At 34.8% G+C, this 72,089-nt stretch overlaps 3 protein-coding genes and 1 long non-coding RNA gene across 4 annotated transcripts; 1 reads left to right on the top strand and 3 right to left on the bottom strand.

Annotated features, from left to right (window-relative positions):
- The first annotated feature begins 23,027 nt into the window (after window positions 1-23,027).
- LOC133800394 (uncharacterized) lies at window positions 23,028-24,254 on the top strand. The gene has a single exon (XM_062238350.1). The coding sequence runs from the start codon at window positions 23,028-23,030 to the stop codon at window positions 24,252-24,254; it is 1,227 nt and encodes a 408-aa protein (XP_062094334.1).
- A 5,560-nt stretch (window positions 24,255-29,814) lies between these two features.
- On the bottom strand, window positions 29,815-37,075 carry LOC133801396 (L-type lectin-domain containing receptor kinase IV.1-like). The gene is made up of 3 exons (XM_062239587.1): window positions 35,925-37,075; window positions 33,113-33,118; window positions 29,815-31,108 (listed from the first exon to the last, which is right to left on the bottom strand). The coding sequence occupies exons 1-3, from the start codon at window positions 36,963-36,965 to the stop codon at window positions 30,152-30,154; spliced, it is 2,004 nt and encodes a 667-aa protein (XP_062095571.1). The 5' UTR covers window positions 36,966-37,075; the 3' UTR covers window positions 29,815-30,151.
- A 10,144-nt stretch (window positions 37,076-47,219) lies between these two features.
- Window positions 47,220-49,057, bottom strand: LOC133800392 (uncharacterized). Its single transcript, XM_062238349.1, has 4 exons — window positions 48,823-49,057; window positions 48,397-48,699; window positions 48,214-48,309; window positions 47,220-47,225 (listed from the first exon to the last, which is right to left on the bottom strand). Exons 1-4 carry the CDS (start codon window positions 48,898-48,900, stop codon window positions 47,220-47,222), a joined length of 483 nt encoding a protein of 160 aa, XP_062094333.1. The 5' UTR covers window positions 48,901-49,057.
- A 7,048-nt stretch (window positions 49,058-56,105) lies between these two features.
- Window positions 56,106-59,167, bottom strand: LOC133802584 (uncharacterized). Its single transcript, XR_009877395.1, has 3 exons — window positions 58,420-59,167; window positions 57,423-57,486; window positions 56,106-56,262 (listed from the first exon to the last, which is right to left on the bottom strand). It is a non-coding gene; the product is annotated as an uncharacterized LOC133802584 (long non-coding RNA).
- Window positions 59,168-72,089: the final 12,922 nt, after the last annotated feature.

The following is a 72,089-nucleotide window of genomic DNA, read 5'->3' as shown; positions in this document are numbered from 1 at the left end:
TTCATTTATTTCTATAACATATCAAAAATTCATATGTATTTAAAATTTCAACAAAAACAAAAACATTATTATTATATATAGTAACTTATAAAACATGTTCAACTAATATCATCAAAAAAAAAAATTGGGCAGAGTTTCCTCTGTATTTATAGCATATCCCAAGTTATCTACCTATAAATTCACATCAAACAAAACATATAACAAACAACATGCATGTTCTCAACCATAAGTCACCGCAGCACACAGAAAATTCACAGATCCTACTTCACTAAGACACACATGTTCTCAACCTTCTGTTATCTCCGCAGCACACAATTTTATCTCAGAACCTACTTCACTATGGATGAATATCTAATATATTCAAAATCCTCTAACAATAGTTTGTAAATATAAAAAATAAAAAAAAAATTAAGTAGTAATTACTACTTACCTTAAAAATTAATATTCAACAATTTCAACCTCACACTCAAACAAATATTTCCTACAATAAAAAGTTAAACATTAGTAAATATATGGTAATTGAATTGATCCTAAAATAATATAATTAACAAAAATATACTTTAAAAAAATCATTACGTAAATAATATACAAAATTATGCAAGCACTAATTTTTAATATAAAAAATTATGTAAACAACATTATTATAAATAAAATAATACAAAAATACCCTAAAACCGAAATATACATTAAAGAAATCAAGTTTTAGTGATCAATACACGTTTTAAACAATGAAAATGTCTTCCAATCCTATATAAAATTTAAAAAATATTAAAAAAAAAACCATAAAAACATACATAGAAACCACCATTAAACCCACACAATATTTCTTCATTTTTACCCTAAAACTTCAAAATACCTCAAGATTAAGTATATATACATGATTTCAAGCTTTAATATGCAAGGAAATGGAAAAAAAAAAATGGACAATGTGGGGCTTACCCGTGGGTAGGGACGGTGGTGGGAGAGCTTCGGCCGTGTCTCTGTGAAGGGGAAGAACATGTGCAAATGAGAGGGAAAAATAGGTTATTGTGCTAAAGTAGGTGGAGACCACTTTTCTCTGCGGTTCTATACCCAAAACCGCATAGAAAAGTGGACTTTTCTCTGCGGTTTTGGGTATAGAACCGCGGAGAAAAGTGGGGAAAAGTTCTACACTTTTCTCTGCGGTTTTAGACCCAAAACCGCGGAGAAAAATGAGTATTCAAACATTTCACTGCGTTTTTTTTTAAACCGCAATAAAATAGGGCGCGGACATTAAATATAATTTTTTTGACTCTTTCAAACCTTTTCTCTACGCTTTTTATTTATTGTTTAAAAAAAACCGCAGAGAAAGCCTATATTTGTAGTAGTGTCAATTGCGACTCCAGTCCCAATTTTGAACAATAGAAAAGCCATGTCTTGAGTAATGGTAAAGGAATGAGTGGTAGGCATCCAATTAAACATTGCAAATTTGAAAAGAGCACCATAATAATGAGTGAGATCCGAGACTCGTAGAGAGGTGCTTGGTTCCCACACCATAGCTTAACCAACCAACTCAGAAAACACTTGATCCTTTGCAAACTCAATAGAATCATCAATCTCAACAGGAACGAGATTGAGGGCTTTAGCAATTTCAGAAGGACCAAACTTATACCAATGTTCCCTAACATACACTTTATGAAACATAAAAGAAGACTGGTCTAATAACTCATCATTTAAATTTGCATAAAATTCTTTAACAACCCAAGGCACAAACCCATCAAACCCAGACAAAGATCGCAACCAACCCCTTTCCTCTAAAGTAAGTAAGACCCCAAAAACACGATGATGAGCAAAAAGGAAATTACGCTTACTAATAAAGTGACGATGCTCATAAAATTGCATGTTCTTCTCATTATCATTAAAACAGAAAGTAAGAGAATGAGCTTTGAAAGAACCTGAGGTACGGACAGGAGCACCTTTTTGTTTAGGGAGTTTGGAAGATAATTCGGGAAATGCCAATGGTGTGGTGCCTTTTGGGTCAGATGCAACAGGAGAGGCTTCTGATGGGTCTTCTTTCAGATTCAGTCTCCTCTACCAAATCATCAAGAGGAACAGGATTTGGCTCGGTCAAGGAAGGGTCAACCTCAGGCTGAGAGTCTTCCGTTTCAGGAGAAACATCCTCCGATGAGGTGCAAGGAGGTGGGTTGATTTTTGCCTTCAATTTAAATCGGGATAAGGGAGATTGATCAGAGATGGAGCTGGTACCTTTTGTTGAAGCCACTTTGGCCTTCTTGCCTTTCTTTGTTCCAGCAGCTTGGGTCTTGCGTTTGCCCTTTGCCTTGGGGGTCAAAACATCAGGAGATAACGACGATTCAGAGTCATGATCAGATGGATCAGACACAACTTTAGTGGAGATTGATTGGGAATGAATTGTAGCCAAGGCAGGTTTGGCTTTTATTTGACCTTCGGAAGAGGCGAGTGGAATCGTCGAGGCTTGGATTGGCTGAACATCCAGGTTGGGAAAAGTAACTCCTTTACTTGAAGCTCCAAGAACGGTAGGTCCTATAGGATCTGAAAGAGCAAGAATCTTCTTTCTTGCTGTGGTTTTAGGTCGACGACCTGTAGGAGGCAAGACAGCAGGGATTGATGCTGGGACGGGAGGAGTGGAAGTGGGAACTGACTCAGGAACTGTCTCCTGCTGAGACTTCACAGATTTGGAAGATGAACCACGGCCTCGAGTCTTCATGGTGGCTAAGAATGAAACAAGTGAAACACACAAAGAAAAAATCCTAAACACTTTGGTTATATGTGAGAGAGACAAACAAGAAAACACTGAGTATGAAACAACCAAGGTGAATCTGAATATATAGAGTATTCGGTGCACAAATGAGGCAAGTTCAAAAATGGGTAACCGGATTTTATGTGATAAATGCCAAAATATCTCCTTTTTAAAACAAATTCTTTCACACCTCAAAATTGGAAACTTTTTCAATATTTTAGAATATATTGAGATAAAACAAATAAATTGCATCAATTAGTTTTTCAAACCTTTTTTTTAAAGTACATGATCCAAAACATATTTTATTTTATCATTATTTTTTTTATTTTGTTAAAAAATTGTCGAAAATAGAATGTAAATTGCCATACCATATGTGTCCATGTAAATGCCAAGTCCTATTAAAAAGAAACAAGATAACCATATTTTTCACAAATTAGAGAAATGAGTTATAATTCAAATACTAAGTGACCATAATTCAAAAAATATACCAATCACAAAACATATTTGAATCAATTCATTATATGTATGAGTCTTACAACCATCTTACACAGTCTAGTCAACAGGCATGTGTGTATGCATGTGTAATCAAGTTGACGTTTCTTTTTGGCCTTTTTAAAGCCAGGGTCATTGCCCATATTTGGCGATTGTAGCCTTTTTCAAATTGTAACCATAATGGAGGCTATAACTCTTATACTGATGGTAGTCCTTTACACTGGTAGAGTATCCTCCAATATAATTGCTAATTACCTGGTACCAACTTACTCAGTGTCGACTTTCACACATCAGTATAGGTGGCTCTTTTCTAAAATGGAGTCTGAAAAAGAAACTGGATTAAGGAATGCTCATACAAACATAATGATTTGATCAAATATAAATTGGATGGTCTATAATTTTTCAAATATGGTTTTTTTCTTCAAACAAAGTATAAGACTTATAATGATCATTTTCTAAAATACAAAAAATATGCTCATCAAATTTCTTCCAAACAGGACAAGAGATTTACACAAACACATATGCAAGGCAAGATAATCAATTTATTGGCAATTTCAAATAAAACAAACCCCAAGGACTTCATGAGGGAATCAAATCTGACCGTGTCTAAAGCTCTAGTAAAAATATCTGCAATTTGTTTGTTAGTCTCAACATATTATAAAATCAATGTTTTGTTTTCAACAAGTTCCCTAATAAAATGATGACGAATGTCAGTATGTTTGGTGCGAGAGTGCTGAACAGGTTTTTTGGAGGTATTAATAGCACTTGTATTATCACGAAAAATGGTTAAAGTTTTAATATCAAACCCATAGTCTGCCAACATTTGTTTCATCCACAAAAGTTGAGTACAACAGCTTCCAGCAGCAATGTACTCAGATCGGCTGTTGACAAGGAGATGGAGTTTTGTTTTTTACTATGCCAGGAGACCAAATTGTTTCCTAAGTAAAAACAACCACCACTTGTGCTTTTGCGATCATCAGTGTTTCCTGCCCAATCTACATCACTATAACACACAAGGTTAGAATTTGTTTCTTTGGAGTACCAAATGCCTAAATCAAGAGTATTATTGATGTAACAAATAATTCTTTTTACAGCAGTCACATGAGACTCCATGAGGTTCCCTTGGAAACGAGCGCATACTCCAACACTGTAACTGATGTCAGGGTGACTTGCAGTTAAGTATAAGAGACTCCCAATCATACTCCTGGAAAGAGTTGGATCAACTTTCTTCCCATTCTCATCTTTAGATAATTTGACCGTAGTACCCATTGGAGTTTTAGCACGTATAAATGCATCGAGTCCAAATATTTTCACTAGACTTCTTGCATACTTGCTTTGTGAAATGAAAATTCCCTAATCTGACTGCTTCACTTGAAGTCCTAAGAAAAAATTGAGTTCTCCTACCATGCTCATCTCAAACTCTTCATGCATTTATTTCACAAATTCCTGCACTAGAGAATCATTAGTAGAACCAAACACTATATCATTAACATAGATTTGTGCTATCATAATATTTTCATCAACATTTTTGATAAATAGTGTTTTGTCTACTCCCCCTCTCTTGTACCCCTTTGAGACCAAAAAATGAGTTAGTCTCTCATACCAAGCCCGTGGGGCTTGTTTCAGCCCATACAAAGCTTTTTGCAATTTAAAAACATGATTTGGGTTGTTCCACATAAGCTTCTTCATTCAAAAAAACCATTTAAAAAGGCGGATTTTACATCCATTTGGAACAATTTAAAACCAAGAACACATGAAATAGCTAGTAATAATCTTATGGATTCAAGTCTTGCAACAGGGGCAAAGGTCTCATCAAAATCAATTCCTTCAACTTGAGTGTACCCCTGTGCAACTAGTCTAGCTTTATTTCTTATTATGGTCCCAAATTCATCAGTCTTATTTTTAAATATCCACTTTGTACCTATAACATTAGTATGGCTCGGTCTAGGGACAAGGATCCATACCTCATTCCTTGTGAATTGATCTAGCTCTTCTTGCATAGCATTGATCCATGATTTATCATTTAAGGCTTCCTTCACATTTCTTGGTTCCAAAGTAGAAGTAAAACAAACAAATTGAACCAAATTTACATACCTCTTTCGAGTGACCATACTCTCTTCAAGATCTCCCAAAATAAGATCAGAAGGGTGATTCTTTTTTACTCTGGTTGATGGTTCTCTTTGAACAAAGTCAGAGGAAATAACTGGATTTTCCTTCTTTGTTTGCCTAGTTGTTGTTTCGATAGAATCATCATTTGATACATCAGCAGTGGCTGTTGTCGCCTCCGAAGGTTGTGCTGTCAGATCTGCTATTTCTTTTTGAACATCATTGAGCCTGTCAATTTCCTCCTCATGGGAGTACTGATCAGAAAAATATTTTATATCATCTACAACCACATTAGCTGATTCCATAATAGTTTGGGTTCTCATGTTATAAACACGATAAACCCTACTATTGGTAGAATATCCAAGAAAAATTCCCACATCGCTTTTGGCATCTAATTTGCCCAGATTCTCACGATCTCTAAGAATATAACACAGACACACAAATACATGAAAATAATTGACATTGGGTTTTCTACCTTTCCAGATTTCATAAGGATTTTTATTTGTACCTAGATGCAGAAAAACACGGTTAATTGTGTCACAAGCTGTATTAATTGCTTCAGCCCACAATTTCTTTGTGAGTTTTTTGCTATTTAGCATAACTATGGCCATTTCCTGCAAAGTACGATTTTTCCATTCCACTACCCCATTTTGTTCAGGGGTTTTGGGAGCAGAAAATTCATGCAAAATTCCAAAAGAGTTACAATATTCATCATAAACAGAATTTTCAAACTCCTTACCATGATCACTTCGTATTCTTACAATCTTTCCAATGTTACAATTTTTTTCAACTCTAAGTCTTGTACATAGTGTTTGAAAAGCTTCAAATGTATACGATTTTTCTCTTAAGAAATCTACCCAAGTAAATCTAGAAAAATCATCCACACATACAAAAATGTATCTCTTACCATTAATACTTTCAACTTGTATAGGACCTATGAGATCCATATGTAATAATTCTATCACATTTGAAGTATTAATATCAGAAAATGCTTTATGGGAAATTTTCAACTATTTTCCCAATTGACATGATTCACACTTACCAAGCGATTCTTTACCCAACTTGGGTATACCACGGATGAGACCTGCATTAGCAATCTTTTTCAAGTTTTTGAAATTTATATGTCCAAGTTTTTCATGCCACAAGTCAGTTATATTAAACCTTGATGAAGACGCATGACATGTGAATTTTGTGTGAGTGTGTAACAATTATCCAAAGAAGGAGAACCTTTGAGAACAATGTCACCACTTTGATTTATAACATTACACTCATCATGCGAAAAATTAACAAGAAAACCTTGGTCACAAATTTGACTTATTCTAATTAAGTTGGCTTTCAGCCCATCAACAAGAAGCACATTTTTCAGTTTCGGTAACCCTGCAATGTTTAGAGTACCTTTACCTAAAATATTTCCTGTCATTCCATCCCCAAATGTTACTACTCCACACTTCAAGGATTTGAAGTTGGTAAGTATGTTGGCATTACCTGTCATATGTCTTGAACAACCGCTATCAAAGTACCATGAACTAGATGCATGCATTTTATGACAAGTAAGGGTAGCCAAGCAAACAGAGTTAACTTTCTTGACCCATATTGTTTTTTATTTTGAATTTCTTTTGGTCAAGAATTGATTCATACCACCAAAGTGTTTAACATAATTCCTTTTAAACAAATTTAACAGAGAAAAACACTTAGGTCTTATTTGTCCTTTCTTCCCACAAAAATGAAAAAATGGTACAAATTGTCCAATGTTTCTTTTTGAAGAAATTTTCTTTAGTTGTAGAACTGTTGGAACAGATGACAACTTCGTGGTCTCGGCAGAGTGACTTGTTCCTGCAAAAGGGTTAGTTGGCACAACAGTCGGATAATTTATAGATTTTACAAAAACCGTTTTTCTTGAGGATTCAAATCCATTAGATCCTAATCCACTATAATCACCAACCTTTTTTCCTGTAGAAAGAATATCTTCCAATATTCCAGATCTAGGATTAAGCATTTTGACACCTTTTTGCAAAAGATCAATTTCTTTACTCAAAGAATTAATTTCATCATTTTTGGAAGCAATAATCATCTCAAGTTCTTCAATTTTATCAACAAATTTTTTATTATTGCTAGCCATTAGACGATTCTCAGAGCAAACTTTCAGCCATTGATCATACATTATTTTATTATAAGACTCTTTTAATGACTCCTCATCTAAGTCAGAATCATCAGAATCAATGTCAAAATTCTCATTATTCTGAACAGAAGTATTAAGGCATAACACATCCTTGTAATCAACTGAAGAGAAAACCATACCTCTGTGAACAGAGGTTAAGGCAACACTATTTTCCTCCTCATCACCCTGTTCAGAGTCTTGATCACTCCACGTGGCTGTCATGACTTTCTTTTTCTTTAAGGTATTTGCACACTCAGATTGAATGTGTCCAAATCCTTCACATTCCCTGCACTGAATACCCTTTTTATTAGTCTCAAAGGATTTAGAAAAATTACCTTTTGGGTTTTTGGTTATGGACTTTTTGTTTCCCAATTTCTTTATGTATTTTTGGAAATTTTTTGTCAACAGAGCCATCTCATCATCCTCATCATCCGAACTTTCCTTCTTTTCTTTAGAAGATTTCAAGGCAATAGATTTCTCTTTGATTTCTCTTGTCTTACTTTTTTTGTCTAATTTGTTGGTTTAGTTCAAAAGTTCAGAGTGAAACCATCAATTCTTCTACTTTTATTTTATCTAGATCTTTTGCTTCTTCAATTGCAGTTAGCTTCGTCTGAAACCTGTCAGGAAGAACTCTAACAATTTTTCGAACCAAAACATTTTCTTCAAGTTTTTCACCAAGAGCAAAATATTTGTTAGCAATATCTGACAATTTCTCATAAAATTCAGTGAGGGTTTCATTTTCAAATTTTATTGTGATAATAACAAGCCGAGAACGCTTGACATCAGCAGTTCCTTCAAATTGAGTTTGAAGGATTTGCCAAGCATCTTTGGTCGAAACACATGAAGAAATCAATTTAATGTAACCTTCACCAACACCATTAAAAATACCATGTAATGCTTTATTATTGTAACTGGACAGTTTATCTTCAGCATCAGTCTAATCTAGTTCAGATTTTACCTTAGTTACATCATCGCTTTCTGCTGGAGGGGTCCAACCACTTAAAACAGCTCTCCAAGCCCTTTCATCTTGAGATTTGATGAAGGCTCTCATTATAACTTTACAATATGGATAGTTCGAATCATTGAGTAAATGGGGCCGGGTTATGGAGCCTCCTTCTGTGAAAAAAGACATTGCAAGAACAAGAACACCAAACGGAATAAACCAAGATCACACTTAGAAATGAGTGACCTACTCTGATACCAATTGAAATTTCATTTTTAATAATTACCAAATTAATTAAACCATGTGAATTAATTAAAGTGCGGAATGGTAATTAACTGTTTAAACATATTGCAGTTCTATCGGGATAGAATCCGAACTTGTCACGACAGAAACTAAATACAATAAAAAGACAGTGCAAAACAATAAAGAACACAACGAATTTTTACAAGGTTCAGAAACCCTTTCGGATAACCTACTCATTGGGGCCACGCCCAGAGAATAAAACCAATTAATAAAGAATCACAAGTACAAAATATTGACTTAAACAAAACAAGACTCCCTCTTGAGATTTGCCGCAACTTTGTTGTACTTCTCTTCACTAATCTAATTTTCATTGAAACACTCAACCACTTGAACTCCCTTCAATGGCCAGTGAGTGCTTACATCCTCCCGACGCAAGGCTTGTAAAAAATCTTCTCCCGAAGACTATAAAAGTTGTGTTCAAATTACAATGTGTATTCACTCATGAACGTGGTATAAACTCACCACAAAAACTAAACACTCATATTTTCTACAAGATCACGTGAATACTATGATCTTGAATACAGAGAAGGAACTCTCACAAATATTACAATACGCTCACAAATTATGCATCTAAGAGTTCACTTTTTCTCATTGCCTTTAGAGCCCTATTTATAGAGTCATTTTTTCGTGCTCATAAAGGCTGAGAAAGATTCTCCTAATAAAGGCAAGAATAATTGAATATATTATTGATTGATGAAGAGTTTCATTTTTTAGAAGGTGCTGATCCGGCAGATACGATTTTGGTGGAGACAGCTCAGACTTGTGTCGGATAAAAAACATGCTCAAAATAGAAAGAACAATTAATGACATTAAATATTCAGTCAATTATTGAGCTGCAGGAAAATATACAATCAAATATTTCAAAAATGACTTTGGGTAAGTACTGAATATTTGCAAGATATAACTTCCCTTTTATAATCAAATTGAGACAATATAAGGCTAAATAAGGAAGCTAATATAATCCGATATTCACAAAAAAGGAAAGTGAATTTTCAAAAATCACAATAAAGGGAAACAAAAATTGATCTTTTAATTAAAAAGATATTTCTATAAAATATGTCAATTTTAAGATTTACACATTTAAATATATTTAATATTAAGATAATTATTATTATGTGGATATATTTTTTCTAAATATAAGACTAATAAATATTATAACTTATTACAATGTAGAATTTATTCTTATTTATAACTCATCTTAAATTAGAGCTAATTTTTTTTATAACTATAGGAGAGTTATTCAAATAATATAGAATAACATTTTATAGATATTTTAAGTATAAACAAATTTGAAAGTAACTTATGGAGCTAAGAAGTGTCCAAGTTATACGTTTAGAAGATATCACAAACAAAGTCGTTATCTATCCAAATAATTACAAAAAGATTATCACTTTTATCTCAACTATTCTCATCCAAAACATAAATCAAAGTTGTTAAAAACAAGTATTTTCCATAGAAAAATTGACTCAAAGGATAATGTGGCATTCTAGATCATATGACTTAACAAGGGGCAAGACTATATAAGGGGCCACACATCACCATTACACTCATGAACTAGCATGCCACGTCACCATTCAATTTAATTTTAAGAATTATAACATTAACTATTATTGTTCTTATTATTATTTTAAGTCAAACACGCGATATTGGTTTGAATCTTCTTCCAAGTAATTTCATAATCAGTATTTAATTACTTATAATTCATATGCATATTGCCAAGGTCTACATTTTTAAAACAAGTGGGTAGTGTCAAGTCATGGCCACCCACATATATTAGTACCAACTATCATAGTTACCCCTTTTTTTTCTTACTAATTTTTCGTGATCATCTATATGCATGAAAGAGATAACTCAATAACCATGAAAATATAAAATGCTTTCTAGGAGAACAATTATGGAATAGTAGTTTTTATTTTATTTTATAAACAATACATTTGATTTATTTATTTAAAAAAAGATATAAAGTATTAGGACTAAGAAATATAATCCACGAAGGCTTCTCTTTTCCATGTTTGGTTTCTTTGCTATACCAAAAATATTAGTGGCATTTTATTAGTAGAGTATTTGGTGAAAATGATATTTTTTTTAAAGTTATTTTACATTCAGATTTAGTTTTAATTTATATATATTTTTAATTTATCATAATTATTAATTATTTTATATTTTTTTAACCTAATATATAAATTCTTAATTATTTCTTAATTTATCTATTTAATAATAATAAACTAAAAAAATTAATAACTACTTATTAGTAAATTTTTTTTCATAATTCGTTAGTTGGTTTTTAATTATCAAACTTATATTTTTATTTCAAGTATTAAATTTATGAATAATTTTAATTTTTTTCAAAGTTAATTTATCAATTTTTTATTTCTTAATAATTAGTTTAATCAAGATATTAATTACTCATACTTTTATTTACTATTATATTTAGTAGTTTTTTAATAATATTTTTTTCTACAAGCTAATTTGTTCTCTTAATTTAACTTTTTCAATAATTATTATTAAGTAAGTATTTTATATTTTAATGTTTACTTATAAAAATTATAAAATTATATTATTTTATTACTAAATGTGTTGATTTTTCTAAGTCTAACGAAATTTCGGCAGCACAACGACATTTTAACCTACTCAAAAATTTTAAATCTATTTACAACATAAAAAAAATATCCCAAAACATCCCGAACATATAAAACAATATCCATAAATAATAAATTAAATCAAAATTAATCAAATAATACTTTGCGTTTTCCTAACTTAAGAATCAAAATACCAATATAATGTCCCATAACCTAATCATATAATTTACTATTTTTTTCTTTAACCCAATAACCAAACATATAAATTGATTTTCTTTCAGAAACATAAACAATATGCAATTTTTTTAAATAATTGTTATACCCCAAATTTCGAGATGGATAAAATATCTCAAAATGTAGGCTCGAGAAATGATCAATTAAGTTCGATTGTATGTATTAGCATTGCTGATGTCACTTAACCATTTCAATTCGAAATGGAGGGTCAGCTTGAAAGGTCCAAATTGTGACAAGAGGCTGACATCGGAAGAATGATAGTTGTTGGCTCGGGCAACATTTCAGGTGTCAGTTCGAAGATTGGGGCGGTAAGCTCGAAAACGTATCTTTAAGATGCCAAGCGAATTTGAGTAATTAAAACCTATATTTATGGAATTGGTTTATATATGGGTTCAATATATTTCAAATTCAAATATGTATTGTTAAGTAACTTCCCTAAAATCGTGGGAAGAGAATCTGAACCCAGTCTATAAATACCTGGGATTGTTCACTTGTATTTTTCACGCACACATTTTGTACCTAGACTCTGTGAAATTTCCTTCAGGCTTTAAGGCATATCATTTTAATAAATGTGACCATGGACTAGGTAGATTTAACTATTGGACCACGTAAAAATCCATGTTATTCTTTTTTGTTCTAAATTATTTATTTTGCTTAATTGCTCTTGTTTTTAGTTGATGAAAAATGTCGTCAACAATAATTTAACAACATCAATTTCAAACATTCTAAAACATTATAAATCTACCCAATTGGCTAACACATACCCAACAAATAATTAAACACATAATTTTAATTAACAAATTCATTAAAAAAAATATACTTTGGGCACCCTAATTAAATCGACCACACATATATATACATACACCACATATATATATGTGTGTTTAACATAAAAAACCATTTAAATAACTATATATTATAAAACTATACCTTAGCTAGGGGGAGGGTCAGGAATGGTAGGGGAGGGTCGGGGACGGCAGGGCAGGAGAGCCTCACAGTTGGGGAGGCCAGGGGAGTCACCAAAATTTGCTACTTCATCGGAACACACATCAAAGAGAGACACAACGAGAGAGTGAGAGGGAAATTAAAAAAAAAAAAAACATATATATATAAAATTATATATATACCTGGAGGACTTCAAAGATCATTGAGAGAGGGAGAAAGTCTTAGACTGATAGGTTTATGTAGTTGGGATTTGGGAATTTTTTGGATTTAGGAAGAGGGGAAAAGTGGGGGAGTTTTGAGTGTGATTAAGGAGAGATTTGAGTTTTGGGTGGGATTGAGGTGACTTTTGGGTAAATTGGGGTGTTTTTTCTTCGGTTTCTCTATCAAAATGCAGAGAGAAGGCGATTTATGCCTCTGAAAAATACAGAGCCGAATGAATGAAGCTTCACCAAGATAGAATGAGATTTGAGATTGAACAAGCCTTTGAAACTCACAAATTCAAGCAATACTTAGTGGTTTCTTGGAGAAAACTTATAATCTTTGAGAGCTAGAGAGAGAGAGAGAGGTCAGAGAGAATTGAAAAGTGTGATCAAGACTTTTCAACTCTAATAACCCTTATTTATAGTGTAGGCACCGCCATTAAGTCCAACCAATAGGATTAGAGCTTTTAAACACATCATTTGGAGCTAAGTCAACTGTACAATGTCGTACAGACCACCCAGGCGATGCGTCGCCACTCAGTAGGCGATGCATCCCCTACTAGGGGTTTTGCCTCCTAGGAACTTTTAGGCAATGCGTCGCCTCCCACATGAGACACAACGCAGATGCCTTTGTATTAACGCCCCGAGCATGACCCCAAAATCTCTCTAAATGCCTCCAAACATTTTGGGAATGTTTAGATACCTAATTGTATCACTTTAGATCCATAAAAATCAATTTTAGATGTCTTCTACTCAATCTCATTTTTTCACTTCAACTTAAATGAAAATCGTGAAGTGTTTTACACCTCATTGTGTAAACAACTTAACCAATCTCAAAAAATATTATACCTCACCGCAGCTAATATATTTTCCAGTCCATTAAATTGATTAGCTTAGAGATCAGCAATGTCGTGTTCTTTTCACCACTAATAATGGGGTTATTAGGTCTGTTGCCGCTAATAGTGTCACCCTTAAAAAAATTCTTGTAGTGATTGGCGAACCCTTTTGTTGATGTCAAAGGTGCACAAAAAGTTTGTCAAAGGTGAATTTTTGTTACTTTAATTGGTGATTATATGCATATATATGTGAATCAATACCATATAAAATTGTAGCCTCACACCCTTTTGATTTGGTGATTATATGCATATATAGATGTGAATCAATACCATAAAAAATTGTTTTTGTTTGTTTTGGTTCATAATTATATGAATAGTTGAAAGATTTCTAGGTTGGGAGCTGGGTTACTTATCTGCTTGTTAGATATGGTATAACCAAAACTAGTTCTTAGTATTTGTAGTGAATGGTACAAGCATCCTTATTAGTATAGTCTTCAGTGCAATTGTGTTGATATTCAAAGTTGAATCAAGCAAGCTATTTACAATCGACTCTAAGGTTATTGATGCGGTTTCAAAATTGTACTAGACGCACACAACTCATTAGAGCTCTCTCACATATCTCAAAATTCAGACCCTTTTTCATTCTCTTTATCTCTTGATCAGTAAATAACGATGATAACATATGTTTTGAAGGACTTGGGACGCTTTGTGTTAAGATATATAAAATTCGACCTATGGGTGAATTTTCTATATTTCTATGATAAACTCAACATATAGGAAGTATTAGTCATAAGAACTTATAAGCTACATAAACCATATTGATATTTTCGTTCAATAAAAAATCTATGTCTATTCAATTATAACATGTTTGAATCTCACCTTTTAGATTTTGAAACAAATTCATACATATCATGTAATAAATGGCCAATAAATCACAAGCATTAAACATAAATTGAAAAGATCTCAAATAAGAAGAACAAAACATAAAATTGCATTAATTCATAGAAGAGTTTCAAAAGACTCAATTAAAAACCCTAATTCATACTATGCATATTCATACCATTCAAATCCATGAAATTAACAATCAACATAAACTAAAGATGAAAAGAAAATAAGGAAAAGATAAGGAAAATAAAAAATCTAATTGATCTAATGTTTCTCCAAAAGTCTCCAGTCGTCTTCTCCTAGTACCAATTTTGCATAATTAGGGTTTATTGCTGAAAATCGCATTAAAATACAAATTTATCTTCTCCCCAAGTGAAATGACCAAATTTATTTTCGTTAAAGAAATCTGGAGAAATCCTCGCTTTCCAAACACCTGGCTCGGTCGCGGCACTATGTAGCGCGGTTACGCTACTTGCTTCATATCACCATTTTTGCTAGATTTTTGTCTTTTTATCGATTTTGACCTCTTTCCGTTCCAAAGCGTCCCGAGCCCTTCAAAACATAAAAAATGTAACGCCATGGTTAGTAAATATTGTTACACTGTGTATTTTAAATAGTGCTTAACTCGCTAAACGAGTCATTAGGTCAAAAATGTGCATCTAAATGTGAGTAATGGTTCAGGGATAAAAAATTCGGTCAAAAGGAATGGATACTTTATTAAAACATTAAACTGTACATGGATCCCATAATAAACGTTTACAAAGTTGTTTACAGTTCCAAAATGTTCATTACAACTCAAAATTTACAATCTGTCGACCTAAGCGGCAAAAATAGGGTTTAACCCTAGTTCCTCTGAGAAACCTTGGCCGTGGTGGTCAAGCGGTCGCATATGTACACGTCGCCACCGAAGCACTCCAACTCATGGCTGGTCCAGCTTTCCTTTCCTTATACCTGCACCACATAGCACCCGTGAGCCAAGACCCAACAAGAAAACTTAATACAAGTGCATGAACAATATATACAAATTCAGATGTATATCTAGCATGCCCAACAGTGATAACCAACTCATGCATGCATACAAGTACAAATACATGATTATCGAATCATTCTGGGGCCCGCAACCCTAATCAGATGACCATAGAGTCAACTTGGGGTCCTTTTCCTTGAATACATGACCATAGAGTCAACATGGGGTCCTTTGCCTTGAATAGATGACCATAGAGTCAACTTGGGATCCTTTGCCCTGAATAAATGACCATAGACTTTCCATCTCAAAATCATCTCATTTTGTGAAATTACAATATGGGACCAAATAGAATGAGAAAGCCAGTGAGTTATGAAGCTCTGTAAAATAGATGTCTTCTAGCAATGTTAACAAATTTTGCAAAATGAAATTCTCAAACAACAAGTAGCAGCTTTCTTTTATCAGATGGAATCTTTCTAGTTTAAAAAAGGAAACTTTCTAAATCAATCAAACATAAATGTGTGTAGTTATAAATAAGTGTCCAAAGCAGAAATTAAAGAAAAGACTGAGACTACTTATACAGTTCCAAGGGTTGAAATGCAAAGAGAATAAATTTCTTACTGGTGTATCTTCCATGGGAACATTAAGAGCTTCCATGGTACCACATAGATAACCATGTTCAAGGTCACATCCTTGTATACAAACATTTACCCTCCATGCTTCATCTTTTTGCAGACCCGAAACATTCTGAGTACCCGAGAATGTCTATAAAAGAAGCATTCCGTGAGAATACACATAAGAAAATTCAGCTTTTCAAATCTTTATGTAAGTGCAGAAACTTTAACCAGGAAGCAATATTCTTATATGAACGCTACATAAAAATCCCAGCTAAAATAAGATGACAAAAACAGCCACCCCCTCACCTCTCTCCCCATCCCACTTTCACACCACAACAAAGACTGAACAAAGCTTTCGATTATCATATAACAACATCAGCACCCATATTGGCCCAAAAAAAAAGTGCTGTAATAAACATATTTAGTTGTTGAACAAAATGTGTCAACCATAAATCTTGTAGGAATCAAATAAAACTTTTCATTTCAATATGATACAAAACAAACCCAACTCATAGTTCAAACAAGCACTCAGTGCTAAACTAATAATGCTCGAAATGAAGTATGCAACTGAAAAGTAAAGTTGTAGTACCAACAGATAAAACTGTCAAACATGTACAGAGACAACGAAGTTAAGAAGATAAACCTGTCCAACACTCAAAAGGGTACAAGCTTGTGGTGACGTTTGTCCAGAATTTGCACCTTCTGAACGAGAAATCAATAAAAGGAAATCTTATTTCAAATCGAATTGAATCATACAAATAATAATATAACAAGCAATGATCCTGTAATTTTTGGGTTCTCTGTTAAATCAAATTGAAGATCAAATCAAGTTCTTTAGAGTAAAATTGGGTAAAAAAAAAAAGAAAGAATCTAAAGCAAATTTCAGACACACATGTATAACTATATACATCATATATACAAGGCTACAAGCTGGTACTGGTTATGGAGCAAAAAGAGAGAAAACCTAGAAGGAGGTGTTGCAATGGGTACCGAATGAGGAGAAAGAAGAAGGAGAAGAGAGAAATACTAGAAACCTGAGAAGGGGCGGAGGTATCCACCACTCTCATCGGCATTGCTTTTCCTTGTTCAGCTCAATTTCTTTTTCCGAGGGATGTTTTCTCTCTTCTCTTGTTCACAACTCTACCATTAATATTCCATCGGTTATCAAAATAGTCCGACCCGACCCGACCCGACCCGACCCGAGATATTATTTCCAAAAGACATTTTATATATATATTTTTTTGGAAAAATTACATCTATTATTGTAAATTTCAAATTTTTTTGAAAAATACGGAATTTTACAAAAATTATAAAAATATGAATAACAGTTTATTATAATTATATAATCATCTGTTACAATTTTTTATTTAGTTTGTAAATGTTATTTACAAAATTGTACATATGGTTACAAACTTATAAATTTTAATTACAAATTTGTAAACTTTGGATATAAAAAAACTGTATTGTTACAAATTTGTAAACTTTGTTTACAAAAAAAAATGTATTTACATATATATCACTCTGTATTTTTGTAATTTTGTACCGATTCCATATTTTTAATATATTTTTTTAAAACTTTAGGTATTTTTGTGAATTTCCCCCTTTTTTTAGTTATTTACAAATGAGTTCATTTTTAATTTTTAAAGTAATTTTTGTGATCAATTTTTTTGGTTAATTTTTTTTTCCCTGTAAAAAGAGAAATTTTGATCATTTATGATAATAAATAGTATAAGACTAGGAATTTCCTTCAACCAGATTTTCATTGACTATCCTATGAGCAAATTTAGTCAATTTATGTGTTGCTCGGTGCTAGTAGAAACATGGAATAGAAATTCTAGGGAAATAAAACAAAAGATCCTGAATATCTAAAATAATACATTTTCAATCTCAATTCACGAGAGAATGTTATTGTCATAAAAAAGAGATAACAAAGTTTTCTATTTTTCTTTCTCGGAAAATAACGAGAAAAATATAATCTTCTCTCATTGGTGTTATGTGTTATGTGTAGAACAAAAAAAAAAACAAAAACAAAAAACTAATCTTAATCTCATATGGACCATAGTCCATTTGTACTGTGACTTGCTCCAAATGTAAGGTTTTGGACTATATGGTATTTTATCTTTATAAAATGTTATGTATTAGGTATTTATCATATTATTTTATGTAATATATTATACTACAAAAATAAATATGAATAAATTAATTTTTAATAAAAATTAATTTTACAAAATTATCAATATGATTTTATTTTCCATTAAATATTATTTCATAAATAATATTTTAAATATTATTTCACAAATAATACTAATTTGTGTAATTAAAATAATATTCTATCATTTCAATTATTTCATTTTAATACCGAAATTTTACATCTGTGTTATCGAACTAGTATGTGGACAATATGAACTCGTAGCTTTAAGCTCCAATAATTTAGTTAATTTTACTAACTCATAGTTCTGTTAATTAATTTATTAACTATGAATTATATCACTAGAAATTCATAGTTGAACTCTCAAAACTACAATCTTATATTATTAGAAGTCATAACTATTAAGTCATCCATTGATTTAGTCATTACATAAGTTACGACCGTCCGCTAGTTGTTCATAATTAGAGCTAAGTCTTAATTTCTGCTAACTTCTCTAATTATGTCTTTATCAATTAGTTCCATTGATCCTCTAATGAATATTATTCTATAAATTTAATTAACAAAATGAAATTTCTATTTTCTAACAAAAATTGAGTGTTCTATGTTCAAGTCCTGAATCAACACTAAAAGGAACAACGAATTTGCTTTCATTTAAGTGGGGAGTAGATTCCATATTTGTGAAGTATGTTCTCAGTCACTTGCAATTCTATGATTCCAAGATATCAAGAATTCGGTTGTAGGAATATTGAACCTTACCCAAAAGTCAAAAGTCATGAAATCACAAACAAGAGTCCATTGCTCACTTCAGGATTGAGGTTAAGTCTCAAACGACCATCGATTGATGAATGTTGAACTTCTATATTTTAACAAAGATTATTAGAAGTTCTTTCTTTCATCGTGTCTCAATCCTATACAATCTATATTGTATACGACACATCTATCTCTTTATGTTGCTACACTTAACAGTCCGGATAATCTGCTCTGTCTTAAACAAAAGATAGACCGTACTCATAATCTTTATGAAATAAAGCTCCAAAAATCTCATTTGAATAATAAAATTGAAACCCAAAAATTGTCATTGAATAAAATTCATCAAAACCCATGGATCATCAATCTCATATGAACAAAATCATGAAATCTTTAAGAAAAAAATCCATCTGAAACTTAAAAATCAAATCTTAGATATACAAACTGTTGTCCCCGTTTCTTGCCGTGGGCCCGGAAATGCGTTCCAGGCCCACTAACTGCCCTCTGAGGTTGGGCCCAGTCCGGGCCCGTTTGGACAAGGAGCAAGATGGATATCGACAGCCCAATTCTGGGCAAGGCCCGGAAGGCGTCCGGGAAATATCGTCCGGGACAGTCATCCAGGGGACGATTCAACTAGCTGGGGATAACAGACGGGATCGGTACGAACGATCCTGAAGCCTGGTACACGATCCGGGCGTATGGTAAACGGAGAGGGACAGAGGTAAACGGACCCGGGTCGAGTCCCCAAGGTTGGTAGGATAAAGCATCCATGACCCTGACTCCGCCCTGTGAAGCGTGGGAGTTGTCCCCACGTTTCGCCTGCGGCAAGGGCCACCTCGGGATTGTACGCCACTGGTTCAGACCTGTGCCGCCACTGCTCTGATCGATCTTGTCCCCTGAATTTGTCTCGTAATTCGAGATGCCCAGACCAAAAGCTCCAATTTGTTAGATGATAGTTACGGTTTGGGCTGGCCCAATGGGCTCAAGTTAGCATTTTCCTTTGATGTTTTAATTCTTCTGTATTAGGCTTCCGATAGAGAAGCTAGCATTATTTATACCTTTGTTGGGCCCGGGTCAGCCCGGCCCACGCCCCGTGCTCCTGTGAACCTATAAATACATGTAACAGAGCACTGGAGAAGAGACTCTTGGGGGCATGCATACTGTAACCCTGCTAAAACTAAGAGAAAACTCCATTGTTGTAGACTCTCTAAGTTCTAATACAATTGTCTCATGAACTAAGGGTCGTTAACGCCCCAACCACGTAAAAATCTTGCTTATAACCTCTAAACCCTTTTCTCTTAATCTCTCTTATCTATTATTATTGTAGTTTCCGATAATCTCGGTAAACACAAACAAACCCATAATTTTTATGAACCAAACATAGATGAAAAAATATATCCAAAACCCAAAATTCAATATACTTAAATGATCCCAAAGACCATATCTATCAAAATCTCATTCCTTACATGGAACTTATCTCTCCAAGGCTTCTCCTTTTTCCTAAGTCGTCGTAGAACTCATCCTCTCTATCACACGTCTACCTCGCGTTGAACAACCCATCCACCATTTTGCCAACATAAAATAAAGTACCTTTTGGGTTTGAACTTTATCTTTGTGAAAACACTACAAAGCATATATTGAAATGCTTAAAAATTCTTAAAAGATTGAACCCAACGTTCCTAGTGATAAAAATCGATAATATCACAAACACCTCTACTTGATTACTCGTGTATTTCTCTCTATGCGTGCTCAACATTTTTCATGGCCCTGTGCTTATCTATTCATGAACCATCCGGAGAGAAAACTCATACTCTCTTGATAGGCGGCACCACATTTAGGTTCACATAGGTAAAATTCTTACATCATCTTTGCTACCTTTAGAAATTCTTGTTGCTCTTCAACTGAATTTCATTAAAAGCCTTTGGCTTAACCCTCATGTCTGATAGCAACCAACATTAACTTTCCTAGATGAGACTTTAAGTCGTTAATGTTGTCAATTATTCCCTTATCAACAACTTGCTCTTACCCATTGAACTCCACACTCGAAGTAAACGAGCTTTGAGTTGGGTTGCCATCATTGGGGAATCTATTGGTCAAGGAGTTTTATTCACATCCCTCTATTTGTATAACCAACCAAATCTCCCCTAGAGGTTTGGTAAACGGATTCGCTAAGTTCTCACACAATTTGACATACGAAATTGATATGACTCCCTTATTAATCAATTCTCTCACGTAGTCATGTCTTAGACTTATATGTCTAGACTTCCCATTGTATAACTTATTGTAATCTCTAATCAAAGTGGCTTGAATATCACAATGTATCAAGATCGTCGATACATCAACCGCGGTTTTTGGTATCTCCATCATGAGATCTCTTAGCCATTCAACCTCTTTGTCGATTGCCACTAGATCTACAAACTCGAACTCCATGGTTGAGTGACGTATACATGTTTATTTCTTAGATCCCCAAGAGACCACACCCCTACCAAGGGTGAACACCTAATCGGTTGTGGAGAGATTATCTCCTACATCGGATATCCAACTTGCGTTGGAATATCCCTCAAGTATCATAGGATAATTTGAATATTGGAGGTACATCTATTTGGTTCTTTTAAGGTATCCAAAGACTCTTTCTATGACCTTCCAAGGTTTGATACTTGGATTGCTAGTAAACCTACTTAGTTTACTAACTGCAAATGCAATATCCACTCTTGTATAATGTGCGACATACATCAAACTTCCTATTGCACTTGCATACTCTAATTGAGCCACCGCTCTCCCTTCATTCTTTTTAAGCTTTTGGCTTGAGTCAAAGGGCGTGTTTGCCTCTTTGGTATTAAGATGATCAAACATGCAAGCATCTTCTCAATATAATGAGCTTGACCTAAGGCATATCCATCAACATTTCTTCTAACCTTGATACCTAGTGTGGTATCGACCTCTCCAAGGTATTTTGTTTCTATTATGCTTTTCATGTCATTACTTAATATCAATATATCATCAACATACAAACACACTAGGATGAAATATTCATCACAAGTCTTAGAGTATAAGTATTTGTCTACACTATTGTGTCTAAACCCATATGAAACAATGACTTCATTAAACTTCTCATGCCATTGTTTTGGTGCTTGTTTTAAACCATATAATGATTTAACAAGCTTACACACCTTATGTTCATTTCCTCTTAGAACAAACCCTTCTGATTGTTCCATGTAAACCTCCTCATTGAGATTACCATTTAGGATTTCTTTTTTGACATCCATTTGATGAACATATAGGTTGTGTATTGATGATAAGGAAAATAACATTCTTATTGATGTTGTCATTGCTATCGATGCATATGTATCAAAATGATCTATGTCTTCCTTTTTTCTAAACCCTTTGGCCACCAACATTACCTTAAAGGCTTGAGTGGTCCCATTAGTGTGATACTTTCTTCGAAATACCCACTTACAACCTATTGGATTTGATCCTTGTTGTAGATAAAAAATTTCCCAAGTGTGGTTAGATATAATTGAATCATTCTCATTATTTATTTAACCAATTTCACTATGTATTTAACCAATCATAACACAACCTCTACCTCCATGGAGCGTCACCGTTTTCTAGTCGCATGCCTAGTCCTATGTGTGTGACGATGAACCCAACTCCGCCTTCCAACATTGATGAGCCCAAAGCACAAATCTACCTATGGGTCGAAGAGAGTGATAAATAGAGAGGGAGGTGAGGGGCGAATAGAGGGAGAAACCCAAATTGTCAAGAGAAAACATCTTTTTTTTTCTTTCATTTTTTCCGTTTTTGTTATTTATTTTATTAATTAATATTGCTATTTGTATTAATTAAAGATTTAAGTTTTAAATGTTATTTAAAAAATTAAAATCATTTTTAAAGAACACAATTGGCAATATTAATTTTTAATAAGAAAATAGATTTTTAAATTTTTTTTGAATTATACACATGATACTGATGTGACTATGGTACATCAGTTGTGAAAGTGCCACGTAACATTTTGTTGGCCACATATATAGGATAGAAACTAGCGGAAGTTCTATAACTTAATAACATGCATAATTATTCTTCTCTTTTAAAGGTAACAAGACTCGCTCTTCTCTCAGCTTGAGCTGGCGCCATGGCGGGGAGACCGAGGGTTTCGAAGAAGAAAGTCACAGTGAAGAAGAAGAAAGGTCCATCATCCTCAGATCCAGTAAAGAAACAGAAATCTATGAATGAAATTCTTGGAGTGGAGGCTATAGATTTCAATATGGACTCGGCAGAGGAGGCAGAAGATGAGGTTGCCGATATCACTGAATCTGAAGCTCCAGCCCGCAGAGAAACGCCTAAATCGAAGAAGATACTGGAACAACATTCAGAGGTGAAATCGACGCTGAAGGATTGGGTTAGTGCGCTGAAAGGGGATCCTGTTCCATCTAATGATTCAAGTAAACCTAAACTAATTCCGATTCTAAATCTTGAATTAGAGGATAAGATTGGAAAATTAGGGGAAGATGTTGATTGTGTGCAAATTGAGCCAGAGGACATAGAAGATGAGATCCTATACTGGAGTACAGCAATAGTTTGCTATGTGTTGGGATCTAATTCTCCTATTTCAGTAACGGAGGGATTCTTTAGAAGAATTTGGAGGGGGAAAGGAGTGGAGAAAGTTGGTTTATTAGCACCAGGTGTGTTCATGGTGAGGTTCAATACTCTGGAGGAAAAAGATGAGATCATGAATGGAGGCTATCACTTTTTTGATAAAAAACCAATAATAATGAAGAACTGGGATCCGAATACTAGATTTACTAGAGAGGTTGTTTTGAATGTGCCAATTTGGGTTCAATTATGTAATTTGGACTTAAAGTTTTGGGGAGAGAAGGCTATGACAAAAATTGTGAATTCTGTGGGTAAGTATATTCGGCAAGATAGAGCAACTTTGGCTAGAGAAAAATTACAATATGCTCGGGTGTTGATTGAAGTAAATATCTCTCAAGAGCTACCGAATGTGATTAAATTTAGAGATGAAAATGGAGAAGCAGTGTATGTTGACCTCTATTATGAATGGAAGCCAGACTGTTGTGTTAGCTGCCAAGGATTTGGGCATAAACAGGAGGTCTGCAAGAAGAAGAAACAAAATGTTCCTGGTAAATTCTGGAAGCCAAAAGTCATACAAGATGCTAGTACAATTCCAGTGCAGTTTACAAAGAAAGAAGGATCGCAAGGGGGGGGGGGGGATAAAGTGATTGATGCAGAGGGTTTTGAGAAAGCCAAAAGTAAAAGAGTTCAGATTGGTAGCATACCACCAGTGATCGTTGATAATTCTTTCAATCTTTTGAATGATGAGGATGGTAGGCAGGGGTAGGAAGAAGGTGAAGATCAGGAGGAAAGGGACACTACTACTGGAGGGGGAGCTCCTCCAGTAGTAGATGGATAAGTTGTTGGGGTGCAATGTTAGGGAATTAACAAAGTCAATAAACAAAGAGAAGTTATGAAAATGATTTCTACTCATCATGTGGGCTTTGTTTGTCTCCTAGAAACAAGGGTTAAGGCTGCCAAAATGGGAGCCTTATACCTCCATATGTTTCAAGGGTGGTGTTTTTCTACTAATTTGATGAATCATCCTAATGGCAGAATTATTGTGGCTTGGAATCCTAGAAGTTTTGATGTGACTATTCAAGGAAGCTCAAGTCAATGGATGCATTGTATTGTGGAAGCCAAATCTGGTGAGAAGTTTGAACTCACTTCAGTGTATGCATTCAATGACATTAAAGGGAGAGAGAGCTTATGGAGCGATTTGGAAAAAATTAAGCTTGAAGTTAAATTCCCTTGGCTTGTGTTAGGGGACTTTAATGTTATCTTGTCAACTGAGGATAGACTTCGTTACACTGGAGATGGCTCGGATTTATTTCCTTTTCAGAACTGTGTTCAGTATTGTGGCCTTGAAGATGTTAAATTTTCTGGTTCCCTTTTTACTTGGAACAATAAACAAGAAGGAAAAGCTAGAGTTTATGCAAATATTGATCGAGTTTTAGCTAATGATCATTGGATTGAAGTTTTTGAGGCTGCTGAAGTGAGTTTCTTGCCGGAGGGGGATTTTGACCACTGTCCATTTGTGGTAGCAGTCTACCCTCAGCAGGAAGTTAGGAAACCATTTAGGTAATTTAATTTCTGGAGTACTTATATGGATTTCCATCGGAAAGTAGCTCAAAGTTGGGAGGAAGAGGTTCATGGGAACCCAATGTATAGGCTGGTTGCGAAATTGAAGAGGTTAAGAGCTGTTTTGAGATTGATTAATAAAGAAGGGAAAGGTGATGTGTTTGTTAAAGATACAGAGACCTTTTCTGAGTTGATCAAAGTTCAAGAGAAGATAAGAGAGCACCCAGGTGACATTTCCTTGTTCCATGAAGAGATTACAGCCAGGAAAAAGTATGTAGAGGCTCATGAGGATATGTTACAATTTCTTAAACAGAAAGTGAAAATTCAGTGGTTGAAAGAAGGGGATCAAAACACGAAACTGTTTCATAACAGTATTAGAAGCAGAAGAATTCAAAATGCAATCTATTCTACTTGGGATCTTCAAGGGAATCGAAATTATACTCAAGATGGAGTGAGCCATGCTTTTCAAGAGTATTATTCGGACTTGTTGGGAATGAACACAGTGAGAAGGAAATCAGTGATTGCTAGTATTGTTCAAGAAGGGCAGGTTATTTCGGAGAGTCAAGCTGAGTTCTTGTTATAGAGATTTACCGAAGCTGAGGTCAAGGCAGCTGTGTACTCGATTCCAAATGATAAGGCTCCAGGACCTGATGGGTACAACAGTGCTTTTTTCAAGCATACATGGGATATTACAGGTGAGGATTTGGTTAAAGCACTGCTTTCGTTTCTTCACTCGGGGAAAATTTTAAAAGAAATCAACACTACTACTATCACACTCATCCCTAAGACGAAATGTCCTCAGAATGTGAGTGATTATAGGCCGATTGCCTGCTGTAATGTAGTGTATAAAGTGGCCACTAAGATGATTTGTGCTAGGCTGAGAGAGGTTCTGCCCTCCATCATCTCAGAAAATCAAAGTAGCTTTGTTAAAGGGAGGTTTATAGCTCACAACATCATGATTTGTCAAGATTTAGTGAGACATTATGGAAGGAAGAGTGCGCGGCCTACTTGTTTGATGAAAATTGATCTTCAAAAAGCTTATGATACCCTTGACTGGGACTTCTTACAAGAAATGTTAGTGGCGCTTAAATTTCCCAGCAAGTTTATAGAGCTAATCATGGCTTGTGTGACAACTCCTCAGTATTCCTTCATGATAAATGGATCCATTAATGGATATCTGGCTTCCAAGAGGGGGTTACGTCAAGGGGATCCAATGTCTCCTCTGCTTTTTGTTATTGGGATGGAGTATCTTTCAAGAATTCTTGTCAAAGTGACGGAGCACCAAAGATTTAGGTTCCACCCAAGATGTGAGGGGTTGAGACTTACTCACCTTTGTTTTGCTGACGATCTGTTATTGTTAAGCAAAGAAGACTTTGATTCAGCTCTTTTACTGTTAAAAGGTTTTCAACTATTTTCAGATAGCTCTGGTCTTATTGCAAACAAAGGTAAATCAGCTATATATGGAGCATTGATGGAAGATGAGACTTGGGTTAGATTGACTGGAATGACTGGGTTTAAAAAAGGTCTCTTACCTTTCAATTATTTAGGGATGAAGATCAGCAACAAGCGTATCACAAAGGCGGATTGTGAATGCTTGGTGGACAAAATGATGCTAAGAATTCGCACTTGGAGCACTCGAAACCTTTCGTTTGCTGGCAGGTGTGTTTTAATTAACTCAGTCCTATTTTCTATTAATACCTACTGGTCTCAAATAGTTATTCTTCCGAAGGCTGTTGTGAAAAGAATAAATCAGCTTTGCCGAGCTTTCCTTTGGAAAGGAAGAGTTGATTATGATGGGCCTGGTCAAGTGGCTTGGGAGGAGACTTGTAAGACTAAAAAGAATGGAGGTCTTGGCTTTAGAGATGTTGGTTTATGGAATAAATGTGCAGTTGGTAAATTTGTTTGGGCAATTGAAAAAAAAGAAGATAATTTGTGGGTCAAATGGATTCACAATGTGTATTTGAAAGAGAAGGAGTGGTGGAGCTATAAGCCTCCCTCTACAAGCAGCTGGTATTGGTCTAAAATAGTTCAGATCAAGGAGGAATTTCGAGCATGTTTGGTTGCAGCAGAGTTCCGAAAGAATACCTTTAGTATAGTTGCCTTGTATAGACGTTTGAAGAGCTTGAATGAGACCAGATGGAACTACACTCTTATATGGGATAGGATGAGTATTCCCAAGCATAAGTTCATAGCATGGCTTGCTCTCAAGAAGAGATTACAAACCAAAGACAGATTGCTTCGTTTTGGTTTCAATATTGATACTTGCTGTGTGTTGTGTGGGCAGGTTAATGAAACTCATGAGCACATCTTTTATGGCTGTGCCTTTAGTACTAGGTGCATTCATGAGGTGTTGAACTGGATGGGTATTGGGACTAATTTGTGCCAGCTTCGTGGAATAGTGAATTGGGTTAGGCGTTGTGGTCATTCCAACTGTCGAAGGCGGATGTACTTATGTGCGATTACTGCAAGTGTGTATCATATTTGGTGCTCTAGGAATGATGCTTTATGGAACTCTAAATCTCCAATAGTCACAAATGTAATTAGAAATATAAAAAGAGAAATCTTTAATAGATTTACTTTCATAGATACAAAAGGCTTTAGCAAAGAGGATATAGATTGGGTGGGGCAATTACATTGTAATTAATTGATTGGTGTTTGTATTTGGTTTTGTGCATAATACAATTTTGAGCTGATTTACCCAAAAAAAAAAAAAATAACATGCATAATTCAAGGGGGAGGGATATTTTTAATAACGAAAAAATTCGAGGCACACGATTTAAAAGTAGTAATAATTGAAAGGAAAAAAACCTATATATATTAAAAAAAAATGTGTTACATTATGTAAAAATCCATATACGGACTTTACATGGGTCAGGTGAGCTTTTATTTTTATTTTATTAAAGATTAAATATTTTGACATTGAAATTTGTTGTTATTGTTTTTGAGATGAGACACTAAATCAATTAGTAAAGATTAAATAAAGAGAATACATTATTATATGGAAAATTTGGGGCGAAAATCAATAAGTAGTCTAAAAAGTTGTAAATAAATTACTATATAGTTTTTTAGTGACAAAAATTAGTAAGTAATCTAAAATGTTGCACTTAAGTCACTAAGTAATTTTTTTGTGACAAAAATCAGTAAGTAGTATGAAATGTTGCACTTAAGTTACTAAATAGTTTTGTTGTTGCAAAGATCATATTTTATACCAATTTTGTCTTAATTCTAATTAGTTAATAAAAATCTAAAAAAATACATTTCTAACTTTAAAAAATTATTTGAAATCTGTTTTAAAAATAAAAAAATAATTAAAAATTTCTAACATGAAAAAGTATTTAATTTTACTTAAAATTAAGTTTTAGAAAATTGTACAACTTAACCTGAATTAAAACTTTATTTATTTAAAATTAAAAAAAAAATTCATGTTAAAACTTTTAAATTATTTTTTATTTTTAAAATAGATTTAAAAAAAAAATTAATATTAGAAATATATAATTAAATTTTTATTAATTAATTAAAATTAAGACAAATTAATGTAAATTGTGACTTTTGCAATAAAAAGACTATTTAGTGATTTAAGTGTAATATGTGAGACCACGTATTTATTGATTTAAGTGTAAAAAAACCACTTAGTAACTTAAATACAATCTTTTAGATTATTTTATGATTTTTGGTGCCAAATTTTTTTTTTCTTGGGGACTTAAAGCAACATTTTAAACTAGTTACTAATTATCCTCACAAATTATTATTATTATTATTATTATTATTATTATTATTATTATTATTTGAGTATGCGTTTGAGCCGGAGCTGAGCGTAGCTCTGTTGGGGATTGCCACGGAATGTTTTGTTCCCTACAAATTAAGAGTTTTTGGACACCAAAAAATTGATTCTTCAAAAGTCCATTGTTGATGACTTTCCTACTAATTAAGAAGACCAATTATCTTTGGAACCTTCTCGTTGTGACAACTCTAGTCTAGTCTAGACCACGTAGCTAGAAGGGAACCTTCACTTTGGAATGTTGTTTTTTTCCTTATTTTTTCTCATGGTAGTATATATGAATTTATCAAAAGACTTTTTGGTGAGAAAATTGGGTATGACGACGTAGAAAGCTTCCCTTTAGTTTCTTCTATTAAGTTTCACACTATTTTAATTAAAATAATATATAATAAGATTTTGATTAAAATACATAAAGAGGTAAAAGAAACAAAAAACCTCTCTTAGGATTATATTAAGTGTGTAAACAATTTAATTGTTAAGTTCTCTTAATCATTTAAGTAAAACTTATTGAAAAGACTTAAAATCAATAAGTATAATTTATTTATTAATGGTCAAAGTTTCACATTTTTGTAAGATAAAATGTAAATTTTATTTATAGAGTCAACCATACAACACTCACAATAAGTCAACTGCATGCAAAGGAGATTCAAATGACCAATATATTGATTTGCTAAGTCATTTACAATGATCAAATATTAAAAGGTTATCAATTCTAAAAAAAAGTCTAAAAACCAATAATCATATACCATTATTTAAAATAATACAACATTAGTAGACTCCATGTAAGGTCATAAAATTTAAATATGAGCCAAATGATTAATAAACATCTAAGTGTCACTCGATATTAGATTACACCAATAATAGTATGTCAACTCATTATGGTGGTAGACACCAATAATACATCTTAGCAATTCTCTAAACAACAACGAGATATTCCTTCCGAGAATTATCCAAGATAAACGCGTTAAGGGGCTTTCTAAACCAACACAACAAAACACCCTCATAAAAACTACTAACCCCATCAATAAAGTAGAAAGACTCACAAATAGACACCATCTTTATAAAAACCCCTAAGTTTCTCTCGAGAGCAAAGTTTCACATTTCTATAGGACAATAATATAAATTATTAACATTTTAATTCTCTTTGTTATAAAGAAATATGTGAATTATTAGGGAATTTCCATAACACTATGAGGTGGTCTCGTATAGTACTTTCTGTGTTATTAATGGCGTTCTCACTACTAAAAAAAGCACTTACCTCCCATGCAGAGTGACTTACCATGTACCTAGGTGAAGTGAGTTCACGTGTAGGATTGAGAATCAACTCATCGACCACCTGAGAGGAGTGAGTGAGCCATAGAAGATGACGACGACGACAACACTTCTTTATGCACGAACATCAACCCCGCAGCAGTGAGTCCCATTGTCGACAAGTCCGGCAATGACACATCTCTCTCCAAAAAGGACACCACTTGCCTCATGCTCGGTCTGACCCCCGGCTCCGAATGTGAACACAACAACCCCAGTGTCAATACTAACTCTATTTCCTCCTCTGATACGACAGAATCTGATTCTATCAAATTTACATCTATGGCCTCAATAATCCTTCCTTTGCTCCAACATGAGAAAACCCAGTCCACCAAAACTAACTCTTCCTCCGATGAACCTCTCCCATCTATGGGCCGTCGTCTGCATGCCACCTCAAGCAGAAAAGCTCCGAATGCGAAGACGTCGGAGCTCGTTGTGGCCTTTCCGGTTCTGGTATGCTCTGGGGCGAGGTAGCCGAATGTTCCAACGATGCGAGTTGTTTGAGGATCGGTTCCATGGTCATACAATCTAGCTAAACCAAAGTCTCCTAACCGGCCGTTTAACTCGCTGTCAACTAGTACGTTACTGGCTTTCACGTCACGGTGGATGACGACTTGTTCCCACTGATAGTGAAGGTAGCATAGACCTGAGGCAACTCCCTTTATGACCCCAAATCTTTGGTGCCAATTTAGTGTCGTTTTTGGGTTGTTGTATAGGTACTTGTCTAGGCTGCCATTGGGCATGTAGTCGTAGACTAGAAGAAGTTCACCTTTCCCGCGACAATAGCCTAAAAGGGGTAATACATTCCGGTGTCGGAGCCGGCCGAGAGTTACAATTTCAGCCACGAATTCTCTCATACCCTGTCTTGATTCGTGAGAGATTCTTTTGACAGCGATCTCTGTTTTGGAGGGCAATACTCCTTTATAGACTTTACCAAATCCTCCCCTACCCAATAAATTTTTGTCCTTGAAACCCTTGCCATTGTTGAAATATTAAACTTGATTTAATATAGTTAATTTCTAGAATTTTCTTGTTGTTTCTAAAAGTTTCTAGACTATTCCTATATTTACTAAAGTTTCTAGAGTTTTCTTGTTTGTTTGAGTACTCTTGAATTTTCTAGAATTATCTTTCACTTGTGTTAGTAGTGGGAATTATGTAGAAAAATGTAGAAGCTAGTCATTTAATAATGTTTCTAGATTAGTCCATAGAGTCCTATAAATAGAGATGTAATCCCATCATTTTGTACCAAGTCAAAAAATCACACAAGTTGAGATATAAAATATAGCTTCTTCCATTTAAGTATTCTCTCCAAAATTCTTCCTATTTTCCAACAAAGTGGTACCAGAGCCAAGTTTGTGAAGAAAAATGGCAAGTGGAGGAATGATCCCCTTCCAAGTTCCAATGCTCACTAAGAGCAACTATGACAATTGGAGTATTAAGATGAAGGCACTACTAGGAGCTCAAGATGTGTGGGATATTGTTGAGAAAGGTCATAAGGAGCAAGATGATGTTGCTCTTTCCCAAGCTCAACGAGATGCCTTAAGGGATTCAAGAAAGAGGGACAAGAAAGCTCTCTACCTCATCTATCAAGCGGTGGATGAAGATGCGTTCGAGAAGATCTCAAATGCAACGACGGCCAAAGAAGCGTGGGAGAAGCTTCAAACTTGCAACAAAGGAGCGGAGCAAGTGAAAAAGATCCGTCTTCAAGCTCTTAGAGGTGATTTTGAAACATTATTTATGGAAGATGCTGAATCAATTTCTGATTATTTCACTAGAGAATTATCAATTGTCAATCAGTTAAGAAGAAATGGCGAAGAAATTAGTGAAGTAAAGGTTATAGAAAAAATTCTTCGTACTGTGAGTCCAACCTTTGAGTACATTGCTACAATCATTGAAGAGAATAAAGATTTAGAATCCATGACTATTGAGCAACTCATGGGTTCTTTACAAGCCTATGAGGAGAAACAAAAAAGGAAAAAGAAGCGAAAGGAGAAAATGGAGCAATTACTAAAGCTCACCTTGGAAGAAGAAAATTCTGACAACAGTAAAGATCAAAAAGGAAGAGGACGTGACCAAGGAAGCGAACGTGGACGTGGTCGAGGACAACGAAGAGAAGGAAGGGGTGGCTATAATAACAACAATTTCAACAATGGAGAACGAAGTCGAAATTCACAAGCACCAAGAGGGCGCGGAAGAGGCAACTCATTGTCAAGGAGTGACAAATCTCACATCAAGTGCTACAATTGCAACAAGTACGGTCATTATGCCTCCGAATGTAGATCAAGGAGGGTCGAAGAAAGAGCCAATTTCGCCGAAGACAAAGGTGGAGAAGAAGGAACTTTGTTGCTTGCCTGCAAAGACAAAGATGAAGGTCAAGAAAATAAATGGTATCTTGACACCGACGCTAGCAATCACATGTGCGGAGAAAGAAGAATGTTTGTGGAGCTCAATCAAATGGTAAAAGGGAATGTCTCTTTTGGAGATGAATCAAAAATACCCGTGGAAGGCAAAGGTAAGATTCTTATACGCTTGAAAAATGGAGGCCATCAATTCATCTCAAATGTTTACTTTGTGCCCAACATGAAAAATAATATTTTGAGTTTGGGTCAATTACTAGAGAAAGGTTATGATATTCACTTAAAAGAAAATAACCTTTTCTTAAGAGATGATAAAAGTAATTTGATCGCCAAGGTTCCCATGACAAAGAATAGAATGTTTCTCTTGAATATTCAACATGATGTTTCGAAGTGTTTAAAGGCCTGCTACAATGAGTCATCATGGCTTTGGCATCTACGCTTTGGACATCTCAATTTTGGCGGGCTTAAACTCTTAGAGAAGAAGGAGATGGTGAGAGGCCTTCCATGCATCAACCAACCAGATCAACTTTGTGAAGGATGTTTGCTTGGAAAGCAATCCCGAAGAAGTTTTCCAAAGGAGTCACTATCAAGAGCCACAAAGCCGCTTGAGCTCGTACACACTGACGTCTGTGGCCCAATTAAACCAAACTCATTTGGTAAGAGTAAATACTTCCTCCTCTTTATTGATGATTTTTCAAGAAAAGTATGGGTTTATTTCTTGAAGGAGAAATCAGAAGTGTTCGAGAATTTCAAGAAATTCAAAGCTCTAGTTGAAAAAGAAAGTGGTCTTCCTATTAAGGCCATGAGATCTGACCGAGGAGGAGAGTTCACATCAAATGAGTTCAAAAAATATTGTGAAGATCATGGAATTCGTCGTCCATTAATAGTGCCAAGATCCCCCCAACAAAATGGAGTGGCAGAGAGGAAGAATCGAACCCTACTCAACATGGCTCGCAGCATGCTCAAAAGCAAAAGAATGCCAAAGGAGTTTTGGGCTGAAGCGATAGCTTGCGCAGTCTACTTGGTGAATCGCTCTCCAACAAGAAGTGTACATGAGAAGACACCTCAAGAAGCATGGAGTGGAAGAAAACCTGGAATTTCTCACCTCAGAGTCTTTGGAAGTATTGCTTATGTTCATGTTCCCGATCAGAAGAGAACGAAGCTTGATGACAAAAGTGAGAAGTACATCTTCATCGGCTATGACTCAAGATCCAAAGGCTACAAGTTGTACAACCCAATTACCGGAAAAACTATCATCAGTCGCGACGTAGAGTTTGATGAAGAAGATTCTTGGAATTGGAACACAGAAGAAGACGAGTATGATTTTCTTCCTTACTTTGAAGAGGAAGATGTAGCGGAGCAACCAAGGATGGAAGAAGAACTTCAAGAACCTACTACTCCACCAATCTCGCCAACTGGAAATATACAAGAAGATTCAAGTGAGAGCTCAAATGAAAAGACGCCACGCTTTAGAAGCTTGCAAGAACTTTATGAGGTAACTGAGAATCAAAATGACATTTCTCTTATGTGTCTATTTGGTGATCGTGAACCTCTAAGCTACCAAGAAGCATTAAGAAGCAAGAAATGGAGAGATGCGATGGATGAAGAAATCAATTCAATTACAAAGAACGACACATGGGAGCCAGCTACTCTTCCACAAGGATACAAGCCAATTGGAGTAAAGTGGGTGTACAAGGAAAAGAAGAATGCTAAAGGCGAGGTGGAGAGATATAAAGCAAGATTGGTGGCAAAAGGCTATAGTCAAAGGGAAGGCATCGACTATGATGAGGTATTTGCTCCAGTTGCTCGTCTTGAAACTGTTAGACTAATAATTTCTTTAGCAGCCCAAAATAGATGGAAGATCCACCAAATGGATGTAAAGTCTGCTTTCTTAAATGGTTTCCTCGAGGAAGAAGTCTACATCGAGCAACCATTGGGCTATGAAGTAAAAGGGCATGAAGGAAAAGTTTTGAAGTTGAAGAAGGCTTTATATGGCCTAAAGCAAGCGCCGAGAGCTTGGAATACTCGAATCGACAAGTACTTTCAAGACAAGAATTTCACCAAGTGTCCATATGAGCATGCACTCTATATCAAAATTAAGAATGAAGATATCTTGATTGTATGCTTGTATGTGGATGACTTGATCTTCACTGGAGGCAACTCAAGTATGTTTGAGGAGTTAAAGAAAGATATGGCAAAAGAGTTCGAGATGACAGATATTGGGCTCATGTCTTATTACCTCGGCATTGAGGTGAAGCAAGAAGACGAAGGCATTTTCATCACTCAAGAAGGCTATGCTAAGGAAGTACTTAAGAAGTTCAAGATGGATGATTCTAATCCAGTTAGCACACCAATAAAATGTGGAATAAAATTGTCAAAGCATGACGAAGGAGGAAAAGTGGATCCAACTCTTTTCAAAAGCCTTGTTGGAAGTCTGCGCTACCTAACTTGTACAAGGTCGGATATTCTCTATGCTGTTGGAATCGTTAGCCGCTTTATGGAAGCTCCAACAACAACTCATTTGAAAACTGCAAAGAGAATACTTCGGTACATCAAAGGTACGACCAATTATGGGCTATTTTATTCATCCTCTAACAATTATGAGATAGTTGGATATAGTGATAGTGATTGGAGTGGAGACTTGGACGATAGAAAGAGCACCACTGGATTTGTGTTCTTCATGGGAAACACAGCATTTACTTGGATGTCAAAAAAGCAACCAATCGTTACGCTATCGACTTGTGAAGCCGAATACGTTGCTGCAACTTCATGCGTTTGTCATGCTATTTGGCTAAGAAAGTTGCTGAAGGATTTGAACGTGCCACAAGAGGAGCCAACTGAGATTCGTGTTGATAGCAAATCAGCAATTGCACTAGCAAAGAATCCAGTCTTTCACGAAAGAAGCAAACACATCGACACTCGCTATCATTACATAAGAGAATGCATTGGTAGAAAAGAAGTAAGAGTGGAATATGTCAAATCTCAAGATCAAGCAGCAGACATTTTTACGAAGCCACTCAAGAGAGAAACATTCATCAAACTACGCAGTATTATTGGAGTCACAAATCAAGTTTAAGGGGGGGTGTTGAAATATTAAACTTGATTTAATATAGTTAATTTCTAGAATTTTCTTGTTGTTACTAAAAGTTTCTAGACTATTCCTATATTTACTAAAGTTTCTAGAGTTTTCTTGTTTGTTTGAGTACTCTTGAATTTTCTAGAATTATCTTTCACTTGTGTTAGTAGTGGGAATTATGTAGAAAAATGTAGAAGCTAGTCATTTAATAATGTTTTTAGATTAGTCCATAGAGTCCTATAAATAGAGATGTAATCCCATCATTTTGTACCAAGTCAAAAAATCACACAAGTTGAGATATAAAATATAGCTTCTTCCATTTAAGTATTCTCTCCAAAATTCTTCCTATTTTCCAACAGCCATATACAAATCTTTGTATCTATATCTATGAGGTCCATATTCGACCTCCCAATCTTCAAGTACCTCTGCATATTTTCTCCTTCTTCTGATGATAAGAACTAAACTCAAGATCGCCACCAAGCTCGAACAAATCACCGGTAACCCAATTGTCAAAAGCTTGGATTTTGGTTTGGGTCCGACCCGAGGCAGATTCGGGAGATTCGAAAAGTCAAGCTCTTGAGCTTCGCCATTAATCTTAAAGCTCCAACCCAGAACATAGTGATAACTTATAATAGAGCCGGTTGAGGAAGCAAAACCAATATACATGGTGTCCTTTATGATCGGTGAAAGATCTTCGTTCAAAGACAGAAGCGGTTTTCGGGGTTTAACAGCTTCGGCCGGAGCTAAAGTCACGTTCGTCTGCTTCTTAACAGCGTCATATTCGACCCATAACTTCATCGGCTTACCACTCCTTAGAGTTAAGTTCGTAAACCCACCTGTTTTCTCGTCGAAATACCCCGCCGGTTCAGCTTTAACAGAGGTTAAACCATTAATGTCAATCCCCACGTGATCGACGTCTCTGTCTTGGTACTCAGTGTTTAGAACCGTATCGAGCTCGACGCCGCCGACTCTGTTGGTGGCGTTGCCATTGTTGGAATCGTTAAAAAGGCCAAGGTGCCCGGTATGGAAACTTCCGGGAAGACCTCTCGTCGGAGCGATCACGAAAACGATGCCGTGGCCGCTCAGAGTGGCGAACTTCGATCTGATGGCGAAGACGAATGTGGTGGAGAAGGAAGAAACGGTGTTGTTTGGGGTGGCTTTGAAGGTTACTGGTTTGGGAAAGAAAGCATGACCTGTATGGTGGTTCGTGTTGTTCGTGAGCCTCAACAGGCCATTGGAGGTTATTTTAGCTAAGCCGTCGAGGACCAGGTCGACTGGCTTAAATCCATCGAAGACAAAACTGAGACCACCATGATCATCTTGGGACGGAGCTGGTACTACTGTTATGGTTAGGCTTAGGAATAGTAAGAAAAGCGATATCGGAAGCTTAGAAAACATGGCTTAAACTAGTCGATCTATAAGCACTTTTTCCTTGCTATTGATACAGTATGCCTTTGTTTGATTTCTTATATTGTTATAAACTAGTCTCCATCTATAATTATGCTAGAATTGACAAAATTTTACTATTTTTCTATAATATTAGAATAAATATTAAGACAATTAATTTGATCATTAATAATAATATATACTTAAAATTCTCTATTACAAATATAAAAAAAATTGATATAATTAAAACAATTTTATAACTTAATATTTATCCTAATTTGTTTTCTTCTGTGAACAAATTTAAACTCTTGCTTCATAAATTTCGAACAATAAAATGGAAGTGTGTGTATGACCACCACAATTACACATGCATAATAAATATCTATATATCTTTATTAAATAAAAATCACTTTATAATGGTTGTCAGATATTAGATTGCTCTTTTATTTATTTAGCATTTAAGTTTTAGATTTTTTTTTTATTTTATAGAGAAAAGAGAATAAAGAAAATGATAAATATAGAATTAATTATTTTTTATTCATTTAATAAATAAGAGTACGTGTGAAAATATGAAAGTCATTAAACATAATTTTCATTTTGTGTATTTTTTTCTTTGAGAATTGCTAGGGTAAAGTGATGTTTAATACCATAAGAAAATGACATATTATTATTGGTGAAATTTAATGCCGGGTCCCTTACAGTTTAATTTAATAATTATTATAAAATATCGTTAACAAATTAAAAGATGACACTTTTTTATGGTGTTGCACACCTTAATATTCTAAATAACAATATTATTTTTTCTTTAAGCACTTTCACTGAAAATCACACCACGAATGTTACTTCTTTGGAAAGAGTTTTGAAAAATCAAAAGTTCAATAGTATTAAATCTATTTGGTACCAACATATTTTTATTATATTATAACTTAATATAATTATATTTATAAAATATTGGAAATATATTTATTTAAATTTAAATTAAATAATAATTAATATAATATGTCAAATTCAATATATAAACATTGATAAACGAAAATGACATCAATATATAATTACAATGTACATATTTATATAATATTGATAATTAATTTTATCATAAATTTTTTAGTATGTATAATATAGCATACATTTAAATATATTTAAAATTAAGACAATTATTATTATTATTATTATTATTATTATTATTATGTAGATACATATTTCTAAAGATGAGACTAAGAAATATTATAACTTATTATAATGTAGAGTTTATTCTTATTTATAACTAATCCTAAGTTGGGACTAAATTTTTTTATGATTATACAAAAGTTATTCCAGTAATATGGAGTAACATTTTATAAATATTTTAATTATAAACAAATATGAAAGTAACTTATAGAGCTAAGAATTCAACAAGTTTTTTTTAGAAGATATCACAAACAAAGTCGTTATCTATCCAAATAATAACAAAAAGGTTATCACTTTTATTTTAATTATTCTCATAATAAACATAAATCAAAGTTGTTAAAAACAATTCTTTCAATAAAAAATAGACCTAAAAATAATATGCCGGTTATAACTTAATAGAATTATATCTATAAAATGCTAGAAATATGCATATTTAAATTTAAGTTAAATAATAATTGATATAATATGTTAAATTCAATGTATAAACATTGATAAACAAAAATGATAATATCAACTTATAATTAATGTACATGTTTATATAATGTTGAAAATATATAAAATTATTATAAAAGTCTAAATTGATAATAAATTTTATCATAAATTTTTAGTATGTATAATATAGCATACATTTTGAAATTCCATTTTTAGTAATTACCAAATTAATTAAACCATGTGAATTAATTAAAGTGCGGAATGATAATTAAATGTTTAAACATATTGCAGTTCTGTCGGGACAAAATCCGAATTTGTCACGACAGAAACTGAACACAATAAAAAGACAGTGCAAACCAATAAAGAACACAACGAATTTTTACAAGGTTCAGAAACCCTTTCGAATAACCTACTCCTTGGAGCCACACCCAGAGAATAAAACCAATTAATAAAGAATCACAAGTACAAAATATTGACTTAAACAAAACAAGACTCTCTCTTGAGATTTGCCGCAACTTTGTTGTACTTCTCTTCACTAATCTGATTTTGATTGAAACGCTCAACCACTTGAACTCCTTCAATGGCCAATGAGTGCTTGCATCCTCCCGACGCAAGGCTTGTAAAAAATCTTCTCCCGAAGACTATAAAAGTTGTGTTCAAATTACAATGTGTATTCATTCATGAACGTGGTATAAACTCACCACAAAAACTAAACACTTATATTTTCTACAAGATCACGTGAATACTATGATCTTGAATACAAAGAAGGAACTCTCACAAATATTACAATACACTCACAAATTGTGCATCTAAGAGTTCACTTTTTCTTATTGCCTTTAGAGCCCTATTTATAGAGTCATTTTTTCGTGCTCATAAAGGCTGAGAAAGAATCCCCTAATAAAGGCAAGAATAATTGAAGATATTCTTGATTGATGAAGAGTTGCCTTTTTTAGAAGAAGCTGATCCGACAGATACGATTTTGGTGGAGACAGCTCAGACCTGTGCCGGATCAAAAACACGCTCAAAATAGAAAGAACAATTAATGACATTAAATATTAAGTTTCCTGAATTTCAATTCTTGAGCTGCAGGAAAATATACAATCAAATATTCCAGAAATGACTTTGGGTAAGTACTGAATATTTGCAAGATATAACTTCCTTTTATAATCAAATTGAGACAATATAAGAAAGCTAATATAATCCGAAATTCACAAAAAAGGAAAGTGAATTTCCGAAAATCACAATGAAGGGAAACAGAAATTGATCTTTTAATTAAAAAGATATTTCTATAAAATATGCCAATTTTAGGATTTACAATCTCCCCATTTTGTAATTTTATAGACACATCATATCTATTTTTAAAAGATCCCTACAAAACACAAGTAAGTGCTTAAAATCACAAGAGTCACAAAATGACTCCCCCTGCCAAAATGAACCAAAGCACAAGATAAATCTGTTAACAAAATCCAATAAGAAAGAGCTGGTCAATCAACATAATCGAAGTACCAGAAATAGAGTTACTCTCTCTCCCCCTTATTGTCTAAGAAAATGTCAAAGAACAAAGGAAACGAAACCAAAAGAAAGACACATCTAGTGTTCTTTTACATTTATCAAAAGAAAATAAAAATCGAGTGAAAGGAACTGTAACCATCATGGAGCAGGATAGGTGGATGCACTGATAATGGCCAACGAAGCAAGAATTTGGCGTTGAGTATCCTCCATGAGAGTGAATCGGTTAGAGAGACTTGCAATTCCTGTCTGGACAGAAGCGAGATCAGTCGGGACAGCAAGAGTGTCAATCACAACATTGCCAGAACCAGAACTAGCTAGATTAATGCCTTTGACCTTCCGAGCTATGGATGGAGCATGGTCATCTTTGACAGTGTAGGTAGGACCAACCAAAGGAGAAGTCAAGGACTCATGGGACTTCTTCAAAGGACGCTGAGAGTCCAAAAGTTTGTAAATAACTTGAGGAAACATCAAGTGTTGACCCTTGCATTTGGCACCACTCAAAGACATGATTTAATCAAACATAACAGCAGCAAGATCAATTACGACTCCAGTCCCAATTTTGAACAATAGAAAAGCCATGTCTTGAGTAATGGTAGAGGAATGAGTGGTAGGCATCCAATTAAACATTGCGAATTTGAAAAGAGCACCATAATAGTGAGTGAGATCCGAGACTCGTAGAGAGGTGCTTGGTTCCCACACCATAGCTTAACCAACCAACTCAGAAAACACTTGATCCTTTGCAAACTCAATAGAATCATCAATCTCAACAAGAATGAGATTGAGGGCTTTAGCAATTTCAGAAGGACCAAACTTATACCAATGTCCCCTAACATACACTTTATGAAACATAAAAGAAGACTGGTCTAATAACTCATCATTCAAATTTGCATAAAATTCTTTAACAACCCGAGGCACAAACCCATCAAACCCAGACAAAGATCGCAACCAACCCCTTTCCTCTAAAGTAAGTAAGACCCCAAAAACACGATGATGAGCAAAAAGGAAAATTACGCTTACTAATAAAGTGACGATGCTCATAAAATTGCATGTTCTTCTCATTATCATTAAAACAGAAAGTAAGAGAATGAGCTTTGAAAGAACTTGAGGTACGGACAGGAGCACCTTTTTGTTTAGGGAGTTTGGAAGATAATTCGGGAAATGCCAATGGTGTGGTGCCTTTTGGGTCAGATGCAACAAGAGAGGCTTCTGATGGGTCTTCTTTCAGATTCAGTCTCCTCTGCCAAATCATCAAGAGGAACATCAGGATTTGGCTCGGTCAAGGAAGGGTCCACCTCAGGTTGAGAGTCTTCCGTTTCAGGAGAAACATCCTCCGATGAGGTGCAAGGAGGTGGGTTGATTTTTTCCTTCAATTTAAATCGGGATAAGGGAGATGAATCAGAGATGGAGCTGGTACCTTTTGTTGAAGCCACTTTGGCCTTCTTGCCTTTCTTTGTTTCAGAAGCTTGGGTCTTGCGTTTGCCCTTTGCCTTGGGGGTCAAAACATCAGGAGATAACAACGATTCAGAGTCATGATCAGATGGATCAGACACAACTTTAGTGGAGATTGATTGGGAATGACTTGTGGCCAAGGCAGGTTTGGATTTTATTTGACCTTCGGAAGAGGCGAGTGGAACTGTCGAGGCTTGGATTGGCTGAACATCCAGGTTGGGAAAAGTAACTCCTTTACTTGAAGCTCCAAGAACGGTAGATCCTATAGGACTCGAAAGAGCAAGAATCTTCTTTCTTATTGTGGTTTTAGGTCGACGGCCTGTAGGAGGCGAGACAACAGGGATTGATGCTGGGACGGGAGGAGTGGCAGTGGGAACTGACTCAGGAACTGTCTCCTGCTGAGACTTCACAGATTTGGAAGATGAACCACGGCCTCGAGTCTTCATGGTTGCTAAGAATGAAACAAGTGAAACACACAAAGAAAAAATCCTGAACACTTTGGTTATATGTGAGAGAGACAAACAAGAAAACACTGAGTATGAAACAACCAAGGTGAATCCGAATATATAGAGTATTCGGTGCACAAATGAGGCAAGTTCAAAAATGGGTAACCGAATTTTATGTGATAAATGCCAAAATATCTCATTTTTAAAACAAATTCTTTCACACCTCAAAATTGGAAACTTTTTCAATATTTTAGAATATATTGAAATAAAACAAATAAATTGCATAAATTAATTTTTCAAACCTTTTTTTTTTTTAAGTACATGGTCCAAAACAGATTTTATTTTATCATTATTTTTTTTATTTTGTTAAAAAATTGCCGAAAATAGAATGTAAATTGCCATACCATATTTGTCCATGTAAATGCCAAGTCCTATTAAAAAGAAACAAGATAACCATATTTTTCACAAATTAGAGAAATGAGTTATAATTCTAATACTAAGTGACCATAATTCAAAAAATATACCAATCACAAAACATATTTGAATCAATTCATTATATGTATGAGTCTTACAACCATCTTACACAGTCTAGTCAACAGGCATGTGTGTGTGCATGTGTAATCAATTTGACGTTTCTTTTTGGCCTTTTTAAAGCCAGGGTCATTGCCCATATTTGGCGATTATAGCCTTTTTCAAATTGTAACCATAATGGAGGCTATAACTCTTATACTGATGGTATCCCTTTACAGTGGTAGAGTATCCTCCAATATAATTGCTAATTACCTGGTACCAACTTACTCAGTGTCGGCTTTCACACGTCAGTATAGGTGGCTCTTTTCTAAAATGGAGCCTGAAAAAGAAACTGGATTAAGGAATGCTCATACAAACATAATGATTTGATCAAATATAAATTGGATGATCTATAATTTTTCAAATATGGTTTTTTTCTTCAAACAAAGTATAAGACTTATAACGATCATTTTCTAAAATACAAAAAATATGCTCATCAAATTTCTTCCAAACAGGACAAGAGATTTACACAAACACATATGCAAGGCAAGATAATCAATTTATTGGAAATTTCAAATAAAACAAACCCCAAGGACTTCATGAGGGAATCAAATCTGACCGTGTCTAAAGCTTTAGTAAAAATATCTGCAATTTGTTTGTTAGTCTCAACATATTCTAAAATCAATGTTTTGTTTTCAATAAGTTCCCTAATAAAATGATGACGAATGTCAATATGTTTGGTGCGAGAGTGCTGAACATGTTTTTTGGAGGTATTAATAGCACTTGTATTATCACAAAAAATGGTTAAAGTTTTAATATCAAACACATAGTCTGCCAACATTTGTTTCATCCACAAAAGTTGAGTACAACAGCTTCCAGCAGCAATGTACTCAACTTCAACTGTTGACAAGGAGATGGAGTTTTGTTTTTTACTATGCCAGGAGACCAAATTGTTTCCTAAGTAAAAACAACCACCACTTGTGCTTTTGCGATCATCAGTGTTTCCTGCCCAATCTACATTACTATAACACACAAGGTTAGAATTTGTTTATTTGGAGTACCAAATGCCTAAATCAAGAGTATTATTGATGTAACGAATAATTCTTTTTACAGTAGTTACATGAGACTCCATGGGGTTCCCTTGGAAATGAGCACATACTCCAACACTGTAACTGATGTCAGGGCGACTTGCTGTTAAGTATAGGAGACTCCCAATCATACTCCTGTAAAGAGTTGGATCAACTTTCTTCCCATTCTCATCTTTAGATAATTTGACCATAGTACCCATTGGAGTTTTAGCAGGTATAGATGCATCGAGTCCAAATCTTTTCACTAGACTTCTTGCATACTTGCTTTGTGAAATGAAAATTTCCTCATCTGACTGCTTCACTTGAAGTCCTAAGAAAAAATTGAGTTCTCCTACCATGCTCATCTCAAAATCTTCATGCATTTATTTCACAAATTCCTGCACTAGAGAATCATTAGTAGAACCCAACACTATATCATTAACATAGATTTGTGCTATCATAATATTTTCATCAACATTTTTGATAAATAGTGTTTTGTCTACTCCCCCTCTCTTGTACCCCTTTGAGACCAAAAAATGAGTTAGTCTCTCATACCAAGCCCGTGGGGCTTGTTTCAGCCCATACAAAGCTTTTTGCAATTTAAAAACATGATTTGGGTTGTTCCACATAAGCTTCTTCATTCAAAAAACCATTTAAAAATGCGGATTTTACATCCATTTGGAACAATTTAAAACCAAGAACACATGAAATAACTAGTAATAATCTTATGGATTCAAGTCTTGCAACAGGGGCAAAGGTCTCATCAAAATCAATTCCTTCAACTTGAGTGTACCCCTGTGCAACTAGTCTAGCTTTATTTCTTATTATGGTCCCAAATTCATTAGTTTTATTTTTAAATATCCACTTTGTACCTATAACATTAGTATGACTCGGTTTAGGGACAAGGATCCATACCTCATTCCTTGTGAATTGATCTAGCTCTTCTTGCATAGCATTGATCCATGATTTATCATTTAAGGCTTCCTTCACATTTCTTGGTTCCAAAGTAGAAGTAAAACAAACAAATTGAACCAAATTTACATACCTCTTTCGAGTGATCATACTCTCTTCCAGATCTCCCAAAATAAGATCAGAAGGGTGATTCTTTTTTACTCTGGTTGATGGTTCTCTTTGAACAGAGTCAGAGGAAATAACTGGATTTTCCTTCTTTGTTTGCCCAGTTGTTGTTTCGACAGAATCATCATTTGATACATCAGCAGTGGCTGTTGTCGCCTCCGAAGGTTGTGCTGTCAGATCTGCCATTTCTTTTTGAACATCATTGAGCCTGTCAATTTCCTCCTCATGGGAGTACTTAGAAAAATCTTTTATATCATCTACAACCACATTAGCTGATTCCATAATAGTTTGGGTTCTCATGTTATAAACACGATAAACCCTACTATTGGTGGAATATCCAAGAAAAATTCCCACATCGCTTTTGGCATCTAATTTGCCCAGATTCTCACGATCTCTAAGAATATAACACAGACACCACTACAACAAAATAGATGTTTTATGACTTTAATTGGGAGACATTGGAAGTCTACAATGTCTCCCACTTAGTGAGACGTTGTTGCTAGGGTCATTGTAGGTATATATCCCACGTCTCCCATTGGGAGACGTGCCTCACTTCCCACGTCTTCCACTGGGAGAGGTGGAAAGTCAAACGTTGACTTTCCACCTCTCCCATTGGGAGACGTGGGAAGTGACTCACCTCTCCCAATGGGAGACGTGGGAAGTCCCTAGGAGACATCCCACGTCTCCCATTGGAAGAGGTGAGCCACTTCCCACGTCTCCCAATGGGAGACATTGAAAGTCTCCCACCTCTCCCAATGGGAGACATTGAAAGTCTCTCACATTTAAAAAAAATAAATTAAATAAATTTATAATTAATATTATTTTTAATTTGATTTAATAATTAATTAAATTGAAATAATATTAATTTAAATTGAAATTATTTTAATCTAAATTTAAATTAATTTAATAATCAATTAAATTGAAAGAAAAAAATATATTTGTTAGATATATACAAGAAATACAATATTTGTTAGAAATATTCAAAATGAGCAAATATTGCATTGTGTATGAAGAAAGAGTTAAAAAAATTAAAAAAAAAACGTATCAACGAGGTCGGTAATTTTGGATTATCGGCAACTTTGGATTATCGGCAACATATATGTCGCCCATTCTTGTCGCAACTCATCAATTTGTGCCTCTGTATATGATGTGCTTGTTAGCTGCAAGAAATATAAAGTAAAATATATTAATTAATTATTTGATTACATTTATAGTTTCAAAAATAATTTGTAAATTTTAATTAATAATACCGTTCTCAAGTAATGCCCAGGACTCGCATGTTCAATCAAATCCTTCAACATCCTCATTAAGTAGTATCCACATGCCACATTGTCCGGTTGGTGTGGACACTAATTATTTAAAAATATGAGTAATTTATTATTAAATTGAAACTTTTTAAAAAATGCATACATATTATTCTACTTAATTATTATAAATGTTCAAAAATTTCTGCTAAATTTACTTACCTGAGGTTGCTTAATGCGTAGAGTATCAGGGATCTCGACATCAGGAAGATTCATAGAGAAAAAAAGATTGAAAGCGCTGACGATCACTGATACAATCTCCTCACGGTTATTTAGCTCTGAATTCACCGGATCACAACAATAAACATGATATGCATATGGTGCCAAAATAAGCAACATCCAATGTTCACTGTATAAGAAAAACAAAAAAATTATAGCTCAAATGTTAAACAAAGAAATTATTGATATGGGTCGGAAAAATGACAAGTTTTTAAACTTACCCATGGTTCCAAGGGACAAGCATAACTTGTTCTTTTGATTTTACGTCATTGCAACGTCTGAACAGATTCTGAACACGATCGTCGAATGAACTCCCTTGAGTGGCGACGATATTAGGATTGACAAATAAAAACTTATTTTGGCGACCTTGTTGTACCACATATCTGTAAATGAACCTAATACAAAAATATGAAAAATTGTTATATGAATGAATAAATCAAATTAGAAAATTAAATGAACAAACTTATTTGTGAGATATATACCTCATGTAGCTGACGAGTACTGCTTGTCCAATCTTCTCCTTTCGAGCAAACTGAAGTATGTCATCCTTAAATATATAACAGTGAGACATATCCTGATCAAAAACTTCAGACTCTATGCCTAGATTGACACACTCGCCATCATCCCAATGAGATACGATATTCTGTAATCGTTCCAATGGAGTGTGGGCCAATTGTGTTGGAGGAGTTTGTTGTCGTCTTCTTTCTTGAGGTTGTTGTGTTGATGGAGCTCTTGGTCATTGTGATTTGGTCCTACTTGTAGAGGGAGTCTGTATACAATTATATCAACAATTAAAAAAATTACAAACAAATATAGAATTGTAAAGATAATTATGTAAAAACATGGCATCACCTCATGAGTTTCATCTTCAGATATAATGACAAAATCCTTAGGCCACGCTATTGGCGTCCCAATGGCCTAAGCAACTATGTACATGTCCAAATCAGGATATGCAAAAGGGAGAGGACAGGTTGGCTTAAGAACACTCGTAATCATAACTTGGAAGTTGTTGCCTGCCTCTCTTTCAATGAGTGTACCTGATGCAACAATGTTTGAAACCGAACCAATTGCTAATTGGCATGCTCAGCCCTGCATAAGAAACACATTATATACAAATAATCATGTTGAAGCAGTAAAGAAATTTATTTGGTTTCAGAATATTCAAGAAAGTTTAATTACCTCTTGCAAAAGCGGTTGTAGTGCAACAATGTGGTGTTCTGCTTGAGGCACTACTGGGTCTGGAGTATAGTAGGACGCTTGCGCTGGTGGCACTGGTGGGTCGGGCACATAGTATGATGATGGCGCTGGTGGGACTCCAACGTTAGATCCTGACCCGCTCTGTTGGGCCAATAATTTTCTCAAGAGCTCATCTTGTTGCTGAAGGCGCTCTTCTAGGCGTTGTGCTTGTTGACGATGCTCTTCTTCTTGTTTTCGAAATCTTTCTTCAAATTCCTTTCTAATGTCGTCATTCGAAGAAGAGGCTTTTGATTTATTTTTCGTTGAGGTAGGTGTTGGAGTATTCCAGTATACTGAGCGGGACACACCGTTTCCTCCAGCCCTAACACGTCCTCGAGGCTCAGGAGTGCCCAACGCCCTCGTCAGCACATCATCAGGGCCATCAGGTGCCCATTTACCCTCAGCTTGGAGTTGCCGGTAATGATCCTGTGAAACAATATTCACAGAAAGTTATATATATATAAGCTAATAATTTGACATATCAACATTATTAAATATGAGCACTTACAATATTTTTTTGAATCTCAGAGGCCTCTCCAATTAGCTCTCCTTTTGCATTCCGACGACCCATGCTCCATAAGTCTGCCCTATCAAGTTCAGTCAGACTTTTCCCACTTTGTACCATTAACATCTCTTCAATACGCACATAGCCTCCTCTAGAGAGGTTGTGATTGTATTTATTCAGTGCTCGATAATTTTGCATCTCCTCTCTCTTTCTTTGCCACTCGGGAGTTAATCTTGAGTTCACAAACGTTAACCATTCATCCGGAGTTATGACATTCTCAAATCCAAATGGCAAAGCTGGCGGGAACTCATTTGGATATTTTTTCAAAGCGTAAACGTGTACCCTAGTAAGATTAGTCTTCCAATTTCGGAAGTACTTTCCCGCATCCTTCAACATCTGTTGCTTTTGTTTGGGGTCCAAATCATAAGTTTTCTGCAAGTTTGAAAGTAATAAGAAGCATATTATCAAAATAATATATATTTTAAAAAATTAAATGAAATATAATTAATAAAAATATACCTTCATTGTGTCCCATATTTTATTTTTATCCACCACACTAACATCTTTCCAACTGTTAATGTTGATGGACACAGTTGCTCGAACAACTGATCCAAGCTGTGATGAAACATTACTTCTAGATCCACCCACTAGTTGACCATACTCATTGTATTCAACAGGAGTAAGATGTCCTTCACTCCTTTTTTTGGTGTTTCTAGACATCCATGTACGTCCTCTCACAGATTTATTTTCTTGCTCCACTGACTGAGAATTAGGGCGTTGCTCTCCCTCATCAGAACTACCACCAAAAGGATCAGCCTCCATCTGTGAAACATAAATATCATTATTATAACAATTTTGGACACTCATAATCAAAAGATGAAACACATTGTGATAACAACTAAGAATTTCACATATCATAAACATATGAAACCTATTAAATGGTACCTCAAGACCCATTATCATCAACCCACAATCCTTCACCATTTTCACGGAAACAAATACAATCATCATCAACTTCGTCATTATCTTCTATTGCGGTGAATGTGACAAGTTCTTCTTCGAGAGGTATATCATGTAAATCACCATCTTTAATGTTCCATTCTCTTGTTTGCGTTGGAAGAACAATTGACCATTGGTTGTCTGAAGGATCATTCACATAAAATACTTGTTTCGCTTGTGAAGCTAATATAAATCGATCAGATTTGTGCCCAATTCGATTTAGATTAACTAATGTGAAACCAAAATCTTCATATATTATGCCGCTGTCACTTTTCACCCAATCACAAAAGATAACAGGTACTCGAGTTGTGATATAATCTAACTCCAAAATTTCATTAACTACTCCATAAAAAGTCATATCACATTCCACTGGATTTTTATCTTTTGCACTAGAGACTTGCACAGTTTTAGTAACAAGGCTAACACCACTGTTTTGTGTGTTTCTGTTGTTATCGCGCTCCCTAGTGTTAAATAGAGTACCGTTAATCATGTATGATGAAAACTTGATGACATTAACTGAAGGTCCTCGAGAAATCCACTTAACAATGTCTGAAACCTTATTTGATGTGTTTTGTAATTCTGACACAACCTATCAAATCAACATACCAAAAACAACCAAAAATGTCATCTTGTAATTAAGTACTAATTAATGACAACTTTCAATAATCAACACAATTTACCTTTTGTTCTATCCAACTACTAAAAGTTCGATAATGTTCGTCTTGTAACCATTTTGAGTTCCTTGAATTGGATGGAAATTTGGTCTTTATCCAATTAAAATGTTCCCTTCAATTATAAATATGTTGTTAAACAATTGAATATACGAAATTACACAACTTAAACTTAATGTATTATATGAATATAACTCACTCGATATAAGGTTGAATTTCATTTATATTCTGCAACACAAGACGATGCGCTTCATCTAGAAGATCTCGACTTACTGTGCATACAACGCTACCACGACGACTCTGAATCTCAACATTTTCAACATCATTTAACCCAATTTTCTGTACACCAGTCATGTATTCAGAACAAAATTCAACTGCCTCTTCTGCAATATAACATTCGACGATGCATCCTTCCGGCCGACTTCTATTCCTAACACACCCCTTAAGAATCTTCATATATCGCTCAAATGGATACATCCATCTTAAATAAACTGGACCACAATATCTTAGTTCTCTAACCAAGTGAACTGTCAAATGGATCATTATATCAAAAAATGCCGGCGGGAAATATTTCTCCAACTCACACAATACCTCAACAATTTCATCTCTTAACTTAGGTAACTTTAGCTGATCAATCACCTTACAACACAGTGACTTGAAAAACAAGCATAACCTTGTGATTACATCTCGAACTCTCCTAGCCAACACAGATCGAATGGCCACTGGTAGCAAATGTTGCATTAGAATATGACAATCGTGAGATTTCATGCCAGTCAGAATACAACTTTTCATGTCTACCAATGACCTTATATTTGAGGAATATCCGTCTGGAACTTTTATATTAAACAAACATCTGCAAATTTCCATTCTTTCCTCTTTAGTAAGAGTGTAAGCTGCAGGAGGTAAATATGTTCGTCTCTTATCTGGTTTTGGAGTCAATTCATCCCTTATACCCATTGCAACCAAGTCTTGTCTAGCCTTAATTCCATCCTTAGTTTTCCCAGGAATATTCAACAAAGTGCCAATCAAACTATCACATACATTTTTCTCTATGTGCATAACATCTAAATTATGACGTATAAGTAAGAAAGGCCAATATTCAAGTTCGAAGAAAACAGATTTCTTTTTATAACACCCTTTTGGCTCCTCCACAACCTTGGCCTTGCGACTACGTTTCATCTTTGTAGGTGTACGAACTTTGGGCTTCCCTAACTTGAACACAATTTTAGACATCTTCTCAAGTACTTGGATCCCATTCAATGGCTCAGGAGCCTCTTCAAACTCTTGTTTACCATTGAATGCATTCTTCCAAGTCCGAAGTTTATGCGTATTAGGCAAGAACTTCCTATGTCCCATATAACATATTTTCTGAGAGTGTTTCAAGTATTCAGAACATGTTTTTTCTTGACAAACGGGACAAGCTTTATATCCTTTCACACTAAACCCAGATAAATTTCCATAAGCAGGAAAGTCATTAATTGTCCACAATAAGACCGCTCTAAGATTAAATTCTTCCTGCCTATACGCATCATAAACCTTAACCCCTTCATCCCACAAAGTTTTCAAGTCATCTATAAGAGGAGCTAGATAGACGTCAATATCATTACCAGGTTGTTTAGGTCCTGATATCAACAAGGTCAAAATCGTAAACTTTCTCTTCATACACAACCATGGGGGTAGATTGTAAATAACAAGCATAACAGGCCAACAACTATACTTACTGCTAAGGGATGCGTGTGGATTAAACCCGTCAGTCGAAAGACCTAGACGAATATTACGAGATTCATTTCCAAAAGAAGGCCACTCAAATCAACTCTCTTCCAAGCAAGGGTGTCAGCTGGATGTCTTAATTTACCATCCTTTATTCTTTCATTAGCATGCCACGACAAACTTTTAGTATGTTCGGCATTTCTAAACAATCGGATGAAACGAGGAATTGGCGGAAGGTACCACAAAACTTTGGCAGGTACTCCTTCCTTGACATCGTCACCATTTCTTTTCTTTTGCCATCGTGACTCACCACAAGTAGGACACGATTTTGCGTCTACAAAACTATTTCGATACAATATGCAATCATTAGGACATGCATGAATTTTTTCGTACTGCATGCCTAATGAGCATAACGTCTTCTTTGCCTCATAAAATGAAATTGGAATTTCATTAACTTCAGGCAATAACTCCTTCAAGAAACCAAATAACTCAGTAATGCTTTTATCACTCCAGCCATGTTTAGCTTTTAGATTGTACAACCTAAGAAGCGCAGATAATTTTGTAAATCTTGTACAACCAAGGTAAATTGGTTTCTCGGCATCATTAAGGAGTGTCTCAAACTTATTTGGGTCTACTCCTGATCCATAATGTGCGTCGTCAGTCATTTCATCTAATGGATCCCAGTTCTCCTCCACTATATTCCTCCTCACTCCTTTTGGTCTACTTGGCAGAGTTGGAGCAATCGGAGCTATCTCCCCATGGTAATACCAAATTGTGTAACTCTTGTCGATCCCATTGAAATATAAGTGTTCTTTAATCTTCTTAAGATCCATCTTTTTAACATTTCCACACTTAAGACATGGAAAATAAGTAAAATTTGGGTCTTTCACATTTTTCGAACAAAACCTTAAGAACAAATCGACCCCGTTCCTATATTCCGCAGATAACCTATTCGCTGACATCCACTGTTTATCCATATATTCTCCTATGTCTATGGAAAAGAAAAGAAACAACACTAAATAAGCACGTGATAAAGTTGTATGTCTATATAAAACTAATTTTTTATTATCCTAGATAAAATCGGGCAGCATTTCCCCTATAATAGTGACCTAACCATCTGCATGTGAATATCAAAACAAACAATTCAAACAACATACAATAAGTTTCTTCCTTATAGAATGTCTATATAAAACTAATTGTTTATTATCCTAGATAAAACCGGGCAGCATTTCCCCTATAATAGTGACCTAACCATCTGCATGTGAATAGCAAAACAAACAATTCAAACAACATACAATAAGTTTCTTCCTTATAGCTCCGCAGCACACAGTCAAATTTATCAGAACCTACTTCACTAATACACACAAGTTCTCAACCTTCCGTTATCACCGCAGCACACAATTTTAATCTCAGAACCTACTTCACTATGGATGAATATTTAAGATATTCAAACTCCTCTAACATTTGTTTAATAATATTAAAAGTAGAAGTAAGAGAATATATATGTACCTCTTGCAATCTTTAATCCAAAAGCTAGCAAAGTTACTTCACTTAGTAATCAAATTCGCTATTAAATCCACAAACCAATAAAATTAAATTAATAAATAATAAATAAAACATCACTAAATATCTAGCAATATATAACGTATTATTGTAATTTTAGAAACTTAATTACCTCAAATGTGTGATTGATATTGGAATTTTGATGCAAAATACTCTCTAAAATCACAACCTATGAAATTAAATTAATTAATATGTTAAACATTACTAAACAAATATCACTAAATATATAATAATAGTAAATGATATTGGTAAACAAATAAAAAAAATCCGAATGTGCCACTAATTATAACCTCAACAAAAAATCAATATAAAATTTCATAACCTAAAAACTTAATAATAAACAAAAACATAAAAATTTTCATATATTTCTATTTTATAAATTATTTAATAAATTTATTTTAACATAACTATATATATAACAAAATAGTTACAATTTAAAAAAAAAAATTCAAATATACAAAAATATATCTAAATTTTGAAATAAAAAATGATAAAAATTTAAAAAAATCATGAATATATATACTCTAATTAAATATATACAATGTGATAGGTTAAATTAAAAAAAAAAACTAAAAAATTATAAATCCCTAAAAACTTCCATGGAAAAACCACAAAAACATACAATGTATATAAAAAAAATGCATAAAAATGTAAAACTAACACAAAATCATGTATATTACTCATCCTAATGCAAAACCTATGATTTATTTGCAAAATAATTAACTAAAAATCAATAAAATAAAATAAAAACATACCTTAGAACCCTAAAAAAACGCAGCCCCAATTCTCTCCTCTGGTTTGCATGCTCTCGGGTTGGTGATGATATATGAGGAAGACAAGCATTTTTGGTCATATATGAAGGGAGCACATCCAACGTCTCCCACTGGGACACGTGGGACACTGTAGAGTCCAAGAACTTTACTTAGCTAATTGTTTAGTAGTATTATAGTATGTTTAGTGTTATCATTGTTACTTTGGATTTTTGGTTCAGACCGGGAGTTATTTGGACACTCATAGTAGTACTTATAGATTTTCTAAGTTTAACCTATAGTTTAAGAATATTAAGTATAACCTAAGGTTTGATTAATGTGTCTGATATTAAGGATTATATTATTATATTATAAGGTTTAGACATCAACCAATAGGATTTTAAGCACATGTTTTGAATGGTAATTAAGGATTAAGTATTTTTGAGGATTAAATTAAATAAGGGTAAAAGTTTGAATGTATAGGGTCAGTCAGGAGCTTTGAGCACGTTGAGGGCTTAGTCAAGGCTGTTTACTCCATTCAAACTCAGCTAAAAATGTGTAAATTCGTGTTTAAATATTCAGCGTATGCCGATATATCGCAGCTATAGGGGGCGATATGTCGCAGCACGTAGATACGGAAAACACGAATCGATGCACGGTCGCCTCGGGAACAAAGGTCCAGGCGATATATCGCCTATAGGGGGCGATATATCGCCTCCACCAGCATGAATTCAAATACATTTGAATTCTTTTCCCTTCAGCCATTCAAACTCCTTCAACAGTCCAGCATCTTCTGAACGAGTCTTCAGCCTCTGCTGAACGATTATTCAAATGATTTTCACTTAAAAAGCCATTATTTTTATTCAAGTAAAATCAAGATATTTTCATTCCCAAACTCTATAAATAGGACCTAGTACCCAGCCATTATTCACCATTTGCTCTAAGTTCAGAGGCTGCTAGTGTTAAGTGAGTGTGAGAGTGTAAACACTTGGTTTGGGGAAAAAAAACTATAAGCTTAAACATCATAAGCTTATTAAACACTTTGGGAAGTGAGTGCTATAGTATTTCGGTGGATGTTAGATTGATCTTGCAATCTTTGAGGTAAACCCAAAACTCTAGTTCTTTTCTGTATTTTTATGTTATTTCCTTTCTCAAAACCTTCTACTCAGTCCCCTAACCTTATTCTTATTTTGGTTAGGGAATCCAAGCTTTTAAGCATATAAGTCGGTAAGTATGTTTTCTATGGTTTAGTCTTTCCATCTCTTTCATTTCATCTCCTTTCTTTAGACTTACTCTTTCTTATGGTTTTAGGAGTGTTCCAACAATCCCAACTCAGTCCATAATCTCGGTAACTTTGGTAAGGAAATAGGCTAGAATCAACATGTTATGTGCTTATGTTATCTATATGTTTTATGTTATTAAAAGTGTTATGATATGTATATGTGTATGTTTGTAGGCTTGGGCATATGACCCATATGACTAACAAGACCCCAAATGGGTTATGGGCATATGACCTACTTAGCTAGTAGGACCCCACTAATCCCATGGGCATATGCTTGTTTAGTCTATGGGACCCCAAGTAATAATGGCCATTATAATAAGTGTATGTTATATGTGTTATGTTAAGTCTTTATGTTTTCTTATGAAATTATGTATGTGACTTTGTGTTAGATTTTCCTTACTGGGCATTAGGCTCACTCCTTTCTGTTTATGTGCAGGAAAATAAGTTTAGAGGCAGAAAGATTCGTGACGCTTGGAGAATGTGTATCGATGATGAATGGAGTCAAGGGGCCGAGCGTTATTCGATTCGAGGATATAGTCTCCTTTTATGTTTTTATGGTTTTTATGTGTATTTTTCCGCATTTTTATGTAATGTCTTTTATTTTAAATCTTGTTTTGTTTTAAAGACAATGGGATCCCAAAATCCTTCTTAGTATTCTGTTTATTTGTAAATAACTCTTATTTTCAAGTTACTCAATAAATTATGGTATTTTCGTAAAAATGTAAGTTTTATGTATAGTTTCGATAATGGTCCAATTAGTCTAGATTAGTGGGTCATTACAGACACGTGGCACGTCTCCCAGTGGGAGACGTTGGATGTACCCATAAACACTACCCAGCCTATTTCCAACGTCTTCCACCATTTTCAATGTCTTCCAATTGTAGCCATTAATATTAACTTTCAATGTCTTACACCATTAGACATTTAAAACCCCTGATAAGTTTTAATGTCTTACATCAATGGTGTAAGACATTGTAGGGAGTCATTGTATATCAAATTTGTTGTAGTGCACCCAAATACATGAAAATAATTGACATTGGGTTTTCTACCTTTCCAAATTTCATAAGGAGTTTTATTTGTACCTAGATGTAGAAAAACACGGTTAATTGTGTCACAAGCTGTATTAATTACTTCAGCCCACAATTTCTGTAACGTCCCTAAGGTAGGGTACGTCTGCCACATACTCGTAATTCTAGGGTTTACGAGTATGTAAGGCACTTGACCAAAAGAATTAAATAAAATGATACGAAGAAATACAGAAAAATTTAAAACTTTTATATAAACTTATTAGAAGAAATTATTACACGTATGAATACTTTTAAATTTAAGGCAGCCATATGAAAACTCTAAACCATTATTGCATTGCTACTGAGTCCGTGCTCCACAAGTTGCTCAACAGCTAAAGCCACACCTGGAAAAATGTTGGAAAATAACATAATGAGCTAACGCTCAGTAAGCAAATCTCATGCATACACATACACATGAATGTCGTGAGTTTGTAGTGCACATATACTAATATGCTGACTTATATACTTATGCATTTCATTTATTGCTCATGCACTTTCAAACTTTACTTTTATGCTCTTTCTTTTAGTTTCACATTTTTATGGGCCCAATATCACTTGTGCACACTGTTCGATTCAGCCAATGCCTGCAGGGCTTGTTACACATATCATATAGAATCCCATGGGTTCTCCTCCGGCTAGCCATCATCTCAGCTAGGCTCATCATAACACTCATTTCATCGTTGCCATAGCTGCCATACTTATTACACATATGGAGGAGAAAGACGGAAACATGGCAAACATATCTGAATGGTCAACTCTGACCTAGCCCACACTAGTGGGCAGCCACTATAAGTCTTATAGACTTCCGTCTTCTTTACTGAACTTACTTGATTGCTTCATCAAAACAGTGGCACCCTTTTTAAACATCTTATTATCACTTTGCTTAAGCCTTGTGTCATTAAAATGTTTAACTTTACATAATACTTTTCAAGACATTTCATAACTTTTCTTATATTCATATGCATGGTCTTATATCACATAATAATGTATCACATAACTGTACATGCCATGCATACATGCTGATGCTGAAATGCCAATGTTCGTGTTCATGACTCATGTTGATGGTATTCAATCAAGGCATTGTATCACATCTCATATAACTCAAAACATCTTTAGTCATAATACATGAAGCTTTGGGTTGGTGGCGTTGTTATACCTTAACGTAGAGCTATGGCTCAGGTCTAAGGTTTCCAGCCTAAAAACTTAAACGCTTCATATATCATGACATATAACAAATCATGAACATAGAGTAATCCACATATCCATCAACATAAGAACACATACTTGCACATAATTCATATCATTCTTAACCAAATAAGACATCTTTCACATATCACAGAATTCATCAATTACATATCACACAACACCCTTATGGTGTTCATATAACCATTCTTCACATACTTATCATATGCATCATCATCATACCATACTTAACTCATCAGATGTACACAATCAATGTAGTCATGCATCTTACACTTAAGCACAAAAGGTGAGATTTACTTACCTTAGGTCCTTAGCTTATTTTAAAATTCCTCACCAAGAGTCAATCAATCAAATCCATACAAATCCTATTCAAGGCACATCATTTATTAAATTCTATCAAAATCATAAATATACACTATTGATAGTGTATATTAATAATACCAGAAACTATATAAATGATAATAATAAATTATTATCAACGTAATGCAAATAACTCTTCATATAAAACCATGCTTTAAACCTTGCTCATAAGATAATGTACCCTTATGATAATAATAATAATAATAATCCCAACAAAAGTAATAATTATCGTCTATAATTAAACTTATTTCGATATTAATAACAAAATACTTCAATAGCAATACGTATATGGATGTATATATTCAAATAGTCATTTTATAAAAGAAATCATATTTTTAACATAAAGTTGTAATAATCAATATAATGATAATAATATAAATATAAATATTTATATTATTATTAATTAGTCATAATATCAATTCCAGTGATATAATAAATATACTTTCTCCAAACTTCACTGGTCTTACAAATATCAATAACTGTAGGAAACTAATATTTGATATTATTTTAATATTCAAATATTAATATACAATAATAATGGTTAGATAATAGGTTTACTATAAATCATACTTTTCATATATATATATATATATATGAATCTGTATTCTTGATTTACTTAACAAAATAATAACAATAATAATTAAAATTACTTAATCATAATAATTTCCATATGAATATAAAATCAATTAAATATGTATTTTTATACTTTATTTAATATCTAATATTTTCTAGAAAATTAGACAGCACAACGGCTATAAAGTGGACAATTCCAAAATCAAAACCTGTATCAAAAATATATATAATCCCAGACAGCCAGTAAATTACAGAAAATATTCCATATATCAATAATATATAATTATATACCATAAATACACATAATAACAATTACTCTAATCAATCACAATTAAATCACAATATATAGGTTAAAGAAATTATACCAAAATGATCGGGTTCCACAATAAGTCAAACGATGATTTTATGAGACTCAAAACGTACTTCGGAACCTCGAACACTAAGTTTCGACCGTCGGTCTACGGTGGATCGCGGTGGCTCGTGGTGGGCCCACCACCCAACTATGGTAGATGTAGGAACAAGTTATTGGGTTTTGAAGCCCACAACACGAGGAGCACGATGGTGGTGACGGATCGGCAAACGGATGCCCGAGGTGGCCGAATCGCAACTTTGAAGTCGCGGGGTGGCCGAACTTAAATCGAGTGGTTGAGGCGTTTAATCGGCGAGTGAGCTCTAGATTCCCGCGTGGGTCGATAGTTCGGAGGCCTCTGAATCCAACGGTCCGGCGCGTGGCTAAAAATGGTGGCCGGAAAGTACTCCTGCGTCGTCGGCAACAGTAATACGCAGAGGAGAGAGAGAGAGAGAGAGAGAGAGAGAGAGAGTTTCTGAGGAGAGAGAGAGAGTTTCTGAGGAGAGAGAGAGAGGGGCTCGGGTAAAATGAAAGGCTGAAGCCTTTTATTTTATTTTATTTTATTTATTTATTTATTTATTTTTAAAAATTACACTTGGACCCAAAATACTAAAATTCTTTTCAAATAAGCCCTTTAGCCAAACTTTCTTAATTTTATAAAAATCCCCAATTAAAATTATATGACATTTGGGTCCAATACTTGACTACTCAAGTTTCTCTTTCTTTAATCTCATTAAAAACATAAAATCATATTTTAAACACTATTTTTCCATTACTATTTTTTTAATTTGTAAAGTTGTACATTTTATGTATTAAAACTTTGATTTATAATAAATAAATGTATTATGAAAATGTTGGATATTACAATTTCTTTGTAAGTTTTTTGCTATCTAGCATAACTCTGGCCATTTCCTGCAAAGTATAATTTTTCCATTCCACTATCCCATTTTGTTAAGGGGTTTTGGGAGCAGAAAATTCATGCAAAATTCCAAAAGATTTACAATATTCATCATAAACAGTATTTTCAAACTCTTTACCATGATCACTTCGTATTCTTACAATCTTTCCAATGTTACAATTTTTTTCAACTCTAAGTCTTGTACATAGTGTTTGAAAAGCTTCAAATGTATCTGATTTTTCTCTTAAGAAATCTACCCAAGTAAATCTAGAAAAATCATCCACACATACAAAAATGTTTCTCTTACCATTAATACTTTCAACTTGTATAGGACCTATGAGATCCATATGTAATAATTCTAACACATTTGAAGTATTAATATCAGAAAATGCTTTATGGGAAATTTTCAACTGTTTTCCCAATTGACATGATTCACACTTACCAAGCGATTCTTTACCCAACTTGGGCATACCACGGATGAGACCTGCATTAGCAATCTTTTTCAAGTTTTTGAAATTTATATGTCCAAGTTTTTCATGCCACAAGTCAGTAATATTAAAACTTGATGAAGACGCATGACATGTGAATTTGTTGTGAGTGTGTAACAATTATCCAAAGAACGAGAACCTTTGAGAACAATGTCACCACTTTGATTTATAACATTACACTCATCATGCGAAAAATTAACAAGAAAACATTGGTCACAAATTTGACTTATGCTAATTAAGTTGGCTTTCAGCCCATCAACAAGAAGCACATTTTTCAGTTTCGGTAACCCTTCAATGTTTAGAGTACCTTTACCTAAAATATTTCCTGTCATTCCATCCCCAAATGTTACTACTCCACACTTCAAGGATTTGAAGTTGGTAAGCATGTTGGCATTACCTGTCATATGTCTTGAACAACCACTATCAAAGTACCATGAACTAGATGCATGCATTTTATGACAAGTAAGGGTAGCCAAGCAAACAGAGTTAACTTTCTTGACCCATATTGTTTTTTATTTTGAATTTCTTTTGGTCAAGAATTGATTCATACCACCAAAGTGTTTAACATAATTCCTTTTAAACAAATTTAACAGAGAAAAACACTTAGGTCTTATGTGTCCTTTCATCCCACAAAAATGACAAAATGGTACAAATTGTCCAATGTTTCTTTTTTGGAGAAATTTTCTTTAGTTGTAGAACTGTTGGAATAGATGACAACTTAGTGGTCTCGGCAGAGTGACTTGTTCCTGCAAAAGGGTTAGTTGGCACAACAGTTGGATAATTTATAGATTTTACAAAAACCATTTTTCTTGAGGATTCAAATCCATTAGATCCTAATCCACTATAATCACCAGCCTGTTTTCTTGTAGAAAGAATATCTTCCAATATTCTAGATCTAGGATTAAGCATTTTGACACATTTTTGCAAAAGATCAATTTCTTTACTCAAAGAATTAATTTCATCATTTTTGGAAGCAATAATCATCTCTAGTTCTTCAATTTTATCAACAAATTTTTTATTATTGCTAGCCATTAAACGATTCTCAGAGCAAACTTTCAGCCATCGATCAAACATTATTTTATTATAAGACTCTTTTAATGACTCCTCATCTAAGTCAGAATCATTAGAATCAATGTAAAAATTCTCATTATTCTGAACAGAAGTATTAAGGCATAACACATCCTTGTAATCAACTGAAGAGAAAACCATACCTATGTGAACAGAGGTTAAGGCAACACTATTTTCCTCCTCATCACTCTATTCAGAGTCTTGATCACTCCACATGGCTGTCATGACTTTCTTTTTCTTTAAGGTATTTGCACACTCAGATTGAATGTGTCAAAATCCTTCACATTCCCTGCACTGAAACCCTTTTTATTAGTCTCAAAGGGTTTAGAAAAATTAACTTTTGGGTTTTTGGATATGGACTTTTTGTTTCCCAATTTCTTTATGTATTTTTGGAAATTTTTTGTCAATAGAGCCATCTCATCATCCTCATCATCCGAACTTTCCTTCTTTTCTTTAGAAGATTTCAAGGCAATAGATTTCTCTTGTCTTACTTTTTTTGTCTAATTTGTTGGTTTAGTTCAAAAGTTCGGAGTGAACCCATCCATTCTTCTACTTTTATTTTGTCCAGATCTTTTGCTTCTTCAATTGCAGTTAGCTTCGTCTGAAACCTGTCAGGAAGAACTCTAACAATTTTTCGAACCAAAACATTTTCTTCAAGTTTTTCACCAAGAGCAAAATATTTGTTAGCAATATCTGACAATTTCTCATAAAATTCAGCGAGGGTTTCATTTTCAAATTATGTTGTGAGCATAATAAGCCGAGAATGCTTGACATCAGCAGTTCCTTCAAATTGAGTTTGAAGGATTTGCCAAACATCTTTGGCTGAAACACATGAAGAAATCAATTTAATGTAACCTTCACCAACACCATTAAAAATATCATGTAATGCTTTATTATTGTAACTGGACAGTTTATCTTCAGCATCAGTCCAATCAAGTTCAGATTTTACCTTAGTTACATCATCGCTTTCTGCTGGAGGGGTCCAACCACTTAAAACAGCTCTCCAAGCCTTTTCATCTTGAGATTTGATGAAGGCTCTCATTATAACTTTCCAATATGGATAGTTCGAATCATTGAGTAAATGGGGGAGAGTTATGGAGCCTCCTTCTGTGAAAAAAGACATTGCAAGAACAAGAACAACAAACGGAATAAACCAAGATCACACTCAGAAATGAGTGACCTACTCTGATACCAATTGAAATTCCATTTTTAGTAATTACCAAATTAATTAAACCATGTGAATGAATTAAAGTGCGGAATGATAATTAACTGTTTAAACATATTGCAGTTCTGTCGGGACAGAATCCGAATTTGTCACGACAGAAACTGAACACAATAAAAAGACAGTGCAAAACAATAAAGAACACAACGAATTTTTACAAGGTTCAGAAACCCTTTTGGATAACCTACTCCTTGGGGCCACGCCCAGAGAATAAAACCAATTAATAAAGAATCACAAGTACAAAATATTGACTTAAACAAAACAAGACTCTCTCTTGAGATTTGCCGCAACTTTGTTGTACTTCTCTTCACTAATCTGATTTTGATTGAAACGCTCAACCACTTGAACTCCTTCAATGGCCAGTGAGTGCTTGCATCCTCCCGACGCAAGGCTTGTAAAAAATCTTCTCCCGAAAACTATAAAAGTTGTGTTCAAATTACAATGTGTATTCATTCATGAACGTGGTATAAGCTCACCACAAAAACTAAACACTTATATTTTCTACAAGATCACGTGAATACTATGATCTTGAATACAAAGAAGGAACTCTCACAAATATTACAATACACTCACAAATTGTGCATCTAAGAGTTCACTTTTTCTTATTGCCTTTAGAGCCATATTTATAGAGTCATTTTTTCGTGCTCATAAAGGCTGAGAAAGAATCTCCTAATAAAGGCAAGAATAATTGAAGATATTCTTGATTGATGAAGAGTTGTCTTTTTTAGAAGATGCTGATCCGACAGATATGATTTTGGTGGAGACAGCTCAGACTTGTGTCGGATAAAAAACATGCTCAAAATAGAAAGAACAATTAATGACATTAAATATTCAGTCAATTCTTGAGTTGCAGGAAAATATACAATCAAATATTCCAGAAATGACTTTGGGTAAGTACTGAATATTTGCAAGATATAACTTCCCTTTTATAATCAAATTGAGACAATATAAGGCTAAATAAGGAAGCTAATATAATCCAATATTCACAAAAAAGGAAAGTGAATTTCCAAAAACCACAATAAAGGGAAACAAAAATTGATCTTTTAATTAAAAAGATATTTCTATAAAATATGTCAATTTTAAGATTTACACATTTAAATATATTTAATATTAAGATAATTATTATTATGTGGATATATTTTTTCTAAATATAAGACTAATAACTATTATAACTTATTACAATGTAGAATTTATTCTTATTTATAACTCATCTTAAATTAGAGCTAATTTTTTTTATAACTATAGGAGAGTTATTCAAATAATATAGAATAACATTTTATAGATATTTTAAGTACAAACAAATTTGAAAGTAACTTATGGAGCTAAGAAGTGTCCAAGTTATACGTTTAGAAGATATCACAAACAAAGTCGTTATCTATCCAAATAATTACAAAAAGATTATCACTTTTATCTCAACTATTCTCATCCAAAACATAAATCAAAGTTGTTAAAAACAAGTATTTTCCATAGAAAAATTGACTCAAAGGATAATGTGGCATTCTAGATCATATGACTTAACAAGGGGCAAGACTATATAAGGGGCCACACATCACCATTACACTCATGAACTAGCATGCCACGTCACCATTCAATTTAATTTTAAGAATTATAACATTAACTATTATTGTTCTTATTATTATTTTAAGTCAAACACGCGATATTGGTTTGAATCTTCTTCCAAGTAATTTCATAATCAGTATTTAATTACTTATAATTCATATGCATATTGCCAAGGTCTACATTTTTAAAACAAGTGGGTAGTGTCAAGTCATGGCCACCCACATATATTAGTACCAACTATCATAGTTACCCCTTTTTTTTCTTACTAATTTTTCGTGATCATCTATATGCATGAAAGAGATAACTCAATAACCATGAAAATATAAAATGCTTTCTAGGAGAACAATTATGGAATAGTAGTTTTTATTTTATTTTATAAACAATACATTTGATTTATTTATTTAAAAAAAGATATAAAGTATTAGGACTAAGAAATATAATCCACGAAGGCTTCTCTTTTCCTTGTTTGGTTTCTTTGCTATACCAAAAATATTAGTGGCATTTTATTAGTAGAGTATTTAGTGAAAATGATATTTTTTTTAAAGTTATTCTACATTCAGATTTAGTTTTAATTTATATATTTTTTTAATTTATCATAATTATTAATTATTTTATATTTTTTTAACCTAATATATAAATTCTTAATTATTTCTTAATTTATCTATTTAATAATAATAAACTAAAAAAATTAATAACTACTTATTAGTATTTTTTTTTTCATAATTCGTTAGTTGGTTTTTAATTATCAAACTTATATTTTTATTTCAAGTATTAAATTTATGAATAATTTTAATTTTTTTCAAAGTTAAATTTATCAATTTTTTATTTCTTAATAATTAGTTTAATCAAGATATTAATTACTCATAGTTTTATTTACTATTATATTTAGTAGTTTTTTAATAATATTTTTTTCTACAAGCTAATTTGTTCTCTTAATTTAACTTTTTCAATAATTATTATTAAGTAAGTATTTTATATTTTAATGTTTACTTATAAAAATTATAAAATTATATTATTTTATTACTAAATGTGTTGATTTTTCTAAGTCTAACGAAATTTCGGCAGCACAACGACATTTTAACCTACTCAAAAATTTTAAATCTATTTACAACATAAAAAAAATATCCCAAAACATCCCGAACATATAAAACAATATCCATAAATAATAAATTAAATCAAAATTAATCAAATAATACTTTGCGTTTTCCTAACTTAAGAATCAAAATACCAATATAATGTCCCATAACCTAATCATATAATTTACTATTTTTTTCTTTAACCTAATAACCAAACATATAAATTGATTTTCTTTTAGAAACATAAACAATATGCAATTTTTTTAAATAATTGTTATACCCCAAATTTTGAGATGGATAAAATATCTCAAAATGTAGGCTCGAGAAATGATCAATTAAGTTCGATTGTATGTATTAGCATTGCTGATGTCACTTAACCATTTCAATTCGAAATGGAGGGTCAGCTTGAAAGGTCCAGATTGTGACAAGAGGCTGACATCGGAAGAATGATAGTTGTTGGCTCGGGCAACATTTCAGGTGTCAGCTCGAAGATTGGGGCGGTAAGCTCGAAAACGTATCTTTAAGATGCCAAGTGACTACATTTGAGTAATTAAAACCTATATTTATGGAATTGGTTTATATATGGGTTCAATATATTTCAAATTCAAATATGTATTGTTATGTAACTTCCCTAAAATCGTGGGAAGAGAATCTGAACCCAGTCTATAAATACCTGGGATTGTTCACTTGTATTTTTCACGCACACATTTTGTACCCAGACTCTGTGAAATTGTCTTCAGGCTTTAAGGCATATCATTTTGATAAATGTGACCCATGGGCTAGGTAGATTTAACTATTGGACCACGTAAAAATCCATGTTATTCTTTTTTGTTCTAAATTATTTATTTTGCTTAATTGCTCTTGTTTTTAGTTGATGAAAAATGTCGTCAACAATAATTTAACAACATCAATTTCAAACATTCTAAAACATTATAAATCTACCCAACTGGCTAACACATACCCAACAAATAATTAAACACATAATTTTAATTAACAAATTCATTAAAAAAATATACTTTGGGCACCCTAATTAAATTGACCACACATATATATACATACACCACATATATATATGTTTAACATACAAAACCATTTAAAGAACTATATATTATAAAACTATACCTTAGCTAGGGGGAGGGTCAGGGATGGTAGGGGAGGGTCGGGGACAGCAGGGCAGGAGAGCCTCATAGTTGGGGAGGCCAGGGGAGTCGCCAAAATTTGCTACTTCATCGGAACACACAACAAAGAGAGACACAACGAGAGAGTGAGAGGGAAATTAAAAAATAAATAAACATATATATATATAAAATTATATATATACCTGGAGGACTTCAAAGATCATTGAGAGAGGGAGAAAGTCTTAGACTGATGGGTTTATGTAGTTGGGATTTGGGAATTTTTTGGATTTAGGAAGAGGGGAAAAGTGGGGGAGTTTTGAGTGTGATTAAGGAGAGATTTGAGTTTTGGGTGGGATTGAGGTGACTTTTGGGTAAATTGGGGTGTTTTTTCTTCGGTTTCTCTATCAAAATGCAAAGAGAAGACGATTTATGCCTCTGAAAAATACAAAGTCGAATGAATGAAGCTTCACCAAGATAGAATGAGATTTGAGATTGAACAAGCCTTTGAAACTCACAAATTCAAGCAATACTTAGTGGTTTCTTGGAGAAAACTTATAATCTTTGAGAGCTAGAGAGAGAGAGAGGTCAGAGAGAATTGAAAAGTGTGATCAAGACTTTTCAACTCTAATAACCCTTATTTATAGTGTAGGCACCGTCATTAAGTCCAACCAATAGGATTAGAGCTTTTAAACACATCATTTGGAGCTAAGTCAACTGTACAATGTCCTACAGACCGTCCAAGCGATGCGTCGCCACTCAGCAGGCGATGCATCCCCTACTGAGGGTTTTGCCTCCTAGGAACTTTTAGGCAATGCGTCGCCTCCCACATGAGACACAACGCAGATGCCTTTGTATTAACGCCCCGAGCATGACCCCAAAATCTCTCTAAATGCCTCCAAATTTTTTGGGAATGTTTAGATACCTCATTGTATCACTTTAGACCCATAAAAGTCAATTTTAGATGTTTACTACTCAATCTCATGTTTTCACTTCAACTTAAGTGAAAATCGTGAAGTGTTTTACACCTCATTGTGTAAACAACTTAACCAATCTCAAAAAATATTATACCTCACCGCTGCTAATATATTTTCCAGTCCATTAAATTGATTAGCTTAGAGATCAGCAATGTCGTGTTCTTTTCACCACTAATAATGGGGTTATTAGGTCTGTTGCCGCTAATAGTGTCACCCTTAAAAAAATTCTTGTAGTGATTGGCGAACCCTTTTGTTGATGTCAAAGGTGCACAATAAGTTTGTCAAAGGTGAATTTTTGTTACTTGAATTGGTGATTATATGCATATATATGTGAATCAATACCATATAAAATTGATAGCCTCACACCCTTTTGATTTGGTGATTATATGCATATATAGATGTGAATCAATACCATAAAAAATTGTTTTTGTTTGTTTTGGTTCATAATTATATGAATAGTTGAATGATTTCTAGGTTGGGAGCTGGGTTACTTGTCTGCTTGTTAGATATGGTATAACCAAAACTAGTTCTTAGTATTTGTAGTGAATGGTACAAGCATCCTTATTAGTATAGTCTTCAGTGCAATTGTGTAGATATTCAAAGTTGAATCAAGCAAGCTATTTACAATCGACTCTAAGGTTATTGATGCGGTTTCAAAATTGTACTAGACGCACACAACTCATTAGAACTCTCTCACATATCTCAAAATTCAGACCCTTTTTCATTCTCTTTATCTCTTGATCAGTAAATAACGATGATAACATATGTTTTGAAGGACTTGGGACGCTTCGTGTTAAGATATATAAAATTCGACCTATGTGTGAATTTTCTATATTTCTATGATAAACTCAACATATAGGAAGTATTAGTCATAAGAACTTATAAGCTACATAAACCATATTGATACTTTCGTTCAATAAAAAATCTATGTCTATTCAATTATAACATGTTTTAATCTCACTATTATACCCAGATTTCGAGCCATGTTAAATGTGACCTCGAAAGTTGGATTCGCAACGAATAAACTCGTAAAGTTTGAAGTATGCTCCAGGACTAAATATCGAGCCTACAAGACTGAGACGACCTCAAATGTGGTGGCCTCGAAATATTCACGATCTCGAAGAGTAGCTCTCGAGACGCATCTATCCTCAGGGATGACCTCGGATAAAGGGTTCCAAGCCTGACGCGCGTATAATCTCGAAGCCATGTGACTCGGGAGATGTCATTAGCTCGAAAGCTGATGAGAAACCTGGTAGAGTAAGGGCTTGAAGATATATGATAATGACCTTGAATATCTACAAGTGTTATCTATAAGGACGTGTTCTGCATTTATTATTGTAAATCCCATAAAATCATGGGATATTATTCGATTAGTTATACGCCCCTTGGTCTTCAGGGAACGTTTCCTTTTATATCGGATTACAGGCATTTAAAGCCATTTAATTTATTTACACAAAAAGAGTAACTACCCAAAATATGTGGGATAGTATTCTGAATCCTTCTCTATAAATAGAGAGGTCATGCACTATTGTAAAGGACCAAAATTATGAATCTTGAGAGAAAACTCTGAAGAATTCATGCTTAAGAATTTTCAGAGATAATCTTGAGTTTAATAACAGAGACTCGTGGACTAGGCAGATTTAACTGCTGAACCACATAAAAAATCGTGTTTTGTATTGTCATATTTTAATTGGCCATTACTAGTAATTGTTTACGTGCTCTTCTTTCACTGTTGACGAAAAACGGCGTCAACAGTTTGGTGCTTTCATTGAGAGCCTTAAGCATTCATCCCTGAAAAAGTCATGGCCACTAATAATCAGAACACACCTGAAGAAAATTACCCAAGACGTCCTGGAAAACAGCCAATGGAGAACCCAGATGTTGAAGAGAGGAGTGGATCTTCCGATTCCCGGGGACCACCCCCTCCACCAAGGGATGAGGATATGTATTACAATCCTGAGCGGTATGTTCCTATTGTGGAACTTGAAAACCGGCAATTGAAGCAGCTGTTGGCAGAGGCCAGCAAACGGAATGAGTAGTTGACAAGGATAGCCGCAGAGGCGCAGGTGGCTCAGCCCCCGCCTCCGCGCGAAAACCAAGTTCCTCCTCCAAGGGACGTGCATGTTCCTCCCCGTAGACCCCATGGGCGTCCACGAAAAGACGCTGCCACAAGGAGGCCGACTCAACCTCTGGCACCAGCAGAGCCATCCGCTCCACCTAGGCCCCAGAGGAGTACTCGGGCTCGGGCCCCAGCTAACCCGCCTGTGGAAGTGCCTGCAGGAACTAAGAATAACCGAACCCCTGCAGAGGCTCGAACTCAGGTACCTGGGAGCGCACCAAATGCGACCGACCCATCTCAGGAAAATTCTGGACCCTCTAGGCCGCGACATGGGTGGCAGCCACCGTCGCCTATACGGTTCCCTCCATCACCCATAAGATATCCTTCGCCCCCCCGCAGGAACGCTCAACCCGTTCGAGATCAGGGCGAAGGGCGTGCGGGGGGAAGACAAGGAAACAGGGAGGCTTTCCAGGAGCGGAGAGGCGCCCCATCTGAGAAAATTCAAACGTCTCGGTCTCGCATGGCGAAGATGAGGCGACGTGGGAAGAATCCATCACGAAATAACCAAGCAACGAGTTTTACCAGTGATGATTCCAGAGATACCAGGTCGGTCAGTAAGCATGACCGAGGTCGTAAGAATACTGGAAGCCGCAAAAATCATCCCGACCTGCGAGATCACCTGAATCAGAGTCGGGGTAATGGTGACCAAACAAATCCGGACTTGAGGAATCGCTTGAATAGGCGTAGAGATCCCTTGCGGAGACGCGAGCCTGGGATTGTGATCGATGACAGCTGATTCCAGACAGTGCCTCTTGCGGACCCAGTCCAAGAAAGAATTGACCAGCTTGAAAAGGCTTTTAAGCTTTTGAAAAATGAGCAAAGGAATGATTGATATGAAGACTCTGACGAGGAGCTCGAATCGTTTGCTCCTCATATTTCCAATACTCCATTTCCTCAAGGGTTTCGAATCCCTCACGTCCCAATGTTTGAAGGAAAGACCGACCCGTCCAGTCACCTGAGCACGTTCAACACCATCATGAGAGCTAGTAACGTGGGTTACGAGCTCAGGTGCATGTTGTTTCCAACATCATTGACAGGACCTGCCAAAAGTTGGTTCGAAAAATACAAGAGACACTCGATAACTTCTTGGGAGCAGTTTTCTAAAGACTTTAAGAAGCAGTTCAGAGCAATGATGGGGGTCAGACCAGAGGCATCCACTTTGACTAACGTCCGACAACAGCCGGGTGAAACACTAAAAATTTACTTAACAAGGTTTAATCTGGAAGTCGCCCGAGCTCGGGACGTGGATGACAGTGGGCACCTAATGGCTGTCCGAGCTGGCGTAATGCCGGGAAGTGCCCTTTGGGACGACATGCAAAGAAAACCAGTAAGGTCCATAACCGAGTTTAACAGACGAGTGCAGAGGTTTGTTAATGTAGAGGAAGCGAGGTCAACGCTCAATGCGACTTCCCAGCCCGAAACTACAACGATAAACGTCAACTCTGCCTCAACCTCGGCAGACCGAGCAGCTCCAAAACCTGTCACGGAGAACCCCTCCAAGAGGAAAAAGAACGAAGGAAGTAACCCCGAAGCCGAGGGAGGAAAGAAAAAGAAAGGGGAGAGATATTTCTCCGTGTATAGAGTATACACCGAGCTCAATGAGTCTCGGGAGAACATATACCTGGCTAATGAAAACCAGGTCCCCTTTTGGCGTCCGGACCCGATGAGAAATCAAAAATCCAAGAGGGACTCCAGTAAGTATTGCCGATTTCACAGAGACACCGGGCATACAACCGATGAATGTCGACAACTGAAGGACGAGATCGAAGGATTGATCTCGAGAGGTTACTTCTGGCAATATGTCACAAACCAGAGTACTAGTCAGGCGGCCGCGAGCCAGAGAGTAGCCGCGCCTCCGACGACACAAAACAATAATTCCCGAGCTCGGGAAGAAGACAGGCCCCCACCGATAGATGGAGAGGATGTAATAACCATCTCGGGAGGGCCTCATCTCGCAGGAGTGGGCAGGAACGCCCAAAAGAGATATGTTAACGAGCTGAAGACTGGGGACGGGTCTCCTTATGAACCCGAACCTAGGGCTCCAAAAAGCCAGAGGATTGAGACACAAGCAATAACCTTCACTGAGGAAGACGCGTCCCATGTCCAGTTTCCTCACCATGATTCGCTGGTCATTACTCTTCAGCTGGCCAACAAAAGGGTCCACCAAGTTCTCATAGATAATGGGAGCTCAGTCAACATTCTTTACAAAGCAACCCTCGAGAAGATGGGACTCTCCCTTCGCGACCTGAAAGCGTGTGCAACTACTTTGTATGGCTTTTCAGGAGAAGGAACCGCCTGCATGGGATCCATCGAGCTCCCCGTGACCTTGGGAGACTACCCAGTCTCGGCAACCAAGATGATGGAGTTCGTGGTAGTAGACTTACCATCAGTCTACAATATGCTGCTCGGGAGACCCGCCCTGGTCGGGTTGGGGGCAGTTTCATCAGTAAGGCATCTGGCCCTTAAGTTCCCAACCCCTAGCGGAGTCGGGACATTGAAAGGAGACCAATTAGCAGGGAGGGAATGCTACAACATCTCCTTGAGAGGAAAGAAACAGACAAACGCACAAGCACTCGTCATCATACAAAACAAAGACGGAACGGTCTTAGAGATTGACGAAGAGATTGATCCAAGGATTGAGGAGAAAGTTGACCTTGAACCTTTAGAGGAGCTCGAAGAGATTCAGCTCGAGGAAGCTAATCCCTCGAAGAAGGTGAAGATCGGAAAACACCTCCAAGATGAGACAAAATAGCAATTAATTTGCCTTTTGAAGAAAAACCAGGATGTCTTCGCGTGGTCACACTCAGACATGGTGGGGATAAGCCCGAATATAGCAAGCCACGCACTGAACATAGACAAAAGCTTCCCCCCGAAGCAACAAAAGTGAAGACAGCTGGACGAAGATAGAAAGAAAGCACTAAAGGAGGAGGTTGACAGGTTAAAGGCAAACTGATTCATTAGGGATGCCTTTTACCCTGACTGGGTAGCCAATCCGGTATTGGTCCCAAAGCCCAATGGGACTTGGCGAACCTGTATTGACTACTCAGACCTCAACAAAGCTTGCCCAAAAGACTGTTTTCCGTTACCAAGGATTGACCAGCTCGTGGATGCCACGGCGGGGCATGGCCTGATGTCGTTCATGGATGCTTATTCTGGATATAAC

Source organism: Humulus lupulus, chromosome 9 (assembly GCF_963169125.1).
Source record: "Humulus lupulus chromosome 9, drHumLupu1.1, whole genome shotgun sequence".
NCBI classification, from domain to species: domain Eukaryota; kingdom Viridiplantae; phylum Streptophyta; class Magnoliopsida; order Rosales; family Cannabaceae; genus Humulus; species Humulus lupulus.
This window is presented reverse-complemented; position numbering and strand designations above follow the sequence as displayed.

Excerpts from the sequence above, each read along its gene's own strand:
- LOC133800394 (XM_062238350.1), top strand. The coding sequence starts at position 23,028 with ATGGCGGGGAGACCGAGGGTTTCGAAGAAGAAAGTCACAGTGAAGAAG.
- LOC133801396 (XM_062239587.1), bottom strand. The coding sequence starts at position 36,965 with ATGTTTTCTAAGCTTCCGATATCGCTTTTCTTACTATTCCTAAGCCTA.
- LOC133800392 (XM_062238349.1), bottom strand. The coding sequence starts at position 48,900 with ATGACGAAGTTGATGATGATTGTATTTGTTTCCGTGAAAATGGTGAAG. Across the intron at positions 48,700-48,822 it reads TGATGATAATGGGTCTTGAG|ATGGAGGCTGATCCTTTTGG; the intron begins GTACCATTTAAT and ends TATGTTTCACAG. Across the intron at positions 48,310-48,396 it reads AAATATGGGACACAATGAAG|AAAACTTATGATTTGGACCC; the intron begins GTATATTTTTAT and ends TCAAACTTGCAG.